The 71,713-nt window shown below is 44.0% G+C and overlaps 4 protein-coding genes across 11 annotated transcripts in view; 1 reads left to right on the top strand and 3 right to left on the bottom strand.

Annotated features, from left to right (window-relative positions):
* Positions 1-29,766: 29,766 nt before the first annotated feature.
* On the top strand, positions 29,767-38,425 carry txlnba (taxilin beta a). 2 transcript variants are annotated; one of them, XM_019254672.2, is made up of 11 exons: positions 29,767-29,823; positions 32,225-32,423; positions 32,501-32,573; positions 32,711-32,796; positions 32,870-33,040; positions 33,168-33,362; positions 33,453-33,572; positions 34,075-34,149; positions 36,584-36,676; positions 36,909-37,004; positions 37,119-38,425. In XM_019254672.2, the coding sequence occupies exons 2-11, from the start codon at positions 32,235-32,237 to the stop codon at positions 38,028-38,030; spliced, it is 2,010 nt and encodes a 669-aa protein (XP_019110217.1). In that variant the 5' UTR covers positions 29,767-29,823; positions 32,225-32,234; the 3' UTR covers positions 38,031-38,425. The 2 variants fall into 2 exon arrangements, with proteins under 2 accessions (XP_019110217.1, XP_019110219.1); XM_019254674.2 differs by lacking the exon at positions 34,075-34,149 and adding an exon at positions 33,955-34,029.
* Positions 38,426-44,488: 6,063 nt separating this feature from the next.
* On the bottom strand, positions 44,489-46,915 carry LOC104934136 (granzyme A). Its single transcript, XM_019254691.2, has 5 exons — positions 46,756-46,915; positions 46,476-46,614; positions 45,985-46,123; positions 45,385-45,660; positions 44,489-45,176 (listed from the first exon to the last, which is right to left on the bottom strand). The coding sequence occupies exons 1-5, from the start codon at positions 46,808-46,810 to the stop codon at positions 45,018-45,020; spliced, it is 768 nt and encodes a 255-aa protein (XP_019110236.1). The 5' UTR covers positions 46,811-46,915; the 3' UTR covers positions 44,489-45,017.
* A 2,406-nt stretch (positions 46,916-49,321) lies between these two features.
* slc35d3 (solute carrier family 35 member D3) lies at positions 49,322-56,914 on the bottom strand. Its single transcript, XM_010749724.3, has 4 exons — positions 56,166-56,914; positions 54,157-54,367; positions 52,533-52,690; positions 49,322-52,442 (listed from the first exon to the last, which is right to left on the bottom strand). The coding sequence occupies exons 1-4, from the start codon at positions 56,388-56,390 to the stop codon at positions 51,717-51,719; spliced, it is 1,320 nt and encodes a 439-aa protein (XP_010748026.2). The 5' UTR covers positions 56,391-56,914; the 3' UTR covers positions 49,322-51,716.
* Positions 56,915-59,518: 2,604 nt separating this feature from the next.
* Positions 59,519-71,713, bottom strand: part of pex7 (peroxisomal biogenesis factor 7) — a 38,558-nt gene continuing 26,363 nt past the window's right edge. For all 7 annotated transcript variants that reach the window (XM_027279520.1, XM_027279521.1, XM_027279522.1 and 4 more), the window contains exons 10-11: positions 70,385-70,484; positions 59,519-60,122 (exon numbers count right to left, since the gene is read on the bottom strand). In XM_027279520.1, the coding sequence (XP_027135321.1) occupies positions 60,039-60,122; positions 70,385-70,484 (184 nt within the window). In that variant the 3' untranslated portion in view covers positions 59,519-60,038. The remainder of the gene's footprint in view (positions 60,123-70,384; positions 70,485-71,713) is intronic.

The raw sequence follows: 71,713 nt of genomic DNA, 5'->3' as shown, positions 1-71,713 counted from the left end.
ACTTCAGAGTCTTCCAACGTTCTGGTTCCTACTATGCATTTTTATCATTGGATCATTTCTCATTGGTTAGTTGCACATTATACGTCTTAGTGAGATTAGTTATGGGGGTAGTAAATCATTTACATGTGACCGTCCAGTCTGGCAGTGAAGACAATCGAACATCTTAGCCGTCAAACCACAACTTCCTCTGAGAAAATCTGCGAAACCATAACTTCCTGTTTTCTTAAAGAGGGTACATGGTGTCGTGTAAAGTTCAAAAAGGCACCAGGCTTAAAGGTTAACATAGAAACAGAAGCACAGTACAATTACTGCTTCATGATTACAAAGTGATAATACAGAAGCTTCCATTCCCTCTCACAGGAAGTGTCACTTTAAATCAGTTTGGTTGGTTTGGACTGCTCATACGTATGTGCTCATGAAAACGTCTAAATGCTCATCGCTCATGAAAACATCTAAATGCTCATCGCTCATGAAAACATCTAAATGCTCATCGCTCATGAAAACATCTAAATGCTCATCGCTCATGAAAACGTCTAAATGCTCATCGCTCATGAAGGGAAGTAAACCTGCACAGATCTTTGTCTTTGCTGAGTTTGCATCATTGACCAACTGTGACAGAGCTGACCTTTCAGGCACAGCTTATTAGAGTTTAAGACAACAAGGGGAAGAAAAGATTTTTACAGCATTAACACTTCATCTCCTGTAGCCATGTTTAGTTTTTGTTATTGATGAGTTTTGTGATCGACTGGTGATTTCAGTGTCCGGATATGAAACGTGTCTGATCGGTGATTTCCCTGCAGCCACTTTTGGGTTTAATTGACTTTGAAACGGCTTTGATATTTGTCCTTGGAGAATACAGTGCAGCTTCATTACCTGGCTTCACTGACAATTTATTACTCCATCAATGAAAAGTAGGGTTGTAGCCAGGGGGAGGAAAGACTTTCAGCCCAGAGCTTGGCTCCTCTCTTACATTATAAATACAGACAGTCCTCTCTGGCAGCAGAATGAAGATCTCACAACCTGAACATGAACGACTGTAAGAGGCAACGATAACACACGCTCCCTGAAATTATGGAAACCAAACTCAGAAGAGTTTCAGTTTTATTTGACAAAGATAACTGTGTGAACTTGTTCTGTTCGCTGATCTAACTTGTTGTTGTGATGTGTCTTAATCCAGACACTTCCATTAGTACGCTACCCCTGTTTCAAAGATGAATGTGTTCATTAATACTGGATATCATGTTCCATGAAGTTGGCAGCACTGCTTTCTCATGTCATACTCCTGAAGTCCTCCTCCAGTCTGACAACACAGAATCTTGATTTAGTTTGACTGCACAATACTCTGGACAGGCAGGTAAGGTGGAAATCAATATTTTATTGAGAATGCAGGTAGGAATAGCGACGCATAGGTTAAAGCATGCAGCATACATTGATCATGAGTAAACCCGTGAGCCAGCCAGGACAGAGCTTTTGTAGGCAGAGGCAACGAGATGGCAGACAGGTGTGCTGATCATTGATGATGGGCAGGTGTGTAGAGCCTGAACCTGACACTGACATGACACAAATATATGTTCCTTACTCCTGCACCACAGGACTCAGATACAGTCTAATCTTTGTTTAACCATTGAGATTACAAATCTCTTTTTCAAGGTTGTCTTGGTCAAGACAGGCAAGCAGCATGAAGAACAATACAACACATAACACCCAGAGAATAAAGGCGCAGTACGCGCCATGAATCCAACAATATCGGTGTAGCATCGACACCCCGACGTTTCTGTTTCCAGGTCTTTAAAATATAAAAGCACTAAAATAAAATCAGATCTCTCGTGAAGCTCACAGTGGCGAGTCAAGCTTTCCAGTTCCTGATGAATCTAAGGGAAGCTGTATCGATCATATTTACTGAATGGGCAGGGACACTCCTGCAGCATTGTCCAACGTCTTCAGATCTTTGTGTAACGGTGAAAAACTGTGAGAGCTCGTCAGCCAGCTGTCTAATGAGCCGACCCGTTCGCTTGACGCCGCGGGCTGTTTCCTGTTTCACATTTCTCTGCATCATTTCCTGTGTGTGCATGCATAATATCCTGTCGATCCCTGTATGAATCTGAATATTGTGCAGGAGCATCGAGGACAACGGAGGGATTAACGTGGAAAAGAAGCTTCGTTACGTGACCCTCAGCAAGGTTTCTGCAAAACAACATTAACGCTGATACAGCTTCCAATCCTCCTCTCCTGCACCCCGGCTTACTTTTTATTATTGGGTGGATTTTTTTGATTGGCTGGCCTCCATGATGTGAATTTTCTTTTTTTAACAGGATATAAAAATGTGCTTGAGCTGTGATTTCCCTGCATCCTGTTTGGGATTTAGTCGGCTTTAAAAACAGCTGTAATTAACACGGGTATATTTGGCTTCACTAAACTAAAGTGTCTTGCAGTCAACAAATGGAACCTCGTTACCTGTTTTCACTCAAGACCACAGAGACAAGACCAAGATTTTAAGGGGGTTAAGACCAAGTCAAGACAGAACGAACCAGCAGATGAACTCTGGTTTCCCTGACTGACACTCATAGAAGCAAAAAAGTTAAAGAGTTATTGCAAATCTCCAGTACTACAACATTGTGTAAACACATACACAAGGCTATCAGATGAAAGTCATTCAGATTAATCCTCTGGGACCATGAACGCCTGTAACATTGTTCTTTTTGGAAGCTATTTTCAATCAAAGATGTTTTAGTTGATGTAAAGTCATCACATTTTAGGGTTACCTGTCATCCTCTCAGCTGCTTGACGACGTCTGTCCAGACAGCCTACTGTCCACATTCAACATGTTCTGCGATTCTTGACTCTGTTGCCCCTTTTCGGCAAAAAACTACCAAAAGCAAGTCTGTTCCCTGGTGCTTAGACAACAATGCAGACAGGCTGAACGACGGTGGAAAAAGGATAAACTGCATGTATCCCTGGGATGGTTAAGGGACAGTTTGGCTGCCTACCAGAGAGCTCTAAAGGAAGCCAAGTCCAAATATTTGTAGTAATATTTGTACTAGTGATCTCAGCCTTTTTAAATCAAAACTAAAGACTCACTTTTTTAGATTAGCGTTTTATTCTGACTAGGTACACTTTTTGTTTTTTTAACCCTACAGCACTTTTATTTTTTTATTTTAATTTGACTGTATTTATCTATCTATGTACCTGTTATGTTTTGTTTCTACGGCTTTGTTGTGAAGCACTTTGGGTACCATCTGCCTATTGTAAAGGGCTATACAAATAAACTTGATTTGATTTGATCCTGTGGGCGCTCTGGACCAGCCCCCTTGGAGAGGACAATAGACCTTTCTCACAGCTGCAGGTGTTTCCAAAGATACTAATGAAGGTTCCATTCCATTTATTGCAGCAGAGACTTTCCAGTGAGTCTGTTTGAGCTGAATGGAATGGACCCTTAATTGCTATAATTGGTGCAGTTGTTTACCCTGCTGTCCACAGCTCTGTTGAGCTGCTATGATGTATGAAGTTGGTGGATGGGTCGTCATCTAACGTATGTTTTTGCAGGGCAGTCATTGTGATTGGCTCCCGTAAAGGTCAGGTGGGTGTGGATCGATGCGTCAGCATACCTTTGTTTTCTGTTTCTATATATTTCAGACTGGGCCATCCATTATTTGTGTCCTCAGAGACATGCTGCTCATGTGGTTAAAAATGGATGATGACTCAGTGTTCTCCACGGCGTCATTCGTTATTTTCATACACCATGGAAACATTGCGTCAGCGGTCATTCCTATCTGTCACTTTTCAGTCTGTTACACCACCGTACATGAGGACAAACACACAATGAAGTGTCTGTACAAACATTGTTGAAGTGTTTTCTTCCTCTGGAGACTCACTTCTCCATCCACGTTCTCCGCTGACCCTCTCCTTGACTCTCCTGGGAGCTGTTGAAGGACAGACCTCCTCTGCCTCTCAGGGTAATATGCATTCATGAAACAAAGCGGAGCTCCTCCACATCCTCACCGAAGAACGGCCGTCGCTGCAGCATCTCAATTGAAATTTCACACCTTTAGGTTTCTATCAAAGGCTCAGGGGGGATTTGAAATCACTGTTACCAAGAAGACCTTGAAGAAAGGGAAAATTAATTATCCCTGAGGCGGGGGAGAGGGCTTCAGAGTTATATTATATGTTCTGCCATTGTGTGAAAGAAAAAAACATTGACATGGTTTCTACAGATAGAGCACAGCAAGTATGCCGATCAAAAGATGTTACATTGAATAGAAAACAATGTAACTGGTCGATATTTGGTTTAAAGTGAAAGTTTCAATTTAATCACGTCATTATGATCTGATTCATATTGAAATACTTCCATTTAAGTCAAAAGAAGCTTTCAGTGCAGGATCAGGTCTCTGTGTCCTAACCTCTACCAGGTGCTACGCCTTCACAACAGGTGGAAATTATTGTTGTGACGTGGCCAAATACAGTCAGCAAACCCAGACGATATTTTTAGAACCATATCCAAGTCCAGCAGCAGGTTTTTATGCCTCAAAAAGAAAAAGTAAAAAAAAACCTGAAAGTTTGAAAGTTGGATTTCTGATTTTCTGTCGTCAGCAGGAAACAGAGCTGTAATTAGAAAAACTTTAAAATCTTAAAGGATCAGTTCTGTTCTCACTCCTGAATCATCAAATACAGCTGATTAGTTATACTTCAGACTTTGACACTGTAGATGGAGGTAACTCCAATCTGCTGCTCAGCCTCCACAATGTAAAACCCATTGAGAAGATGCTTGACGAGGAATCTACCTCTTACTAATCATCCGAGTCATTTGTAGCTCAGTTATGTTTCAAACGCTGTCGTCCTTTTTCTGTTAACAGCTCATACCGTCTGCTGACTTTTTCATTTCCTTATCTTCTGATCCCGTCGAGATTAAAAAAAAATACATATATAACTTCATCCTCCACCTGTACGTCCTTATTTCACTCAGGTGTATCTCAAAGCAAAGACTCTCAGCCTTGACACGATCCTCTGCTGAAGAAGCGGCTGCATTTATTTTCTTCTTCGCTGTGTTTTCATGTTTTGTATGAAGCTCTTTGAATTATGAATTATGACACGTCCGTTGGGAGCAAAGGAGGAAATACTGTGATGAGGTCAGAGAGGATGGATGTCGACAAAACACTGATGTTGTTTCTTTCAGTCACGATCACAATGAGCTTCTCACTCTCTCCTTTTCTCTTCTTCCTCCGTCAGTGTCCTCTTCACTCTCTTCTCCTCTGCCATCATGTCCATAGAAGCTGCTGACTGCTGGGCCTGAGAACCTTTTGTATTCAATGAAAGTCCTCGCAGTTGCAGTAGTACCAGTCTGTCTGTGTGTATCTACTTTTAGAGTCTGACTCTCCCACGTATCACTTCATATCAGTATTTGTTGTGTGTTTTTATTGGTTTATCGGCGTCTCGTCCCCGCTCGGCCTTTCACATCAATCTTTTCTCCATTCCCGTCAGATTGAGGTCAGTCTGCCTGCAGGCTCAGCAGTGGATTGGACTCTCAGGTGGACCGTCGACAAACCGGCCGCCTCGCTTTCTCATTCGTGTCAGGTCTCGGCGTGTCATCGCTGCGCTCGGTGAGGTGTCAGCGTCGATTTAAGATTTGAACGTTCCTTCTCATTCTCACATCGTGGAAACAGTCACGGACAGGAGCATTCTGAAGGGCAACACGAACTTCATAACAAAGGTGAATTTTACACATCGACCTGTTTCCAGGTGTTTGGCAGATCATGAAGCGTGAAGTCACTTGACTCAGTGTTGGTATCTCTGCCAGAATCATCGGTGGATGAGGTTTTCAAACAGAACCTAGTCAAAGTGATGCTGGTTGAGATCCAGATGTAGCTTTTAAAAAGATTTAGACGGATTCATTTGCTGGAGAACTCTTTGACAGTCGTCCAAAGAGCCGCTGAGGTGAAACCAATCAGCCGGACGTCTCCTGGAAGATTGCTCTCGACCTCTTGCACTTGACAACAAAGACACGAGGACACTATTTGTACAGCAGGAGGCTTCAGTCTTTGTTAGTGTTACGATCGACACTCAGCCTGGAGTGTGAGTGTGTGTGTGTGTGTGTGTGTGTGTGTGTGTGTGTCTCATTTTATCCTTATCAAAGCCATCCGGCTTTCCTGGAATAAAAAGAGGCGGCTCGGTCCAGGTGATGTTGTTTTCCAGCCCCGGTTCAGGGTTTATCACACCGTTACTGTGTCCTGTTGTTTTACTGTCACGAGGCTGTTTGAGACGAAATGACATTGCAGTGATTCTTCACGTCTAATAAACACACCGCTGCTTTCATCTTTTCTATCAGAGCTCCTTTAATGGCCCATGCTCCTCCATCATGAGACTGAGGCTGAGCTTTGACATCATGTTCTGACCGTAGATTGAAATCATTAAAAACTAAAGCACCATCATGTTGATGCTACGCTGACTCGGGTCTGCTGCTGGGGACCTGGCTGATGATTGGCTGTTTGATCAGAAGTAATGTAATCAGAACAAATACTCGAGTACAGCTGAGCATAGTTACACAGTGAGATTACACTGTGACACTGGAGGCAACGAATCATTTTAACACGTCCTTGTTAGCATGTTTCATTGACTGTTGGTTTGACTTTGGTTGAGAATAATAATAAAATCCATAAAGGAGAGTCAGAAGGTGACTTGGTTCAAACAGAAAGTGTGAGAGTTCAGGAGGAGTTTCCTGCTGACGTTCTTCACAGGACACAAAGATGTTAATGGATTCAAATTAGCTCCAAACCTCGACTACACGTCACCACCAGTTACTCTCCAGGCAGCCTGGTGAGGGTCCAACAAGGCCAAAGCTTCATCAAGGACTCCCTGCTCCTCCTCCGGTTCGGACTGCACATCCTGATACTTCCACCTCACAGGAAATAAAAGATGACACAGAAAATGGATGTCCTGTGAAAACAGATGGATGTCTTTATTCTGCCAAGTGAGCAGCAGTTAAACTGAGCAGCTGGGCTGATTTATAAGAAGAAGTCAGCCGTGTCCACGCTTTATATCGCAGCTTTTTATCATATTTAAGAATATTCAGGATGAGTTTGGAAGATAGTCAACACTGTTATCTGCATAAAGGTGATAAAACACACACACACACACACACACACACACACACACACACACAGTGGTGGCTGATTAAGGGGCAAAATAAAATAAATAATAAGGTACCAGCTGTATGGGAGGAGAGATGTTTTTTCCACTAGAAGGGCACCCTAAAGTGCACGTCATCATGTTTTAGTTTTTTTTCCCCATTAGATGGACCCCCTGAGGGACACTTCATCACATTTTCTCCACTAGAAAGGCATAATAGAGGGCACTTTGTCAGGTTTTCTCCACAAGAAAAGCAACATAGAGGGCACTTTGTCAGGTTTTCTCCACTAGAAAGGCAACAGAGGGCACTTTGTCAGGTTTTCTCCACTACAAAAGCAACATAGAGGGCACTTTGTCAGGTTTTCTCTACTAGAAAAGCAACATAGAGGGCACTTTGTCAGGTTTTCTCCACTAGAAAGGCAACATAGAGGGCACTTTGTCAGGTTTTCTCCACTAGAAGGGCATCCTAAAGGACGCACCCCAGAGAGGACGAAACATGACAGATAACAGTCTAATGATTTTTTTGTTGCTGTTGTTGACTGAGCTGTAAAATGCGTTCTTAGATTTGAATAATTTTAATTTGTTTTCAAATTAATTTCAGGAAAACATCCATCATCTCTGAACATATCTCTAATTATACCTGGAGGTTATTAATGGCAGGTTTTGTCATTTACATCAGTAATTGTTTTGGTATGAAATAAAAGCACACATTATGATCAGACAGAGTATTATTGCTGTGTTGCCAGTAAGCATCAATTAAGTCTGTGTGTGTGTGCTTGTCCTTGAACTGAGGTATCTTCAGCAGCCTTAATTTGCCGACTGAAATGTATGTGAAGGCTGCTTCCAACAAATGAACAAAGGCAGCCGTGTTTCTTTTCATTCATGTATAATAGATGCTCCTGGCAGGTGGTCAGCACTGAAGCCCAAACAGCAGGAGTATCAGCTGAAATATGCAGCGCTGCTCACAAACGTTTCCCTTCAACATCTGGACAAATAAAGACTAAGTGCTTCTTAAATAATGGAAAGGAAACATGAGCAGCTGGGACTTCACATTGTTTCTCCTGTTTACAGTTTTTGAAGGGCCCGATGTGATGACATATTTCAAGAATAATTGCATGTACGTATGTAGTTAGATAATATACGTAAAGAAGACTACAGCTAAGTGCTAACATCAGGATAACTTGCTATATAAATTCAATTAAAGTGAACTAAAAGTTCACTGTCTAAGTTTTTAGCGATCAGTACAGAGGCTGATGGGAATGTCATTAACAGGTAAATTAGGCCACTTTCTGTTTCTGATGATGGTGACAAACAAAGTCAGAAAACAGTTCAACCTGAGGGGAGCATGACATCCAGTAGTGCAGCTACGCGTTATAGATTCTTCACAATTAGATTTGATTCAGATACATGCAACCGGACTCCTGAGTGCTTCAAGTACATGATCATAAGTGGGATTATTATTATTTTTTATGTTTCCAGCCCACACTCTTTCCCTGTGCCGTCTGTCTCTCTTAATGAAGAAGTAATTTCCCTCAGGACCAATAAAAATCAAGATCCTCTCTAATCAAATCAGATGTCTCTTTGTCTTGCATCATTAACTGGATCCTCCTCATCATATTGCACTTGTATTAATTTAGGCTTCTTTGTTCTGTGGACATAATGAATTCACTTTATTTTAGTGAGCGTTGTGGAAGCTGGAGCTGCTGGTGACCAGCTGGTTGTTGGTTCAAATCCCTGGATGTTAAGGTCGTGTAGGAAAAGTAAAAAGTTTCTTTATATTCATTCACCAGATCTCTTGGTGCAGGCCCAACACAGATATGTTGGTGTTGGATGTGTAAGGGATCGGATCCAGGAGTGGCCTCCTTTGAGAAGGTCAGATTCAACTTTGTCATCTGCTGTGTGTATTCACCTTCTTGATTCAACAGTATTGCTCCAAACTCCTCTCAAACCTGCCTCTCTCCTTGTTTACGTGACTAGAACGTCCTTAATGATGGTGGACCTTGATCGATTTCCAGGTCATGGGTGGAACGGCAGAAGATCAAGGACAGGAAAGCTCCCACTGGTGCCTGTCACTCTCCTGACCTCCAGCGCTGACCTCAGGACAGTCACATATGAACTCCTATGACTTCAGTCTTAGCCGTTGCTGTGGTGATGGCATCATTAGGAGGATGTCCTTTCTAACCCTTCACCTCTAAAGTCATGGACCTCATCATCCTCAAACAGCTGATTATTGGTCACGATACAGACACAGAATATACAGACTCTGGGGACCATGATAACATCTCTTGATCATATATAAACTGAGAGAAGATGTTGAAGCCTAACTTGTCACATATACACACAGTGCTGATGCATTTGCGCAGCAGGAACCATCAAACCATGTACTTATCCTGTTTTGGAGACTCTTGAGGGTAAATGGTAACGGTAAATGGACTGCATCTGTACAGCGCCATTATGCAAATTACCATACAATTTGTCTGTCATTCACCGATTTAGTCTCACACACACACACACACACACACACACACACACTCACACACCCCACAGAAACAGCAGGAAACCAACAAGCCAAGGTAAGATCTAGAGTCACGATACCAAAATGAGGCGATACTGTACCAGACAAAGCGTCACAATATAAAAGTATCACGGTTCCGGGTATCATCGCGATACTGCAGCCTGTTTTCATTATTATTATTATTTTTATGAACTGCTTTGTTCAATTAAATTTCTGTTCTCATCATCTCAAACAACCATCTGTGTTCAGGTTTAGACAAAACCAGGACTCTGTACTGTACTGTACTCTATTACATTAACAAAGACGACCACTGTTCTAAATTCAAATATAAAAACTTTGTCTGTTTGTTGTTGCTCCATCACACTGTGTGAGGCGGCAGTCTGCTGAGTGATTGACAGCTGGTTGATAAGCTGTAATGACAGCAGGCACACACACCGGCACTGTTTGATGAGTCTTAATGAGAGGCCACACACACACACACACACACACACACACACACACACACACAGGTTTGATGAGATGTAATGATGGATCAATCAGCACAGCTCTTCGTCTCGTTTGTTTTTTCTTTTGCTCAATTTGCCCGTTCCTCGTCTTTCTGTCTTCGTTAGGACTCTCATTAGCTTAAGTGTCAGCAGCCACCGGACTTCCCGCTGAAGAACTTCATAACAAGCTTTTATATATATATATACTATATATATATACTCTTTTATATTTTATCTGCGACCGATGCAGACCTCAGGCCGACTAACACACACTAACACACACTAACACACACTTCTAGAGCAAGAAAGGTCTGCACAGGTGCAAGGTGTTTGTGTTCTTCTCTGTAAGAGATGATTTGGTTTTCTGTTATGGTCCATTATGACTGTGTGTGTGTGTGTGTGTGTGTGTGTGTGTGTGTGTGTGTGTGTGTGTGTGTGTGTGTGTGTGTCTCCATGCTGGTCGTCATGGCGACAGGCAGAGTTGAGCGAGTTTGGCTTCGCTGTGACAAACCAGTTTCTGTCGTTTTCATTGTGAAGGATTTGAGTGTTTCAGTAGCAGTTATTAATTTGATGATCTCACATTAACTTTTATTGGAGTATAAAGTCTTTACAGTGTCGTGGTGTTACAGACTCACAGGACAGCCATGAGGAAACAGTCTCAGATCTTTCCGTGGATCTTTGTTGTTGCGCTGCAGAGAAACACACAGATCTGTTTGCTGCATTCAGGTGCTGCTGAGTCACTCTTCAGACAGACGGTGAACATCATCCCAAAGTGGAAACAGTGCTGAGGTCGTTTTGATCTCTGCTGGACTGGAAAATGTCGCTGATAGAAAAACACGACTTCACCTAGAACTGAACGTTTGTGTGATCCAGCTGTGGCAGATGTTGTTCCTCAGTGTCCTCTTCACTCGCTTCTCCTTTGCTATTATATAAGGAAGCTCCCGAAACAACTTCTTCTTTTTCCCGGAGGTCCAAAACTCCTGTGGAACACCAACACTTCCCCCGGTGCTCTGAGCTCACAGACGGAGCTGACAGCAGCTAACAGCAGCTACAGTTGGCAGCAGGTAGTTTCATCGATGTGTTTTCAAGTGTTGCACTTTTCCCGAATGAGTTGTGACGTAGCAAACGCTGAAGTCACATGACAGGGCAGCTGTTTCCTCATGGCTCTCATGGGTCCGCACCAGGGTTGCAAAATTCTGGAAATTTTCCATGGGAATAAACCGGGAAGGTTGGCCTGTAACAGGGAAAATACATTTGAGCACAGTCTTGACTAAAACAACCAGATTTCATGCAGGTGAATATCTTCCCATGGAGTTTTTCGATTTGGAATATTCCCAAAATTCCCAAGCTTAACCTCCCATGGAAAGTTTTAGGGAAGTTTCCAGAAATTTACCAGAAACTTTCCGCCCCTTTGCAACCCTATTTTACACAGATCTAATGTAATTTCCTCACACACAAATGTCGGATTCCTGACAGACTTGTGTGGGTTCTTCAGTGCGGGTGAGGATTCATTAAGTTGCTTTTTTAAATTTCTTTACAAATCGTCTTAATTTAAAACTCGTCAGTGTTGCATTTACAGCCTGCAAGAAGTAACACTTGGAGTGTTAGTGTTACTTTTCCTGTTAACGCATCTCTTACTTCTAATAGATTAAATTCTCGTCTTTAATTAGAAGTCACATCTCTCTGTGAAGTGGGGGGACTGTGGTGTTAATTATATTAACGGAGTTTAAAGAATCAAATTCAGAAGAGTTTACCTTCCTCATAAACTATAAACTAAATAAATAATAAACTAATCTGATTACTCCCGTGGTGCCGTTTGGCACACTGACCATCTCCGCCTCCGTGTGATACTGAGAGCGCTGATGTCTTATTCTCAAAAAGAAACAGTCACGGCTGATTGGCAGCACAGTGTGGAATATAATGAAATGATCAGCATCAACACAAACAAAGCTTCTTTTTGTGTTTGAACGGCTGAATTTTAATATTGTTGGATAATAATCGGTAATAAAAAATGAACTTTAGTGATGATCTGTTGTCGGGGCCAACTAAAATTAACAATAACATTTCATTCAACCTCAGAGGATCACTAATAATCATTTATTCAAAATTCAAGGCCAACATGGAACCATAGAACTCTTCTATGGACAAAATATCTAAGACATTTCTCTTCACATTGTTGGTTCAAGCTCTAAAGGTTCAGAGAGATGATGCCTGATGATGAGAATCCACTGAGATATAGAGTTTATGAAGAGATGTCCACCTTCAGTTTAACAGTTTATCTGTGGCTCAGAAGTAAGAGCCTCCTTTGAGATTATTAATTACTGAATAATGAGAAGTAAAACATCGGTAACATTACATCTGATAACACACGTTCAGCTGTGTAATCCTGTAAATCTTGATACCTTATTGCCTCTAAACAACCTCCTGTATAAAAAGTAAATACAGTTTTAATATTCCAAACAATAAATCCTTGTGCTCTACAAAGAACGGATCTGGTTCTGGCTCGACGCTGAGAGACGGGCAGCTCATCCATCTAACCACAATATATGTTTCTGCCCTGCAACATTCATAATGTCCTGATTCAGGGAATGAAGTTAGAATAAATCAGCTCGGCGTCCCGGCGAAAGAGCGAGCAGAATCCATTTTCATAATTTGTACAAAAAGTGCTTTGGCTTAGAAATCAGGGTCAAACTCCTCATAACTGCTGTCAGACATCCATCAGGCTGGAGGATCCCTCAAGGCTGTTAACTCTCCGAAAACAAGACAAGACCTCTGAGAGATGGAAATAAAGCAAATGAAACACACCTCCCGTTAATCATGCCTGCTAACCCCAACCTCCTCCGTCACCATCCCTCCTCTACTTTCCCCTCCAATTTGTACGAATTAAAAGCCCCGAGCCGTGGTTTGATCCATCATTACCATAGATTAACTGACTCTAACATTAGCGATGCGTCTCTGCGGGCGGACTGCCTCCTGCGCGCAACGTGACGTTCACGTCTTTTATCTCAGAGCGGCAGACGCAGCGGGGCAAGTGAGAGCGAAGGCTAAATAAAGCACAGCACTTTGATTACAGCACCTAATGTATGCACGGGGAAATTAGTGCGGAAAACGAACTTCACAGGTTACATAAGTAGTTATTTGTAAATGAACATGAGTGTTATTCCCCCCGAGAATTAATTGTCTGTTTAAAATTAGTGCGCTTGGTTGTGTAAATCCATCCTGACCTATATACCCAGAGCGGCAGGCTCAGGCCCGGCATGCAGCCGACAACAGGAAAACAAAGTTTGTACAATCTAACAGAACACGTGTTAACGAGCCGAGTGAGCCCGGGCAAAACGCTTTCGGATGTTTAAAATGTTCCACTGATCCACGAGCCTGCAGAGAAATGATTCATACATTACAACATGAGTGAGACTTTCAAAACTTCTCCTCATCAGACGTCCCATTTCTGAGGTCGTTTTAGTTTTTCATGCATCCAATGAAATACTTTCATTTTACTTTTGACACCGCCGGATGAAGTACTTCCTGCTAGAATACTGCTCACTGCTGGTTCAGAGGTTGGGTTTGAAATGATGTTGGCGGACTAAATAACTAAATATTGGATTAAGCTGCACAAGTTTATGACTCTGCTGTGTCTGACTCACATGAAACTTCTCCAAACCATCAATCAAACTGTCATTTACACTTTCGTTAGGTTGAGTCCATCTCAGTTCAACCTTTTGCGTAGCGACCTTCCTCGATTCAAAGCTCAGGGTTCAGTCACGTCTGTCTTATTCTACTAATGATCAACTTGCTGCATAATTCCAGAGTTCAGATCTGCGTCATACTTCACGAAAGGTTTTAGAAAGACCAGAAAATGTGGCGTAGTCTCCTCAGGTCAGATGTTCGTGTTGTTGTTACGTTACACAGGATCTTTGTTTGTTGCAGACTCTTGACATCAGTGAATAAAAAGGTTACGGTCACGCTGCACATTTAATCAGAGTAACAACACTGAATCTTTTCTGTGTTACTGCGCATTGACAGGGCGCACCAATCAAATCAGAGGCAGCAGGCGGAACATGCACCTGTTTTAAAGAGAGTTAATCAAGTAAAAGCGGAGGCCTCCATACATGTGAGATATTATGACAAGAATGAGACATTAATCTTCATTCTGCTCCTCTGGCATGGCTGCTGTAATTTGAATGAGATGGTGTTCTTTCTTCATGAAATCAGATTGCATGCTAGCAGAAGAATGTATAATGAGTGAGACAGGCAGTTAAATGATCGATGTGCGTTCATCTCCCCCGATTAAAATGATTCAAATGTTACGGAGGATGGTGCATCGTGAGTGTTTGACCTGGCCTGAGCTCGAGTGTGATGGAGATGTAGAACACACGCTTACTGTCGTCGGCTACTTGAAGCTTTGGTTTGGTATTTCTAGTCACATGGTCTGTACCTGGATGTCCGTACGGACCTCTGTTTGTAGGGGTCAGGTTATCTGAAGTGAGGTTGTATGAGGTGCTGATCAACAGTCAGTGTGGACGGGGGTCAGCAGACAGGAGGACCAGCATCAAGGACTCATGTAGATGTAGGAGTCAGGATGGATGATCACGCTGATACAGGCTGTGTTCATCTCACGACTCTTCCTGACGGTCCTCCCTGCCTGCACAGTGATGATCCACAACGCTGATCCTGATCTGCAATCAACCCAAAAGGTCACATGTTACCTGGCTCTGCCACCTGTACACACCTGTACAATCCAAACTTCTCTTATCTGTTCCCCACTGGTGGAACGTCCTACCAGTTCACGTCCCTCTGTACCTTTAAAAGCTCCTGAAGATCCAGCTCTTCAGACAGGACCTCCTCTCCAACACGACCAACACCTGGACATGATAAATCGATCCCTCTACAACTGGACCTTGGTCTGAACTAACTAACGTTAGTTGCTGCTGGTAAAATACTGTCAAAGCAGTCCGGTGGCTTGGAGAAAGCGATGCTTCGGCTTCGATGTTCTCAACATATACGGATTTCTGTTGTTGCTGCCCCTGTCCACAGCAGGACATTGTTTAACTCCTCTGCCTGATCCTGAGTCAGTGTCTTTGTAACAGTTTGCTTCATTAACTCCAGTCTTTACTGCAGTGATTATGTATCAGTTCAAACAGGAGGTGTTTATATCTGTCTGTAACCATGCTTTCACTTTGGGATGAATAAAATATCAAACTGTCGACTTTAGAAGGAAAGGAACAGAGGCGAGCCTCCGTCTGACTGTTAAACTTGTGCTCGCTCTTTCTGACAGGTCAGATTACTGCAGATAGCTCAAAACACACTGTGTCTGCATCTTCATCTACAGCTCAGGTTTAAATGGTTTAAAGGAAGAACAAGCAAGTAGTAAAATCACAGGTCCTGAACAAACAAAGACTCAGATGAACTGCAGGTGTTCATTATCACTGTTTCAGAGTAACTCCACTATCTTTGAGCACTTCCACGATCAAGACATCAAACTGAGGAAGACTCTGATCCACTAACGGAAATCGAACACGGTCTCGTAAGTGCCTCCAGCTGCTGCGACAGGAGACCGACACAGCTGAGCGTCGTCCAGCTGATTGAGAGTCAACACTCAGCTGAGCAGACGAGACTTCAGGGTGGTTCAGATGCAATCAGGCGCTCTGAAACATCTGTGAAGCCTCCAACACCAAATCAACTCGCTTGTGATGCTTTTTGAAATGTTTCTTTTGTTCCAACCTAAAACCTCAAATCTGATTTCAAGAGCTCACGATCCGATTCATCCTCACTGGGACAAAATATCACATTTAATTTTCCACTTTCAAAATGTTTAACACTCCAAGACTGCACGAAGAAGATCTGCATGAAAATACACAGAGCGATGGTCACTTTGATTAGTGGATCAGTATCTGCTGTGATTTGTTGCCTCCAGTGTCAGAGTGTGATCTCACTGTGGTGACTATGTTCAGCTGTATGTTCCAGCTCGCTCACTCTCTCCTTTTCTCTTCTTAGCTTCCTCCGTCAGCGTCCTCTTCACTCTCTCCTCCTCTGCCATCATGTCCATAGAAGCTGCTGAGCCTGTAATAATCTTCTCCTCCTCGGTCCAAAGCACCTGTGATACAAACACTAAGACTAAAGCGTTACATAACACAGAGACAGCATTCACCTGATCACAGGTCAGTGTGGCATCAACAGGATTTAACAGACGTTAGTTTAGGAGATATCCAAATGGATCTTGTTGATGGTTCTCTCTGGGTTTCCGGCTCAGGGAATCAAAACATCGAAGTCTTCACCCACTGAATTTACAACAACCATTTTAAACTTGTTTTTAAAGAGTCATCTGATGAGTTTTATGGTAAATACTTTGTTTCTGTTTGTCCTCTGGGGACAGGTGATATTAATGTTGTGCTATGTGGCACATTCATGTGTTCATTCTAATTTTCTTTTGCATTTAATCTGAAGATGAAGTTTTAATGTTTTAACTTCAAGTGCACCAACGTTTCTATAAAACGTTCTTTGACACAGTGTGTCTCTAAATCAAAAGGTCTCTTCCAGTTCACAGCTGACCTGACTGCAGCCACACCTCTTACTTCAAATCCAGTCCACGAGTGTGGAAACATCACTTCACGTCAGCTTCAGTGGATTATTGATTGTTGCTGCAGCCTTTGTTCAAAAAACATCCATTTCCTGTTGATATGTCTGATGCTAACAGAGATGTCGGGTCCGTTCATGCTGGACGTCTTCCTTCTTGTTCTGTACTGAAGGCTTCACATTTAAAGCATGACCTTCTTCAGGCCCGAGTGGGAACCATTAAACCACTGCACATATTTCTGGCTCCCATTCTTCCCCTCCGTCCTCGGCCACGTCATCCACTCGTTCTGCAGTAATCGTTAAATTTGTCTTTGTGACGGTCACACACATTGTTCTGATTCATCCGCCCGTCACTCAGCCTCTTTTCTTAGCTCGACAGTTTTTGGGCCCGTCGGCGATCCTGCCAAAATAAAAGCTGAAGTAGTTTGTTATTTCTAAAGGCTTCAGTTTTGTTCTTTTCGCTTCTGCCAAAACCACCAATGATGGATGAAAGATGATGGCAGCGTCTGATCAATAGATGTCTGATATAACAAAAGACACATTAAGTCAATTAAATATCCAATATCCTGCTTAAAATCTGATGATCTGCAGTTTTTATAACGTCGTATTGTTCACTGCTTCTGGAGACGAAGAGCAGAGACTCCTCACCAACCGCGACACAATTCATTCAAATATCAGAGTTATTAAGTCTTAGACAGTCTGCAGAGACGTCTCGGAGACTACGTCCAGGTTTTAGACAGTCTGCGGGGACGTCTCGGAGACTACGTCCAGGTTTTAGACAGTCTGCGGGGACGTCTCGGAGACTACGTCCTGTTTGTTCAGCACACAGTAACACTTTGGGGGAGCTGCTCCTCAGACTTGACTCTCCCCCTCACTGTGTTTTTCAGGTGTTAACTCTTCAGCTCTGATCTCATCTCACCTTCCTCCCATCACTCTCTTTTTTCCTCCTGTCGACATTAAAGCCAGAACGCCGCGGGACACACTCCAAACCTTTTGCTCAGTTTTCAGCTCACGCGATCCACGTCTTTGACTTCGTGTGAAGTGCACTCACATCAGCTCACCAGCTGTGCAGCCCAACTTCGTTCACACCATCAGACTGGATTAGAAGATCCCGAAGTGTCAGATATGTCAGGCAGGAAATGTTCCACATGTTCTCAGTGTAAACATCTTAAAGCTTCAAGGAGAAGCTGGGACCAGATGAAGCAGAATATATTTTTAATATAATAATGTAATTAACTGAGTAACTTTATCACGAGTCCTCGGACTACGAGAGTTTTGAAGTATCCTTACTTCATCTTTAGTCTGGGCATGTCTTCGTTCAAGGGCACAGGAGGAAAGTCATTCTGGGAGAGGTGCTGAATATATGAATGCAGTTTGTTTTCTGTAACATTCTGTAATCCATCTCTGTGAAGACCTCCAAGACCAGAACCAGGTCTCACATCGGACATCAGGGTCGCTCCTCGAGTCCTTGAAAAGGTTTGACATGAGACGGAGCATTTTGTTTTGATGAAGATGTAGCGCCCGCATTCATCATGTCTCCATCGTGTCTCCATCGTGTCTCCATCATGTCTCCATCATGTCTCCATCGTGTCTCCATCATCTCTCCATCGTGTCTCCATCGTGTCTCCATCGTGTCTCCATCATGTCTCCATCGTGTCTCCATCATGTCTCCATCATCTCTCCATCATCTCTCCATCGTGTCGCCATCATCTCTCCATCATGTCTCAATCATCTCTCCATCGTGTCTCCATCGTGTCTCTATCATCTCTCCATCGTGTCTCCATCGTGTCTCCATCATCTCTCCATCATGTCTCCATCGTGTCTCAATTATCTCTCCATCGTGTCTCCATCGTGTCTCAATCATCTCTCCATCGTGTCTCAATCATCTCTCCATCATGTCTCCATCGTGCCTCCATCGTGTCTCAATCATCTCTCCATCATGTCTCCATCATCTCTCCATCATGTCTCCATCGTGTCTCCATCGTGCCTCCATCATGAGGCTCGATCACAGGAGCAACATTTTGCTTCACTAGTCCGATTAGTTGACTTTGCTCAGCGGCCTCCTAGTGGACACGTCCTAAACTGGACCGAACACTTGGAGACACACAGATGACATTCAAGACCATGAAGACACGGCGTGTTCAGGAAGGAGCGAGAAGGAAGCTGCAGTTCCTCTAACGTCCACTTGAGGCTGGCTCCATAAGTCCCCATGTTAGAACGTCAAACTCCACAGCAGAAGTAACCATGGAAACAGGTAAAAAAGAGTCTGTTTCATGAGAATTTAACATGAAAAGTTGTAGTTCATGTTTTTTTCTTAGTTTTTAAAGTTTAATTCTTCAGTGCAAACAATGATTTGATGTTTTACGTTTGTCTTTCCTGTATTTTGTGATTTATTGAAGGATTGTAAAGATTCAAATAAAGAAATGTGAAACATATTTGTTGGATTTAAAGTCACTTCTCAGTGTTGCATGTTAAAAAAGAGATGAGCTCTGTCTGTCCGTCACATTCTGCCATGCTGTCTTCTCTCACTAATTCCAACTCCACCAAACAATGTCGAAGCTTTTCTCCCTCCAACTTTTCCGGTCTGTCTGCTGGTGGAGGTTTATGGCAGCAGGCCAGCTGACGTGGTTCAGGCTGCCTCATGAATAAATGATGGAGACGGCTGCAAACACAGAGACTTATTTAAATAGGAAGATGGAGAAACCCGGAGGTCTCACACACACACACACACTGGACAAAAACAATCGACCTGAACTCAAATGAAAAGTGGAGGTTTCTGCTCGACTTCAACCCAAAGAAACTGACTGAAAACTGTCAGAGAGAAGAGACGGCAGATATCTGGGAGACGTCTACGACTGCATTGTTTCAAACTCTTCACACCAAACAAACTGTTTTTTCTGATCATATAAGAACAAACAGGCAGATCTTTCTCTGAGCTGTTGGTGGAGACCAAACTGGAGCTAAAAGGAGAGTCAGTGTTTGTCTGACGGACGTGTCAATCAGCAAATTCTGTTAAGCTTGAGCTTTAAGGCGGAACACCACAGACAGGAACTGCTTGGACGGTTTATTTACAAGATGTGACAAGAAAAGGGATTCAGGGCTGGAGGGCAGGTGGAGCAGGTGGAGCAGGTGGAGCAGGTGGAGCAGGTGAGCGTGGCAGGGCTGGCATCCAGAAACACAACAGCAAGAGACACTTCACACTTAAGTTCTTCAGAGCTGCAAAGTTGCAGCTTTACTGCAAAAGGTGCAACGACAGACAGTCATGGCGGATGAGATGCAGGTGTGAGAACAGAGCAGGTGAAACTAGGTCAGCCTGCACAGACAGGTGAGAGCAGACCAGCCAGGAGAATCCTACAGATTCATTTACAAGAAGAGTTAGGACTGTCATGTATTTTATATCTTCTCTTCTATTAGTCAGATAAAACGTGTTGAAGATTATCAATGATTGTTGGAGTTCTGCACGGTTGTTAAAACGTCACTTCACATCTTCAACAGATGGAGAGCCAGCGCTGAGGCCTGAGTGGAGTTTGTTTGCTGACGTTGGTCTGGATTACAGGACAGACCTGAACCTGACAGACTGATTGGATGTGATTGTGTTTAATTAAAAAGCTGTGTCTGCCTGTCAGCCTGCCGTCGCTTTTTGGCTCTTTGTTCTATTGTTGATGCCAGTCTGAAAAACCTCGACACAATTGGAAACACGGTGAGCGCTCAAACTTTTTAATAAACCACCAATCTGCACCTGCAGCGCGACACTCAAATGACCGTGGCCTTTTTTACACCCTGATTAGTGGGTGAGTGTTGTTTTTATCAAAGTGAGACCAGCAGGTTGAATACAAATGCCTTTTTTATTAAAGTGGAACGTGGCATTTGTTGTTGCACCGCAGGTTCTTTATTTTCATAGAAACAAACACTGAGTGAGGATGAATCATCACATCATCTTGCAGTGAGGAAACACAGATTAAAAATGAAATAAATACAATAAAAACATCACATTTTTCATATTTGCACAAAGCACCATAACCGTGTCACTAAAGTTGTGTCCACCTGATGAATTTAAGTCCAGTATTGTCTCTTTCAGCTCTGATTTTGGTCTCCACCTCCTCTTGATGTGCTGAGCAGGTCGTGTTCAGTCTGTGAGAGCTTGTTCGATGAACCAGAGGTGCTGATAGATGACTGTAGGTTCATCATCAGAGTTAGGTGATCATGAATGGAGGAGGCACTGTCTCTTTAAATGGGAAGTTTAAAGCAGCTCCAAGGAACTCGTTTCATCAGAGTCAAGGGGAATCCAGCTGACTCCGACCCGGTGGCAGTCATTAAGAATAACGATAAAGAAAAGTCCATTTTCTGGCCAATGGTCTTGTTTGTTTATGTCGGTCATATAGAGGCGTCAGTATTAAACCGTTTTATAACCAATAAAGTTTAACGTGCCGCTGTGGGGGATTGGAGGTGGCACAGGTTAGTCCACAGGCCAGCTAACATCTGTCAAGACACGACAGCTCCTAATCTATTTAACACTTCAGCTCAGTGGAGACAAATAAAGTCCTGGTGATGGACTGGGACAAAGAGGATTCATCCACCTCATGACACGAACAATGCCCCGCATCCACAGCCTGAATGAAGAGGGGTGAGACGGACGTGAAGACACAAAGGAAGACGGAAGTAATCCAGCTGAGAACTGCGGGAAAAGGAACTTTCGACTCACTAACTTCTAAAACCGTAACAGGACGTGTTCTGACGGAGTTACCGGTACTCCCCTCCGTGGTCTTTCTCTTCCCACGAGCTGACACAGTTGTGAATAACAGCACAGTCCAATTATCAGCTGCTTCAGGTGCTGTTTTATTTGCATAAAAGTGAGCAGAGTAAGATGTTAAACGGATACATCCAGCACGGCGAGGACAGAGTATTTATGTGCATACCGATGAGTCATTCAGCCTCTCCGACTGATCCAAAGAGAATCTAATTAACGTCAGCGTGCTTTTAAAACTTCACCTCAGGAGTTTTTAAAGCTCCTCGCTGATAAAACGCAGCCTGAAACTTTCAGAAAGATTAAAACAAGCGTCATGAGTTACAACAGAGTCCTCGGTTTGTCCTGATGTCAGAGGAACCGATGACGGACATGTTCTCAAGATAGACTTGACGTCCGGGGTTAGGGTTAGGGGCTTACAGGTTCTGGAGCAGCTCCATGTGTGGAGTACTGTGCACCAGCCATCAGATGATCAGACGTCGAGGAGGCCAGCACAAATTCCCTTATCCAGGATCAGGTCTGCCCTGGGTCTCCTATCAGTTGGAAGACGCCCAGGAGGATCCTGATCAGATGTCCAAACCACATCAGCTGGCTCCTTTTGACTCGAAACAACATCAGCTCACTCCGAGCTCCCGAGCTCCTCACCCTGTCTCTAAGGCTAAGCCCGGCCCCTGGTATCCACGATCTCATTCTTCGGGTCGCTACCCAAAGCTCACGACCAGAGATGGACTGAAAAATCAAGAGCTTTGTCTTCCAGCTCAGCTCCCTCTGAACCACAACAGGCCGGTACGACATCAGCAGTCCTGCAGACGAACCATCCCATGCTCCACTTTCCCATCAGTCATGAACGAGACCTCAAGATGAACTCGTTTGATTGTGGCAGCAACTCACTCTCACAAATCAATTCTTTGTAATTATTTAGAACCAAAGAGTTGGTTTGGCATCTGATGGAAGAGACGTGTTGAATAGTCAATGTTTAGAAAAACCTTTTCTGGTTGTCGAGCTCAAGTATACACTCAGACTTGACCGCAGTGAGATTTAGCCTGCAGAGTAAATGAACGGACACACCGTGCAGGTCCGGACGAATGATCCTTTTAATAGCAACGAAAAAGCGACCGAGGTAGTCACAGGAAGTCAGTCAGTTAAGGAGAAATCAGTGGCCTCATACCATTTTAAATCTTAAAGCAACGTCACATAGAAATCGATGTTCGTTGTGATTTGTTGCCTCCAGTTTCAGAGTGTAAATCCCACTGTGGTAAATTTGTTCAGCCCAAAGTTACATAGTGTGAGAACAGACGAACGAATGACAGAGACACCGTTCAGCTGATCACAGGTCAGTTTGGATCAACAGGAGGTGATGTTAGTTTAAGAGACTTCCTCTGTAACAAAACACTTTCAGGTGAACATTGTGTAGATGTTACTGGAGGGTTAAGAATCTGACTTCCACCTTTATTCTGATTGTTTCTGCGCTCGTGTTTCTGGAAAAGCTTTTGATGAAAGTGTCGTCCAAATGGGCGATGGTGAAATAATCCATCACTGAGGAGAAGTCAGAGGAGCGATGAAGGTACATCCACCCTTTTGCTTTTCTTTGATTACTTCTGCAAATGGCTCCTTAATCAAAGCGCCGAATGGGTCAAATGGTATTACTGCTGATTAGATGGCCCTGGCTCGGCCCTCTAAGGATGACATGTCCTCCGTCTCCCTCGTCAGTCATTCTCTCAGTTTGTCCGCCCCGTCTTTCTCTTTATGTCCTTTCATCGAGTTCACTTAATGTTGTTTTTCTCTTAATCCGCTTTACTTTTCCTCATTTGCTTCTCGGGCATTGATCTTCTTCCTTCAGCCATCCAGGTTAAATTCAATGATGGTTTCTAATGTCCAATGTTCTGCATGACAGCGATGGTATGGTTAAGTGCCAGGATAATATTGCGATTAAGGGAAAAAAAGTAACTCTCGGACCATCGGGTAGCTTGACTGACAGCGTCGTCATCCTGTTCGTGACTCGAACTGTGAAGAAAGTTTCGATAATGAGGAATCACCTCTGACTTCAACAACTCGTCTGATAATCTGTTTCATTTACAGAGAGTCCGCTCTGAAGGACACGCTGACTTTATCCTCTCTGGATGAAATCCACACCGAGTCACTTTCATATCTAATCCCTTCTCCTCTTTTATGTATCATTTCTTTCTTTTTGTTAGTTACTTACTCACTTAATTACCAGTTATTTATCTTCTGCCTGATGCCCTGTGTTGTTGGAAACAGCTACTCAATCGTATCTTTCTGAAAATGGAAAATAAAACACAAAACCTTCTAACGAGCCCTGATGTGGAGGTCAGAGGCGTGTTTCGGAGCTTTGTGCAGCCCGAGGTCACGTCCACATCGGCTTGTTTATTGGGATTTATTCCACCTCTCGAGTATTTTGCTCTTCCACAGATTTTGTGGCCGGGTAAGAATAATGCCATTCAGACTGCGGGCACCGACTCATGCTGCAAGAAAGAGCAAGGTCTTTTTTTAAATAATGAGATGTTAGTCGGGAGGTGAAAAGAGGCAATCAGACGGATAAAAGATGTAAATTCTCTTTTGCAAGGCCACTCGAGTAGCTTTTCTTTAGACCAGCCGCAGACGAGAATCCACTGAGGTAAATGTGCCGAAGAACTCGGATGAAACCTTCGAGCAGGGAGGTCAAACTCAGAGACAGAGCTTTGTTTACTGCAGAGACAGGAGAGGACTGATTTTGTATTTCAAATGCACACGACTTCCAGCACATTAATAACGTGTCGTTAACACGCTGATTTCTCAAACATTAACAACAATTTTAAGAAACTTCTGAGCCACTTGCATTGTCAACACATTAACGCATTGTTAATGTTGTCAACTGTATATTTGAACTGGCTGCTTTCCATAGTTTGTGAAATGTATCCTGACATTCTGCAACAAAGGTCTCAATAAAATGTGACTGCGGTCAGTGATGATGAACACGGCGCCCACCGTGGTCGACGTGTTAGTTTATTCATGTTATCTTGCATGCACAGTTCGTGACGGTAAGATACAGCAGAGAACTTCTGGACATCTGCAAAGTTCATCACAAGTTTAAACATCATGTGTTGGATTTTATGTTCACCATCAGGCGGGCTCATAACACCATAAAGGACAATACACACCCATCAGGTCCAGGACGAAAGGTCCATCAGACTCATTCAGTCACACTGTAACTGTCACTGTGAGGTGAGATGATTTTTCATTTCAGGTTTTTTATTTTTCTGTTATTGTGTTGTGTCTCTTGTATAAACCGTGTTTTATTAAACCTGTTGAATCTTGAGTTCTTCTTTGGTGATTTATATTTTTCATTCTGATGTTACATGTTGGGATTTTATTGATTTCTCAGCAGGATTTAAATCCCGATCATCGTCTTCCTTCTTCCTCTCTTTCCTTTGGCATCTTAATCTCCAGCTCAGAGCAGCTCTGATGGTATTTCATATTCTGCTGCACTGCAGTACCTTTCAAAATAAAGCACCACTCCTGACCCATTTAGATTCCACGCAGGAGCTCAGCACACACACAGACAATGTGCTGCAAACTGATAATACATCCTCTTATTAGTGTAGAGAGAATGAGGGAGAAACATTAAGGATACTGAGACGGAGAATATTTGATAGAGAGACACAGACAGTGATGGAAGAGGAGAAAGCTGCTAATGAGAAATGCCATTTTCAGTCATGGAGGCGTGTTGATTGAAGAAATGTGACAGGAAGCTTCTTTATCTCGTCTGTCCAGGTCTGATCAGCGTGGACGTTTCAGCCATGAAGACACAGCAGACTGTTTTCATCTATGTGTGAACACAAACATGTTGGAGCTTTCAGACGAACGAAAGAAAAGACGAGAGTGGACGGCCGGGTCTGAACAGGAAGGACAGAACAGAGGCGACACAAAGGAGGTGTTGAAAGGAGGACGTGAAACTCAGGACAGACGCTGCAAAAAATACAAAGAAAGAAAGAAAGACAGAGGGCTAAAACCTGGACGTAGTCTCTGAGACGTCCCCGCAGACTGTCTAAAACCTGGACGTAGTCTCTGAGACGTCCCTGTTTTTGTTTTACTCAGACGTGGAATCTTAGAATTTATTTGGACTAAAGGATGAAATAGTTCTTAACGAGCTGGCTCCCTGCGGAGCGACTGATTCCTCGTTAAACATCTTCGTTCCTCGTTAATAGCTGCTGCTGTTGTTTGTGTTGTTCAGGGACCTTTAAGCTTTTCATTAATGTCAGACTTTAAACACTCACAGGAAGTTCAATTAGTGCTTTTTGTTTTTACACTTTGAATTCTTTTTTTAATCTTAATTAATGTTCAGAGTCGCTTAATGAACGTAAGAGAGAGAGAGTGTGTGTGTGTGTGTGTGTGTGTGTGTGTGTGTGTGTCCTGCAGGTGAACATATTTCCATGACGGCTCACTGCTGCCACCATCTGGTCACCAGCAGAACAGCACCGTTTGTCTCTGTGCAGCTGTGTTATTGCCCTTTTCTACGTCCATGACTCCTCCGTCAATGTATCCATGATTATAAATGTAATCTATTACCATGACTATACTTCTGTGTCACATGTCTTCATGCAGATGATACGGACTTCAGTTTGTCTCCTGTGGACCACATCAGTCCAGGTCTCTCTGGGTTCAGGTCTGAGTTTAAAACCTGCTTCTGTTTGAAATGTAATAAATGAAATGTGAACTCATTCATTCAGATCTGTCACTGCTCTGTAAGAAACACTGTGACACCAACAACAAACGCCTTAAATACACTGAGGGACGAGTCAGGAGGACATCAGGTCCAGGTGTGTCAGGTCCAGGTGTGACAGGTCGGGACCAACAAGGTTTGAGCTCAGGAGGCTGGAGTGGGCGGAGAGGACACCAACTGTGACTCGTTGTGAATTAACTCAATAAGAGTAATTAGCAGTGTGATAATTAGAATAACTTCACTGAAATAAAAATGAACTGAGGAACTCTGCACGCTCAGTGGGTACAAAGGTTCTCATCACTGAAGAACTTTCAGCTCCAACTTTTATTGTTTGGTTTGATTGTCTAGTTTCAGATTTTCATCTTCAGTTCGACTTCCCATGTTCTTGCTCGGTTCTTTCCACATTACAACTTTACAGGTGTGACCAGGGCGTACGAGCGACACAGGGAGAGTCTCCAGGTTTGGTTCAAACTTCCCCACGTGTTGATTTTATTTAACACTAAAATAAAAATAAAGATGTATCCCAGACAGACAGTTATTCATGAAGCAGCAGATACCAAACAGCCAACGACACTAAGAAGGGTTACAAAGACCACGCAGGCCGCCACCGCTGTCAGACACTGAAAACAACAAGCCCGTCCAGATTTGTTTGGTGACACAGGCAGTGATCACTGTCTGCATGTCACATGCATATATAACCTCCTGATGGGTAACCAGTCACAGGTGTGCAAAGGGCGGAGTTAGGATGGCAGCCTATTGGCTCTAAGCCGACCAATCACAAGCTGCAGATCAACAGGCGACTGAAAGTTTGGAAATCTGACTCGTCCTTTCTTACGTATCTGTTCATCATCTGCATGAATGCTGCACTTATGTTGTGTTATTGTGATATTCAAACATGCTGGACGTGTGTGTGAACATAAGAGGGCGCTGTTGCCTCATCTGTCTTAGGAGTTTTATATTATTTATATTATTATTTAATTCTTTTCTTTTGTTGAATTAATTCAGTGATTTTATGTTTATAAATCTTCACCTCAAATCGTCTGAAATCAGGTGAGATCTTCTGAATTCATCATCAGATTGTTGGAGACATGAACAGGTTTACAGGTGGAGGTATGAAGAGATCAGCCCATCATGATAATCACATCATCCACCACGAGTGTGAAGAGTCGACAGTCGGGTCAGAAATCTGAGAGACGGATCATCAGGAGCTCTGTGTTAAACGTTAGCTCTGCTATCTGAAGAGCGACCTGCACACGAGACGCAACGTTCCTGTTTGTGTGTTTACTGATGTTAATGAGTGGTGAGGTCGACGTCCTCTTCACTCTCTCCTCCTCTGCCATTATGTCCATAGACTTCTTCTTCTTCTTCTTCTTCTTCTTCTTCTACTAACACTCCCCCGGCTAACAGACTGAGCTAACATGAGCTAACAGCATCTAACAGACTGAGCTAACATGAGCTAACAGCATCTAACAAACTGAGCTAACATGAGCTAACAAAAACTGAGGCTAACTATGAGCTAAAACCAACGCATCTAACAGACTGAGCTAACATGAGCTAACAGCAGCTAACAGACGAGCTAACATGAGCTAACAGCAGCTAACGACTGAGCTAAACATGAGCTACAGCAGCTAACAGACGGCTAACATGAGCTAACAAACTGAGCTAACATGAGCTAACAGCATCTAACAAACTGAGCTAACATGAGCTAACAGCATCTAACAGACTGAGCTAACATGAGCTAACAGCATCTAACAGACTGAGCTAACATGAGCTAACAAACTGAGCTAACATGAGCTAACAGCATCTAACAGACTGAGCTAACAGCAGCTAACCCAAACCGGTAACATGAGCTAACAGAAGCTAAACAGACTGAGCTAACAGCAGCTAACCAAACTGCGCTAACATGCGTACAGCAGCTAACAGACTGAGCTAACATGAGCTAAACAGCAGCTAAATAGAGACTAACATGAGCTAACAGCAGCTAAACAAAAGCGCTAACATAGCTAACAGCAGCTAACAGACTGAGCTAACGACGAGCTAACACCTGAGCTAACAAGCTAACACGACTGAGCTAAACATGAGCAGCTAACAGCAGCTAACATGACTGAGCTAACATGAGCTAACAGCAGCTAACACAAACTGAGCTAACACAGCTAACAGACTGAGCTAACATGAGCTAACAGCAGCTAACAGCTGAGCTAACCATGAGCTAACCGCAGCTAACAAAAATGAGCTAACACTAACTACAAGCTGAGCTAACAGACTGAGCTAACAGACTGAGCATAACAGACTGAGCTAACATGAGCTAACAGCAGCTAACCGACTGCGTAACATGAGCTAACAGCAAGACCACAGGACTGAACTAACATGAGCTAACAGCAGCTAACAGACTGAGCTAACAGCAGCTAACAAACTGCGCTAAATGACTACACAACGCACTAAAGACTGAGCTAAACTGAGCTAACGCAGCTACAGCTGTCAGCAGTTTACTTCACTGTCCATCATAAACTCTGTAAAATCACAGAGAGTTGAGGCGGAGCGCCGGAGGACATCAGAGGGAAAACCAGAGAAAACATTTCCTCCTAAAAAATGATCCAGTTTCACCAGAATCAGTGAAATAGTTGCTGGTGTGTGACTTAGTGCCGGAAAGCGTTACGTACTTCTCCGACCGGAGCCCAAAGTTACCTAGTGATCCTCCATGAGATCATTGTTGATGTTTCAGCTGCAGTGACAGATCAGTGTCAGAATGTTTCTGCAGTCTGACCTGAACGTCGTGCTGTTTTTCTGGCTTAGAGCTTTTGATTGGAGCTGACAGGACTAATTACCCAGGGAGGAGTACTAATGCTTCTGCAGACGTAACCTCACACACACACACACACACACACACACACACACACACACACACACACACACACACACACACACACAGACTAGCAGAGGCTCAGGTCATTAAATGTGACAGCTGCTTTGGACGAACAACTCCAATTCATCTCTGCATGTTCCTCTGTGGACCAGAACGTTTAGCTTCTTCTCAAACCTTCAGGGTCCAGTCCTCCTCTGTGTGATGGGAACCAGAAACTTTAAATCACATTCAGACCCGAGCTGGTCCAACAGGCGGTTGGATGGTTTGATCCTGGACCCAGATCATTCCCAGTGAATTAAAACATGAAGATAAAGTCCTGATCTTCTTTGTAGATAGTTTAAGATTTCATCATTGACAAGAACCAGAAATGTACATCACTATGTTGATATCTATGCTTTTATTGTGGCGGGATTTTAATTTTCCGGAAGCTGTCAGATTGTGTCGTGAGTGGAAAGAGACAAACACCAAGACTTCAATCATATTAACATGTTAGTTAATAAGCAGCTTATTATGGATTTATTACCTATTAATTAATAAATAATATGAAGTGTTACCAACACATTTCTAAAGCTCAGACAGGAAGCTGTCGTCACACACACACACACACACACACACACACACACACACACACACACACACACACACACACACAGGCCGAGCCTCTCGGGTTATTTTGGGGGTCAGCTGTTGTTCGTCCCGTCAGCAGGACCTCCTCCTCCTCCTCCTCCTCCTCCTCCTCCTCCTCCTCTCCTTCCTCTGCCTCTCTCTGACTCCTCTTCACCTCCTCTCTCCTTCACTGATCTGGTAAGACTTTTCTCTCTCTCGTTTGTCTTCATGTTGTGTTTGTGTCAGTTCTCAGCTTTTCCTCATAGACGTTGAAATGTTGGAGCACCTGAAGTTAAAGCTGCTCGTCTCGTCTGTAACGTGGCTCAGACACATGGAGGCCGTCCATCACGGCTGCCATGACACAGCACAAGTTGCTTTGTCACAGTCGGTTCTGTAAATATCCGTCCTCGCTTCACCGCTTCACTTATTCTCTAAATTTGATCAAAGTGTTTGTGACAGAAACGTGTGACACGTCTGAGACAGCGACACTTTGTTGTAAACACGTCGATATCTCAGAAACATTTTCAGCTGGAAAGATTCATCAACTCTTCAGGTTTTACAAACAGTCTTTGTTTTTCTGAAAGTTACATTATTTCCTGTTTATCTCGGCTCTAATTTCTTACACAGAAGCTGAATGTGAAGGGTGACATGGCGACTGTATGTCCTGTAGTCAACAGAACAAGAAGAAAACCAGGCTGAGTCCTGATCACATCCAGATTCTTTAAACAACGCTCCACATTCATTTGAACTGAACTCACTTTATCTGTTCTCGGTGGTGTTTCTATTATTGTGTCCACCCTCCGTTGCTTATGACTCATGGTATGAACACGTGTTCTGAGGATAAATTCATCAGGTAGAGACGAGACCATGACGAGGTGTTTACTCTGACGAGGCTGACAGCTTGAAATTCAGCAGGCCGGACTGTGATTGGTTGTGTAACTTAGTGGGTGGAGCCTGAGGAGGGGGGGGGCGGGGCATGAAGCAGGTAAACAGGTAAAGTAACTGAAGTTACATAAACACACAAAAAATGTTTCCTACTGTGTGTGTGTGTGTGGAAGTATGACCATATTTGGACGCTCTCAGAATAGGGACTATAACAGCTGTGTGTGTGTGTGTGTGTGTGTGTGTGTGTGTGTGTGTGTGTGTGTGTGTGTGTGTGTGTGTGTGTGTGTGACAGAGTGGGGGCTGGTTGGCTAATTTTAACTTAGCAGATACAATAACGGTGGCAGCCGTCATGTTGCGACAGAGCAGATAAACACACACAAACACACACTGCAGGACAAACACACACACACACACACTGCAGGACAAACACACACAAACACACACTGCAGGACAAACACACACACACACACAGCTCCAGCTGTCATGGATTTGTCGTCACACTGAAACATTTTAAAGCGTCAGGTCGTCACTGAAATCACTGATTCATTCTCAGGAGAGTCAGAAATATCCAACAAACTTCATGAAATCAGTTTTTCAGAACTTTGTTAGTCCAACGATCCAGAAACCCAAAGCTGGTCGGGTTGTTCGAAATAAAAATGAAAATATTTCCAATATTTATGCACCTCAAAGTTAGGGTTAGCCTCAGATTGTTCATGCTCTGGGGACCATGACAAGGCCTTTAAGTATTCAGACCATGAGTAAGTGTACTTAAAGGGACAGTCACCATATATCTCCAGGTTGAGTCAAAGTCTTTCACCTGGATTTGAAGGTGGACGTTTGTTCCAGCTCTGTAACTGAATCCAGCTCCATGTTTAGTTTGAGTCCCGGAGGAGCTGAGAGACAGAGAGCGTTCAGATGCTGAAGACAGTCAGATATTTTGGTCACTGTCAGACTTTACACTCTATTCTCTGACACACTGAGCTGGTGTCATGTGTTCTCCTGGCCTCTGTTTGCAGTCGAGCAGCAGCTGAGGGTTTTTTATGGAGACCAGATCATCACTCGGATCTAACCTCTGATCCTGTTTCTAAGAAGATTGGTAGAAAGATTTCAGAATGGATTTTTGGTGTTCGGACGCAGAAACTTTTACAATCATCTCAGTTTTTTTTTGTTTTGTCTGCATTCAGGTGGAGAAAGTTCAAACTCATCATCATCATTTCTTTGTCCAATCCCCTGACAGAGTCACTCTGTAAAAAGGCAGCATCGTCTGCGTAGAGGTTGATGTTATTATGTTAATGCTTGATTCACCTACACAGAGTTTAGTTTCAACTATTTTGCTCCGTCTGTGGATTATTTACCTGACCACGGTGTTTTTGTGACTAAACCAAATCTGAACCTCAGTGGTGCAAATGTTACAAATAAACTGACTTCAGTCTTATTTTGTATAATGTGGTCGGATGGATTGAACTGACTCTGCCTTACAGAGAGGCACCGCAGGAGTTCACAGGCTGATTATCTGACTATATATAAATCCATGTTCCATTAATAACATGACAGCCTGCTGTGATCCGTCTTATTAGACGGGATTAAAAGATTAATACCAGATGTGGATTTAGCTGACAGATATCTTTAGTTTGTTGATCACATGTTTCATACAACAGAAGATATAATGTACTGTTCATACCTTCACAAACGTCCTTTCACTCGATTATTCCAGAACGCTGAGGATGGAGACGTCGGTGAAAGCAGCTGAAGTGTTGATGCCCCCTCAGCCCGACATGGATGCTGAAAGCGAAGCTCCTCCTGCAGCCTGTGCCGCCTCCTCGGACTTCTTCGACCCCATGGAGGAGTTCAGCAGGCGGCTGGAGGACATCATCAGCACCTACGGCTCCGCAGCCAGTGTCATGGACCGACAGGTGAGGTTAAAAACAAACATGAAGATGAATTTCAAACTATGGGAACATCGGTGTGAATGAAGTCTTGTTTGATTCAGAGTGTGGTGGATGCAGAGATGGAAAAGATGAAGACCGAGACAAAGGAGGACATTGCAGCTGCCATGGAGACAGGTGAGACAGCAGCAGGATGATGATGAGTCTTGTCCATTATCTCGAGATAATCTGACTTTTACTCCAGAACACTGGAGCCTACAGGAAACTGCACTCACAGCTCTTCCTCTACTCCTTCTGTCCGTCTTGGTCTGCAGAAGTCTCTCTCGTCATGCAGAGTTTGAACAAACTCTCGTCTCCAGAAGAGAAACTTGAAGATCTGGTCAGGAGATACGCTGAAGTGGTGAGAGTCTTCAGAAGTCTTGGAAGTGTTGTCATGTATACAGCTGAGACAGTGTGTGTTTGTGTGTGTGCAGGCCGCCCTGCGGCGCTGTGATGACAGGAAGCTGTGCGTCCTGCAGCAGAGGTTGTCCGTCCTGCTCGACGAGCGGCAGCAGCTGCAGGCCGACAGTCGCAGCAGCGTCGCCGCTCGCAGCAAACTGGAGGCTCTGTGCAAAGAGCTGCAGAGACACTACGACGTCCTGAGGGTGCGTACCAGCAGCTGGAGGGTGGATGAACTGAGCAGTGACTTTATATTTGACATAATTCTGCAGAGCAATCTGACGACTGAACCTCTTTTCTTTCACCACCCTTCACCATCCATCCACCCTCCAGGAGGAGACACTGAAGCGCTGCAGGGAGGACGAGGAGAAGAGGAAGGAGATGACCGGCCACTTCCAGATGATGCTGACAGAAATCCAGGCTCAGATCGAGCAGCACAGCGTCCGGAACGACAAGCTGTGCCACGAAAACACCAACCTGACCGACAAACTGGAGAGCCTCATGGGCCAGTGCGAGCTGAGGGAGGAGGTGAGGTCAAAGGTCATCACTTTGATTTCTGGATTAACGGATCAAGCGATTAACATAACTCTTCTTCTTCTTCTTCTTCTTCTTCTGCAGAATTTGGAGAAGATCAACAAGCGCCGTGACCTGCAGCAAAAACTGACTGAAGCCAAACTGCAGCAGGCCAACGCTCTGCTGAGCGAAGCCGAGGAGAAACACAAGAGAGAGAAAGAATACGTGAGTTTGAACAAAGTGCACACCTGGAAGACGAGTCGACAGGTGTGCACACAGGTGGACCTGCAGGAGGAAACTCTGTTTTCAAAAACACCAGACTTAGAACTTCACTCACAGATTCTGGTGAAACTCTGAGTCGCTGATGTTGAACAGCTGACTGACCCAGATAACAGAGGTTCCTGTTTGCACCATGGTCTCATCATTTATTATCACTCACATCGTTTTTCACATTATTCTGATGTTTCAATGTTCAAGCCGATGTTTTCTTTTCCTGCTTCATAAATGAACTGTCATCTTGTTTAAAGTTGATCTACCATCATTGGTCTGACTTCTTCAAGCAGTCATCGTTGCATTGATTGACTGTGTATTGTCTTTGTCGCCGTAGTTGCTTAGGGAGGCTATTGACAAAACAAAGAAATGCTGTGCTATGAAGGAGCAGGAGCTGGCCATGAAGAAGAAGGTAAAGAAACGTTTGTAACGTCTCCGTCTGTTCTCTTCTAACCAGTTACTGGTTCAGGCCGCTGAGTGGAAACTTCAGGCTCAGACATACAGAGAGCAGGGGACTGTGATGCAGGCACAGGTGAATATTCACTGAACAAACTAACATGCTGACAGCAGGGACAGGTAGCAACACACCTGGAAGTTTAACGGGATGACAGAAAACGAAATGTTTCATGTGTTCAGTTAACCGGTGAATTAGATTTTCTGTCTCCTCCAGAAAATAACTTCAGTCTAGTTTTATTGAACGTCTAACAAACATTGGAATAACCCTTGAAAAACCAAACAACTCTGCTCGACAGTTACACAAAATGACGTAATCTGTCGGGGCTGACGGGATTATTCATATTTCCATCTTTGATCCCCAATTTTAAAGTTTGAATTAATTTCATTAATCAATATCTCAGACATGTGGATAGATTTGTTTTTATTTATTCAGTTTTTTTTAATTGCAAAATTGTTTTTTACTAAAGAAATAAGACTTCATCTTTATCCTTATTTAAAACCCTAGATATTTATTTATTTATTTATTTATTTATTCTAATAAAAAATGATTGCACATATCCAAATGCTCAAAAGACAGAAACTCAACTCTGAACTCAAACGAATACAGATAAAATGGTCTCAGGGTCACAATTAGTTATATTATGTGTATTATAATAAATATATATAGTTATATTATGTGTATTATAATAAATATATATAGTTATATTATGTGTATTATAATAAATATATATAGTTATATTGTGTATTATAATAAATATATATAGTTATATTGTATTTAGTGCTGTCAAAATTAACGCGTTAATTTTGTCGATTAATTTTAAAGAATTAACGCGTTAAAAAAAATTAACGCAATTAACGCGGTTTTGTTTACTTCCGGTGGCGGCCGCCATTTTGGATGTGGCAAAGTAGAGCTTTGTTTCCCAGATATATTAGTGTGTGTGTGTGGTGTATAAGAGGCATTAACTTAAAGCCCTCACGGAGACTGCGCCTGGGCGGTCGCCACACATTGCCCATAGCTAACAACCGGCCCTGCTTGTATTAGTTTACGGGCAGATCTGCCACATCCATATGGCGGACACGTTAACGTATCGCAGCACGGACCACCTGCTCAATTGCGGCGTCTGTATATATTGTCTATGATCTTCCTAACTAAAGGAGAGTCTATGGCGGAAAGTGGATAGGACGGACTTTAGGGGAACATTTCATTTAAAAGTTCCTGACGCTTGTCAAAAACAAGGCAATTTGCAAAGTTTGCAAAGCCGAATTTAAATTCCACAGAAGTAACATGACTTTAACATATCACCTCAAAGCAAAACAACCTGCTGAAATTACCTCCACGGGACCTCGCCAGTCTACACTACAGGAGTGTGGCACTCGTCAGTATATTTCCTCATTCTGGCTTTTTTCTATTTGCACTGTGCATATGTGCACCCTAATCCAATAAAATGAATAAATTTAAATATACTTTCTCTGTGTTTATTCTACATTAATTTGATCATTTTACATAAATAAATATTCATTATAAGTTTCAGTCTTAGAAAAATGCATTTAATTTATTGATACGTTTATTCATAGATTAATCGCGATTAATTACAGAATTTTTTGCGATTAATTAGTTAATTTTTTTTAATCGATCGACAGCCCTAATTGTATTATATAGTATAAAGTTCTCGTAGTGCAGTTAAAAGTTCCCTGCCAGTGTTTTTTATTGTGTCTGATGTTCTTGGATTCATCTTCCTGCATTAATGTTTAACGCTGAGCTCATTTAAATACTACTTTAATGTACAGCAATGCATCATGGTCTGTAAGATCATGATGTTTGTCTGTGACGATAATTAGAGTTTATTTATTATTTGCAGGGTTTTCATTGGACAGCAGGTGGATGAAGAACTGTAATCTGAAAAGTAACTAGTAACTTAAGCTGTAGAGTAAAAAGTATAATAATAAGTCATTTCAGAAGTCTCTGTGACTTTGACTCAGACCGGACCTCAGGCACTTTTTGAGTTCGGCGCTGTGAGGTCACTGAGTTCAGTTTCTCAGTCAGGTTGGATCCTCGTTTATTTTTTATTATTTAGCATGAATGATTAACGGCCTCCAGCAGTGTGTGTGGCTCGTGCTTAATGACTGATGTAAACTGTAATTCGTCACTTACAGATCCAAAACTCAGTGTTTGCCGAGGTTTAGACCCAAAATCAGGTTCTGGTTCTTCAAACATTAATTATCAATTATCTGCCTGTGTTGGGCTGTTTTTTATTAATTGTGGTTTTGTCTTCTTGAACAATGTTTCCATTGAGTTTTTCAAGAGCAAAGTCACATTTAATACAAGTAGAGACAAACATAAACATAAACTTCAGCCTGAAAAGATCCAGGGTGTTAGATTTATGGGGCTCTATCTATAGAAAATGTTTTTTATTAGTTCATAGCCTTCATCTTTAAGAAATGTGTCCTGTGAACATGCAGGAACAACCTGATGAATATTAGAAGACTCTCGTCTCTCTGTCTGTCCACAGCTGACCCTCTACGCTCAGAAGTTTGACGAGTTTCAGGAAACTTTGTCCAAAAGCAACGAAATCTACGTCCGCTTCAAGAAGGAGATGGATAATGTAGGTGCTGCATGATGGTGTGGGTGTGTCTCTGTCTTTATAAATGTTTTAAAATTAAAGATCTCAAAGTATCTTTACTGTATTTCTGAAAGAAAATCCGCCCATTAGAAGTCTGAGAACCCAAATATGTCAAAGTCCTCTTACAAACGGGACTCCTGCATCTCACTTTGAGATGTCCATGTCTCGAGTTCCTAGAGACGTGGACAGGCTCAAAATATCTTCCTCCTTCTAGATGTCTGACAAGATGAAGAAAATGGAGAAAGAGTCAAATCTGTGGAAGACGAGGTTTGAGAACTGCAACAAGGCTCTGAATGACATGATCGAAGAGGTATGTAGACCCAGTATCCTCCCAGTAATCATAATCTGATACGGCTTGTACAGTTTTCTGTACAGTCCAAAAGTGATGCTAGAGGGAACCAACAGCGTTTTCCTTCTGTTCCAGAGAAACGAGAAAGGCAAAGAGTACGAACTGTTCGTCGTGAAGATCCAGAAGCTGGAGAAGTTGTGTCGTGCCCTGCAGGAAGAGAGGGTAGTCCTCTACAACAAGATCAAGGAAGTCCGCCAGGCTAATCTAAACGTGGCAACAATTGTCTCTGCCAGCTCTAAACCTGAAGACGTCCCCGAAGCTGAGGGTGAAGACAAATCTGCTCTGCTGATGGAGCTCCAGGAGATCGAGAAGGAGGACCCGATCTTAACGAAGGACATGAGCCGTCTGAGAGAAGAGCAGGCCAAGCTCCAGGAGTTTGCCGCCTCCCTGTTAGCCACACCCAGCTACAACGATGACGATGAAGGAGGTAATGATGAGTTAGATCCTGAAGAAGACGCGATGGCTTCTGCGTTCTCCCAGTTCCAAACCAAAACTAAGGTCAAAGAAGAGGCAGTTTCAGTCCCTGAGCAGGTTGTAGAAGTAAAATCAGAGGTACCAGAACCGGTTCTGCCACAGCCAGATACAGCTGAGGAGGTTCAAGAACCAGCCGTGTCACCACCAGAACCTCCAACACCTGCAGAGAAGACTTCTGAAATTACACCAGCAGACGCAAAACCAGAAGCAGTAGAAGTTCAAACCCAAGAGGAGGACAAAGAGGTGCAACCTGTCCAATCAGATGAGGCGACCCAGCAGCAACCTGCAGAACCACTACCAGAGTCCGAGCCTGAGAAAGTCAATCCACCAACAGACCTGAAACCAGAAGCCGCAGAGGCTGAGCCTTTGGTCGAGGCCGCTGAGGTCAAACCAGTGATCCCAGAGGAAGAACAGAAGGACCAGGCTGAAGCAGGACAAGCACCAGAAGAAGAACCGGAAAAGAAGCAAACCCCAAAGAAAAAGAAGAAGAGGAACGTCAAGAATGTTAGCTAAAGCTGTGTGTGTGTGTGTGTGTGTGTGTGTGTGTGTGTGTGTGTGTGTGTGTGTGTGTGTGTGTGTGTGTGTGTGTGTTAGCTGTGTGCGTAGCTGCTTTTACAACAGTCAAAATCTTTAGTTTGTCTCAACTGGTGCAGCTGCAGCTCAGGTTCTTCTCCAGATTCAATTCACCAGATGAGGACGGACAAATAAAGCGACTGTGTGTCACAGTCTGAAAGTTTAAACCAACGTTTAGTTTGTCCTGCGAGAACCAAGAGAAGACGGAGAAACATGTTTAAAGAGTCAAAGTCATCAGTCGCTTCCATGCCAGTTAAACTGCAGTGTCACTTTTTAAAACGAGACATCACGAAGCATTGAAACGCCAATAAAGTTTGTTTTTTTTGACAATTTTACACATTTGTGTTCAGTTTTTTCTGTAGAAGTAATATTAGCTGGGAATTTTCAAACTTTCCATGGGAATTAACAGGAATAAAGTGGGAATTTACCCTCTAACAGGGAACTCAAGTCCAGTTGTGGAAAATATATTTTAGCATGATTTGACTAAAACCTACACAGGTTCTGTTTTCAGTCTGCAGGTAAAAATGAGTGGAAATATATTCCTGATGTTACAGTTCAACAAAATGTCCAAGAGGTGGAGCCGTCACCTGCACAGGTGAAGGTTTCACGCCTGTCTGTTATTATATTCAGACCGCAGTACAGTGTTACGGCCACTAGATGGAGGCAGTCTTCTTCACATCACCTCTGTATGACTGACGTTTCAAGGCATTCCTGGAGAAAATTCAAGGCGATGTCTGTGATGTAAATGAGCACTTTAAGGTCTCCTCTGGGTGAAGATCACCTGATCATCATTTAAGGTCAATAATGAAGAGACAGCACAGGTGATAATTAAATCTAATTAACTCACAGAAACTCCCCCCAGCTGATTACTCACATATAGTAACATTTTATATTGCAAGTTTTATGAATTATTTGAGGCGTCATCTCATGTAACTTTTGGTGAAAATGACCCAGAGTGTCGTCGAATAATCGAATCATTGTGAACGGAAAGCAGAATTATTCTGACATTAAGATTCTTTAAACAGCAGAAAAATCTTTTTTTCCTCAAAGGCTCAGAGGTGACTGTCAGACATCTGAGCCAGAAAAACGTTAACGAGTAAGAGTTAACGATTATTCAGAGAAAGAAGTACAAAGGGTTTTTAAAATGTACGATAAGAGCCTCAAAGGAGGAGCAGCAGGAGGAGGTGGAGACGTGGAGGAGGAGCGTTTGATTGGAGGCAGCAGAAGTTTTGAAGTGCTCGACCTTGTGACAGAAGATAAGAGTCGATTTAATGAGCCACTGATTCATTAAGTTAAAATCTTAAATGAACTTACACACACACACACACACACACACACACACATTTAACAGAAACCATGTGAAGAGATCTTCAGGTACCTGCCTGCACACGGGTCACGGCACATTCAGGGATCACAGAGACAGGTCTGTCCTTCACTTCAGGGTCAGGTCGTTACCCACAGCTTTCACAGACGTCAGCGCCGGTCCTGGCCACATTTGCGCCCTGGGCGAACACCCACATTGCCCATAGCTAGGACCGGCCCTGACAGACGTGGACGTGGACTGATTTTCAGGAACACATCAGAGCTCTCAAAGCACACACTCCCACACCCTGAACACAAGTCTTCAGTCCACGGGAGGTTTCAGCAGCTGCAGCTCGTTCACGTTAACGTTCAGCCTGTGCTGCAGCTTCAGATCCCGACAGAGTGAGAGTTCAACGTGAAGCTATCTGCAGGAAACATGCGTGGCACTCGACTCCGTGCAGGAGGAAGTTTCTCGTGTGGCGGTGATTAAACTAAGCCGAGCTGTTTTCACCGTCATGAAACATGTGGATGACAGACAGGAAGAGTCCTACCTGCTCACCTTTGTTTAATCCACACACACACCATCAAACCATCCCTGAAAATAACCAGCTTTACTCACCACAGAGACGTACCAACACTGATAAAGTCTGACTCACACTCGATGTTTCAGTTCATCCCAAAGGTTCAAGAAGCTTCTGTGAAATTACAGCTCTGCAAACTCACAATTAGTGCAGCAGAGTGAAGGAAAACTACTCTGAGCTTAAACACAGAGTGGTTGGATGGTTGCAGAGAAATCACAGTTATATCGGTTTGTTCTTCAGATAACTCATCACAGACGGGTTCACGTTTCCTATAATCACCATCACTCGACTCAGAGTTCGTGTATCTGCAGTGTTGTAACTGTCATCACCTTTACCTGCTTCAAGCACGGCTGCAAGTCGCCTACAACAGGTCCAGAACCAGGTCCAGAGAGAGGACAGCCACCTGAAACAGTAAAGGGACTTTCCCTCAAGCAGACGGCTTCAAAGTGTGGTGCTGCTTTTATGAAGAGAGTTACATTTTTTCATGTCGTGCAACAAAACTGAACAAAGAAACAAACTGAGCCAGAACATCACGAAAGCTCTTTAAACGACTCTGCAAATGAACCGGAAGCATAAATCAGTGTGTGCTACTGCGGCTCCAGGCTGTCCAACAGTCAGAACATAAAATATAATCACTGTCAGTCGAGGTCTGACACTCAGAAAGCATCAAATAACAGAAAGCATCAAATAACAGAAAGCATCAAATAACAGAAAGCATCAAATAACAGAAACCATCAAATAACAGAAAGCATCGAATAACAGAAACCATCAAATAACAGAAACCATCAAATAACAGAAAGCATCTGTCTCAATGCCACACAAGTCGTTTTAATGAATGTTTGCTACGTGCTGCATGTTGCTGCCCAGCAGCGTGATTCAGAGCTGAATAAAAAGATTAACACTCTTCACCTCCGTCAGACTCAGAGTTTCTGTCCGACAGCTGCTGCACTTCAGAGGAAATCCATATCACACCGGGGGAGCTGCTGGTTACTGATTTCCTGTGAGGACCAGAATGAGTTTTAAAGTGTCGCCTGGAAATGACTCATTTGTTTTTCAAATTACGCTCTTAAAGAAATATGACAGGACCATGTTCAGAGGTTATGAGGACGTGTTTCCAACTGGGGTCCAGATCAGGTCTTGGGTCCGTTGTCATTGTCAGGGTTTGTTCACACTGATTTCTTTCTCCGCCCACGCTCGCTCCACCTCCTCCGCCTGCAGGGCTGCAGCCTGAACAAGACCTTCAGATCCAGATCTACACTCTGTTCCTGTGTTTGTGAGTCTGTCATTATCGATGCAGTCTGTGATGGTGTTGTCTCTATTGAACTCCTTCCAGCTCAGTGCACAGCCAATTATGTGCATCAGGACTGATGGAGACATTATCCACTGTAATGGACACACAGACACAGTACGAGGCTCACGAAGCAGACTGTGGCTCGTGTACTTCAGACATCAGATATAATTCTTTGGAACGATGATGATCTGATCGGACGGCTGGCTGTAGTTTTGTAATTTCTGCCTGTCAGACCTTCAGGACAATCTGACATGATGCTCAGTCGTGAGCGTCTGCGGTCCTGTTTCAGGAGCAGTCCACGTTCACAGGCTGAATATAGCTCGAAATTTGAATCTTTATGCACTGAAAGAAGCTCATAACACGTGACGGGGGAGTCCTGCTCGACCGCAGGACTCTGATGAGCGAGCATGAGGCGGTCATTTTGTTCAAGAGGTTGATTTAGAGACAGATGATACCCAGAAAACCCTGACAGGATACTGCTCACTGCTGGTTCAGAGGTTGTGTTGGCAGACTAAATAACAAAAGATTGGCTGCACAAGTTTATGACTCTGCAGTGTCTGACTCACTTTTTCATTGTATAAAGAAACCTGAAACTCCTCCAAACCATCAATCAAACCATGATTTACATCCACTGTCCCATGATTTAACAAATGTATGACATGATGTCCAAACATTTGAAAATCTTTGAGGCTTTAAAGTGTAAAGAAATAAATTCACGTGTCCTAAACGTTTGGCTTAAAGCTTGTTCCTTTCTGTGGGTGAGAGTCGAGTCAGCTCAATTAATACATCTCTGCTAACTGTGTGAAATCACTCAGTGTGAATAGTGCTGCTGCAGCTCGAAAAATTACTAATGAAGCGCCTCAGCTTTGACTTTGAACGCTCTCTGCAGGATCAATACTTCACTGCACCTGCTGGAGGTTCACGAGGTCCATAGAAGCTGCTGACTGCTGGGCCTGAAAACCTCCTCTTCCTCCCCCGGTGGTCCAGAACTCCTGTGGTACAAACACTAACAGTCCCCCGGCTAACAGACTGAGCTAACATGAACTAACTTCTCTTCTCCTCTGCCATCATGTCCATAGAGGCTGCTGGGCCTGGTTACCTCCTCTTCTTCTTCCTGGTCGTCCATAACACTCAGTTCGTCGGGTACCCGTCGCTCTGAGCTCACCGCCAAGCTGACGAACTGAGCTAACATGAGCTAACAGCAGCTAACAAACGGAGCTAACAGCAGCTAACAAACGGAGCTAACAGCAGCTAACAAACTGAGCTAACATGAGCTAACAGACTGAGCTAACATGAGCTAACAGCAGCTAACAGACTGAGCTAACATGAGCTAACAGCAGCTAACAGACTGAGCTAACATGAGCTAACAGCAGCTAACAGACTGAGCTAACATGAGCTAACAGCAGCTAACAGACTGAGCTAACATGAGCTAACAGCAGCTAACAGACTGAGCTAACATGAGCTAACAGCAGCTAACAGACTGAGCTAACATGAGCTAACAGCAGCTAACAGACTGAGCTAACATGAGCTAACAGCAGCTAACAGACTGAGCTAACATGAGCTAACAGCAGCTAACAGACTGAGCTAACATGAGCTAACAGCAGCTAACAGACTGAGCTAACATGAGCTAACAGCAGCTAACAGACTGAGCTAACATGAGCTAACAGCAGCTAACAGACTGAGCTAACATGAGCTAACAGCAGCTAACAAACTGAGCTAACATGAGCTAACAGCACCTAACAGACTGAGCTAACATGAGCTAACAGCAGCTAACAGACTGAGCTAACATGAGCTAACAGCAGCTAACAGACTGAGCTAACATGAGCTAACAGCAGCTAACAGACTGAGCTAACATGAGCTAACAGCAGCTACAGCTGTCAGCAGTTTACTTCACTGTCCATCATAAACTCTGTAAATCACAGAGAGTTGAGGCGGAGCAGCCGGAGGACATCAGAGGGAAAACCAGAAAACATTTCCTCCATAAAATATGATCCAGTTTCAGCAGAATCAGTGAAATAGTTGCTGCTTTGTGACTTTATATGAAAATAAATTCTTTCACAAAGCAGGTCTCAGTGCTTATTTCCTGTAAGTGAATCTGTACTTTTTTTCTCAAACAGGAGCCGCTCGGAGCCAAAAACCTGAAATGAGTCTAAAAGCCTCTTCAGAGATGAAATCACGGCCTGTTCTGCTGAGGTCCAGAATAGAGGCTGTTTGTCTGAACTGGAGCCAAATTCAATTCACTTTCCGTGAGAAGTTAAAAGCATGGTGTCAATGTGTCGTCGCTCTGCCTCTGTTTCACTTCACCGTCATCTTCTCATTCAAACTCCTCAAACCAATAAACGAGTTTCAGTCTCTGCAAATGGTTCATTATCAGCAGCCGGACAACCTGCAAATGGCACATTACGACCAGGTCTGTGTGTGTGTGTGTGTGTGTGTGTGTGTGTGTGTGTATGTGTGTGTGTGTGTGTGTGTGTCTGTGTGTGTGTGTGTGTGTGTGTGACGGACAGTTTTCAGATGGATTTTCCAGCAGTAAAGTGCTGAGTGGGTCTATTAGCAGGACAATTTTCTCCTGATTTCTAACTTGTCTTTCAGCCCTCCTCCTCCTCCTCCTCCTCCTCCTCTTCCTCCTCTTCCTCCTCCTCCAGCACCAGATCTACTTTACACTCTTCCCTGTGGGTGTATGTAGAGATGCAGTAGTGCCCCTGAGCAAAGCATTAACCCCCCGCTCAAAATAAAACAAAATGAATTCAGCTTTTTAAACTTGATTCTTCTGTTTGTTGAAGAAACATCTTTAAGTAGAGTGTGTGTGTGTGTGTGTGTGTGTGTGTGTGTGTGTGTGTGCGTGCATTGCGACATTTCGCTCGTTTCCTTTTCGTGGTCTCAGACCGTGTGAAACTGCAGACTGCTGTCCGCTTGTGTCACGTCTCAGTGATGAAATGAGTTCACAGTAAGTGAAGAAAGAAAGAAAGAAAGAAAGAAAGAAAGACAGAAAGAAAGAAAGACAGAAAGAAAGAAAGAAAGAAAGAAAGAAAGAAAGAAAGAAAGAAAGAAAGAAAGAAAGAAAGAAAGAAGCCTGTGATGTGACTGTTCACTGTCAGCTCTGATAATACAAACAGGATGCAGCAGACTGAAATGTCAGTTTGAGCGTTTGTGCAGGAAGTGATTGACACGTCGACCGTCACGTTTTGGTTTCACTGCAGCAGAAAACAGAAGTCACATATTTAACATATTTATTTAGCACAAAACTGAAAGCATGCACACAGCGTTAACACAGAGAGACGTCACAGGCTGTTCTACTTTGTAAGATGTGAATTCAAGGAAGGAGTTTAACAGATCACGAGCTTTGTCTGTGGTCAAACATCAAACTTCAAACAGGGACGCTGTGCAAAATATGAATTAAAACAGAATGCAACGACTTTTAAACCAATATTCAGATTAATACTGAACGAGCAGAGAGATGCGACATTTCAGCTGACTCAACGTTTGAATGAATTTCTGGATTTCACCGTCTACAATCCAGAATATCATCCAAAGATTCAGAGAATCGGAGAAATCTCTGCACGTGATGAACAAGAACCAGAACCAGCACTGACTGTCCGTGACCTCCGACCCATCGGGTAGCAGTCCACATTTTTTAAATGTTGGACGCTGTGTCCTCCAGATAACATGAAGGTTTAAAGCATGCACAGTAAATATGATGAGGGTAAAGTAGCACAAAGATTTAAGCAGATAATTTAGATCACAGAATAAATATCATATGTCAGACTGCTTCATAGCCTTGTTGATCCAGTTGAGTTTGTCCTCTGACAGAAGAGAGTACACTCCAGGCTTTTTGAGAAGGCCACACCTCCGTCCGAAAGAAGTAACTCCGACGAGCCTCCCATCGCACAGCAGTGGCCCTCCTGAGTCCCCCTATGGACAGAACAAAGACATGACATGTCACATATGAACATGCTACATAGATACACATACATGCAGCTTCAGTCAACGAGGTCAATGAAACACCCGCGAACTGCAACCACTTCACCCTACATGAGCAAAGCTGACTGGAAGGGAACCTGCAGCTTGAAGACTAGGACGGCCGTATTTGATGAGCTGATGTTGATGAAGGCGTTCTTACCTCACAGGTGTCAGCCGTGTTACTGCCGTCTGAACCAGCACATATCATGCTGCTGGTGATGACAGGCTTCAGGTTGTAATATTCAGGGGAGTTGCACTTCTGCCTGTCGATCACAGTCACGTTGGTGGACATCAGGACGTCCGACATTTTCTTGATGACGTTGTTTGTTTTCCCCCATCCGGCCACCAGGCAGCTGGAACCAGCCGCTGGGTCTTTGACCGTCTTACCCAACTTGAGCCATTTCACTGCCTTGGTTTTCTTCACCGGTTTGTTGAGCTGAAATGTAAAAAATGAAAATGACTTACTGATGCTGTGTCGTTTGTTAAATGGGTTAGGGTTTTAGTGTCGTCATACTCGAGCTCAAGAAAACTTTTCAACTGTCATCGTCTCGTCTTGGAATCGATCAGATCCTTACTCGGTCTCAGACAAAGATAACTTTGTTTCAAGACCAGTCAAGACCACAACAAATATCGCTTCCTGTCGAATGCAACTCTGAATGAAACGAGTGGGACCACATGTGACGTACGAGGGTTGCAGTCTGTCAATCTTCTTATGCATCTTTGCAGGATTTCTGTGATGGTCACGATGGCGTCGCCTTACCTTGAGCAGCATGAGGTCGTGAGCGTTGTCTTTGGCGTCGTAACACGGATGAGGAACTCTCTTCTTGATGCGTCGGACCTGCCTGGTGTCATTTTCATTTCCTTTGATGGAGTGAACACCCAGCAGAACCTCCTTCACGCTGCAGGAGCAGATCAAAGTTCACATGTAGGAGATGATGAAATGATGACGATGTTCCTCTGAAGTGTTTTGTGGTTTCTTGAAATGAGTCAGTCATAATGTCTTTGAAATGAAACAACGTAACAAGAAAAATCGTTCCTATAAGTAGATTTGAACAATATTTAGAGAGATCTGCTAAATATGAGAACTGACTTTACTTCACTGAACTGAATCTCGATGGTCTTGTTGCATCAGATCATTGCTGTTGTTTGGTTGTGGTTCTATTATTAACTAGATGAATCCACCTCGGAACGATTGTGGTACACTGACCTCTGAAATGAATCAGTTTACATCTCTGTACATGTTGATCTTACCCAGCACAGTGGGCAGCAGTCAGGACCCAGTCTGGACTGATCAGGATCCCTCCACAGGGCGGAGTCCTCAGCAGAGCCATGAAAGGCATCGAGTGTGGCGGCTTCACTTCTGTCCCACCGATAATCTCAGAGCCACGACCTGCAGCAGAAAACCAACAAGTCAAGACCAAGACCAAGTCCTTTAGGAAGTCTTAGAAAGATCTTGAGATCTTGAGCACTGCAACGCTGCAGTTGAATCAGTGTAACCAGATAAAACCAAAGTTTGTAATTCACGTCTCACCTGACTGGACAATGAGGAGAAGGACACAGACAGAGGAAGTCCAGAGGCCGAGCATGTTGTCTTATCTCAGTCTTTGGTGTGAATGCACTGAAACCCACCTCGACTCACACACTCAGTGTCTTCATGTTAAACTCAAGGGATGTGGTCTGATCGCAGAAAAGCATGAGTCAGCAGAATGGACGGAAACCTGTGGGTTAGGGTTTGTCACGTAGCGTCATCGTGTGGTTACATGAAGCGAGAGATGCTGCAGACATTTCAGTCTGAGGAGGGTTCAGAAATCTGTCATGTCATGATTCAGAGGAGCTGACGAGCCAGAAATCAACTGACGTGAATGTGATCATATGTTGTACGTTAAAATTAAAACGTTAAAATTATTATTCATATTTCTGTGATTTATATAAATAAATAAATAAATAATTTAGTATTTAAAGTATTTCTGATTCTGATTTGTTGGCCAAAGTTTCCGAGCGTGATCTCAGATTCAGTTTACGGGCTGTTCCTTATCGCTCATTCATGGCTGATTGTAAAAGTTTCTGTGATAAACGAGTTGTTACGCAACTCAGAGAGGCGCCATCAGCACGGCTGCCTGTGGTCTGCTTTCATATGACGGTATGTTAAACAAACCTGTTGCCCTCTGAGCAACACGGTTTGCTTCAGTTGACAAAGTTTTATACACAAATGCCACGAGCAACGCAAACCAGGTGAAGACCAAGGTGACCTGTGACCTCTAACAGTTTCCTGTTTCCTGTCCTGACTGAGCTGATGCAGCCGCCACGTGGCGAGGGAAGCGTCATGAAAAAGATGATTTCATATTGAACGTTCACGACCGACACATCACTGAAGACTCGCTGATGATGAAAGCTCCCCCACATGACATCACCGGCCTCCAGATCAGCCAATAGAGAAATTCAGCTGCAATAGCCACGATTCAACCAGTAGAGGGAGCTCACTGCATATTTACAGCACAACTTATTAAAATATTATGTTAACTAAACTGTGAAAGTATCAGACGAAGATTTTAATGTTTGTCTCAGACTTCATGAATCTCCTCGAGCAGCCGGAGGACAGTCAGAGTCGCCTTTATTTCACAGACCCGGAGGACGATAACGATCTCTGCCATGATGATGAAACATTCAGACGCACACACACACACACACACACACACACACACACACACACACACACACACACACACACACACACACACCTCAGAACACACACCTCAGAACACACACACACACACACACACCTCAGAACACACACGTACTCATACATACAGACATAATGATCCGTGTCATACGTATAAAATAATCCAATCATGTCCACGTGCCGATGTTTTGTGCGGTGAACCTCGTCTGATGGAAACACCATCATCGTCATGGAAACCCCCTCTCTCCCCACACACACACACACCCACATACACCCACACACACACACACACACACACACACACACACAGCACAACAATAGGCATGGCACTGAGTGAGGTCTTTATAAAAAGAGATTTTCAAATAACTGCAGAGCAGATGCTCTTTTTCACTTCATCACAAAGCTGAACACGGGCGATAACTTAAATAAATTAATAAAAATCATTGTACAAATTAAAACAAACAAAAAACTGTGAATTATTGTTGCTGAAAACGCTTCATCACCGTGTTGTGACTCCTCCGCTGGCTGATTTAGTAAATTATTATATTCACATGATGAACGCCGCTCTGCTCTGTGGGCATGGTGTCATTACTGCGGCGGTGGACTGGAACTAAATGCATCTTCACAGACGGTAAAGCATATTTGAGTAACCACAGTCACAGGCTTGTTGGAGCAGCTGATGGAGCTGAGGGTGGAGCAGGAGCACCACCTTCACCAATCAACAATAAATAATCTTCTGATGAGTAATAAACGTCCCAAAACGTTTGAGAAACCTCAGCGTAACCATTGAGGTTCGGGTCTCAGTGTCGCTCCAAAGAGACTTTAAACGATTTGATTTTCATGTTATTAAAGATCTAAAACATTAACATTAAACTTTAGTTTGACTCACAGACGCTAGAAACAGTGGACAGAGCTTCGAATGGCCACCAGGGGGCAACAACACTGGCTGCAAAAACGTGTGTATTGAATCTTATGGAGAAAAAAAAACTTTGACTTGATTTATGACGTTATTTAACAGTTTATCTCTACCTTTAAGTCTTCTTTCACACAGTGTGGTGTTCGTTTTATGAGACAAGACTGAACTCTAAAAAGGTTCCCTGTCTTTATGTTGCTGATGTTTGGAGGTGGATCCACCAACAGTGACAACATGAATCGACTCTGCAGTGTTATTGCTTCATGGCAGGAAACTCTGATGCATTATGAGCGGCACAGCCTGGAAAACGTCTGTGAAATGAGCGTGTACACACAGGACGTACCTTTGACACATGTTTTCAGATCGGTTTTATTCTGCTCAACAAAAACATGAAAACTTCTCGTAGAAAGAAAGAAAATGTTTCTGGTTTTTCATGCACAACACGCGTCAAGACATCTGCTCATTTCACAAAGTTTCACGACTCCAGGCTGCTTTTTTTTTTTTCAACATGCTGCCTCCATCTTCAAACTGAACTGGACTCAAGTCATTTCAGTTGGAAACTGAGTTACACTCACTCCAGATCAAATAAGACAATAACACTGACAAAGACAAACGGACCAACACAACACTTCGATTCTCATGAATGATTCCTGGGAGGAAGTGAAGCTCCGTTTGAACCCAGCTCACTGATTCATGGAGACTACATGAACTCAGAAAAATAATGGTTCTGAAAAGGTTCTCTGGTTCACTTCTTTATTTAGGAGATCTTCACAAACGTTCTGTGAAGGTTCTTCATCTTTATTGAATTTATTTGGTGGTAACACCATGAAATTATTTTCATTATCTGAAGATTGTGGAAACAAATCAATGAAAGAAAGTCAAATAAAATAAATCCAATAAATATCAAGACGAGCTCGTGTTCTTTGACCACAGGTCGACTTCTTACAGTCTGAACTCGGTTCATCTTCTTAAATTTTCAGCAGAACCATTAAAAACGGGTTCTTCACCTCTAAATCTGTTGGGTCCACAAAGAACTTTAGCAAAACAAGGTTCTTTAGGAACCATGTTCAACATGGAACTCTTAAAGGTTCTTCAAAGAACCTTTAAGAGTTCTTTAAAGAACCGTTCTTGTATCACTCCAAAGAACCATTTTTGGTTCCAGTTAGCACCGTTACTTCACTGAGTGCAGTGTGTCTTTAATTTAAACATGGTTCCATGTTCAGCTGAACTGCTGTGAAAGAAGATTAATTAATTAGAATGAATTCGTTGGAATTGAACTCTCGGTTTTCCTGATAATTGGTATCAAATTAAAATGGTTATTTCCAGGAAACATTAAAGGAAATTATTGGGAAGTTGTGGAAGTGTGAAATAAATCTTAATTTTCTCGATTTTACAGATGTGACCTACAATAAACTGATCCGGCTCAAATTATTCAAGAAACGAGCGTCTGTAAAGAGTTTATGTCAGCTGCCTCATGAAACTTGACAAATACATTCATGCACTTTTGGCATCTTGGATCACATTTACAAAAAGTGGATTCAGTTTTACAAGTTTGGTCATGATCCATGTTGACGGTTACACATCACATACCAACAGTTTATCATGGCGGTGCCCACTGACTCATCATCACCCAAAAAACACCAAACAAACAAGTCACACGTCACGTCATGCTTTAACAAAGATATTCACGTCTTTAGTAAAATGGTCAGAAGAACGTCTGAAGCAGCCGGCACCCTGTTTGCTGCAGCTCGAGGCGGCATCAGATCTTTTGTAGCGTTAAATGAAGTTTGGGGAGTGTGAGAAGAAGAAATCGATAATAATCAACATCACCGGCTGGCAGCTTTTTCTCTGCACACGATCCAAGACGCCTGTAGCTTAAAGAGAGACGATGCAGAAACGATGTTTGATGGAGAGGAGACGAGTGTTTCTTGTCTACAGCTCAACACAGAAATCAAGACGACAAATTCAGCTCGGATACACGACCGACTTTCAAACCGTGTCTATCAAATATTAGCCGGGAACTCTCTGAAGCTAAAGATACAACGAGATACGTAAAGATGTGACGAGCTTCAGTTCAAGTGTGTTTTTGACCTTTAATTAGACAGAGCCGAGCTGCCTGTGATGAACAGGAGCAAGAGAGGAAATCCACATAGAACACAATGAGGCGGCGTCGGTGACGGTGTTCAGAGATCTCAAACGTTGGCACATGAAACTGAAACTACGTTATGCTGTAGTCGTGGTTCGTAGAGTCGATGGAAGTTAACTAACTGACCATAAACCAGGTTGGACAGCTACTTTGATTGACTGGCTAGTTATCTGTTACCACCTCTTTGAAGACGTCGTACAGGTGGAGTCAGCTGTAACTGTACGATGATGAATAAACTGTGCAGGGAGAAAACAGGAACAACAAAATACAACATGACGCCACATGAATTCATACGTTAGTCGCTGATGAAGCAGCAGTAAACCGGCGAGACCGTCGAGCTGCAGGTACAAAACCAGACCCGTGTAAACGTAGCCGGAGATTAGTTCGCATTAGTGTTTAAAGGTTTTAATTCACAGCCGATCAGAAACAACAATTCACCCAGGTTCACACAACCAAACAGAAACTTCCGGCCGCTCCCTGATTCAAAGTGATTTCTGAGTTTCCTACAAGACCTGCTTTTTTTTTTTTTTTGGCTAGCTGGCTAATCAGCGGGGACGCAATCCAAAGCGAATCATGCAACACCGCGATCCCCGCAAGACGCCGCAAAGAGGCAGAAGTTATCAGTGACGGGGCAGCTCCGTCCATGTTCGTTTCATCATCGACGTCATGGACTGTCTTTTATTCTGCCCGTCTCTTTTCTTTCCTCTGATTACTCAGTTTTCATTTCTAGAGTCTGTCCAGGTCTCAGAGCCCTCATGGACTCTGCTGCTCCATGTTATCAATCAAAGGCTCTTTCTTCATAAACTGCAGATGTCTGATGGACCTCCACACCCCGACATAGCTGTCACTAGCTGATGGACCAGAGGTGACGGTGTTCTCCTTTTGTAGGTGCTCCCTCTGCATCTCCTGCACCTCCTTTTCCGTCATGACGCGGGAATTCACGCCCGTCTCTCCGTCTCCTGTCCACACCACTCCATTAGCCATGCCATCCAGCGCTGCCTCCTCCTTCCCGTCACCGCTCAACACTCCCTCCATCTCCGGATTTCCTGGGTCCGCAGCAGGTCCGTCGCCGTTCAGCGGCGGTTTCTCTTGGTACGGTTCACCAGGTGGCGTGCCGTCCTTCCCGGCCTCTTCCAGGTCCTCGTACAAGCTCTTCTTCTTCGTCTCAAAGTATTTGACCACACAGTAGGTGATGGAGCCGATGGTGTTGACCACCACGCCGCCGATGAACAACCTAGTCGGCGCAACGTCATTGAACGCCAACATGCCAACGGTGATGGTGGCGATGCTCTTGACCACGCCGACGAAGCTGGTGGTGACGGCGGAGTTGATGTAGGTGCAGTGCAGCGTGGTGAAGTTCATGGCGCAGCCAATGAAGACGCAGAAGACGAAGATGACTGTGATGTGGGGGTCCTTCCAGCCCTCGTACGTCCACATGTTGATGGTGTCCATGGAGATGAGGGAGCACACGAGGAGCACCTGAGAGAGCGACGGAGAGAAGAAGAGAGTCATGAAAAAGACGAAACAAGACAAGGAGAGAGGAGAGCGAGAGGAAGAGGAGGTACAGACCGGGGAGGCCATGATGGCGATGGCATACTGCGCTGTGAGTGGTCCGTACTCACTGTCCAGACTGGTTTTCTGGATCAGGACCAGGTAGGAGGCGTGGACGATGACTGCCAACACACCGGTGATGTAACCGAAGGGATCGCCGGTGAGATCACCAGCACCTGGAGAGGAAATGAAAAGAAGATTCAAATCGTGAGGACGCAGAATTCGTACGTCTCTTCTCACACAGCAGCAACTATTTCACTGATTCTGGTGAAACTGGATCATATTTTATGGAGGAAATGTTTTCTGGTTTTCCCTCTGATGTCCTCCGGCTGCTCCGCCTCAACTCTCTGTGATTTACAGAGTTTATGATGGACAGTGAAGTAAACTGCTGACAGCTGTAGCTGCTGTTAGCTCATGTTAGCTCAGTCTGTTAGCTGCTGTTAACTCATGTTAGCTTGGTCTGTTAACTCATGTTAGCTCATGTTAGCTTAGTCTGTTAGCTGCTGTTAGCTCATATTAGCTCAGTCTGTTAGCTGCTGTTAGCTCATGTTAGCTCAGTCTGTTAGCTGCTGTTAGCTGAAGTTAGCTCAGTCTGTTAGCTCATGTTAGCTGCTCTTAGCTCAGTCTGTTAGCTGCTGTTAGCTCATGTTAGCTCAGTCTGTTAGCTGCTGTTAGCTCATGTTAGCTCAGTCTGTTAGCTGCTGTTAGCTCAGTTTGTTAGCTGCTGTTAGCTGTTGTTAGCTCAGTCTGTTAGCTGGGCTGCTCAGACTGTAAGCTCAGAGAACTAAGGAGGTTTTCAGGCTCAGCAGCTTCTATGGACATGATGGCAGAGGAGAAGAGAGTGAAGAGGACGCTGACGGAGGAAGCTAAGAAGAGAAAAGGAGAGAGTGAGCGAGCAAGAATCTGCTGCTGTATGTTCTGGTTCTGGTTCTGGTTCTGGGCTGACTGCTGTTGGACCTGAGATCATTTTTCTCAGATTTGTAAGGGGATGACGAGCGTGGAGGAGTGTGGGAGTGTTAAGGTGGGAAAGACGAGAGATGAACGAGGCCAGAAAATAAAGCAGGAGGAGGAAACATGGAGGATTAATCCTGTGAGTGTGACGGCTGAAACATTCAAACTGACACAGAAACACGATCAGCCTCCGAGGTTCAGATCTGGATTCAAAGTCATTCTGGATCTTAAAAACCTGAATCTGCATCCAAGAGAAATCTCAGATTCTCACTCGTTACGTTTTCATCGTCACATTAAATGTTCATTCTCATTTGATTAATCCACCAAACACGTCCAGAACACTGCAATATATTTAATTTTTTCACAGAGGAAAGACGATTATCAGCGAGATTAAAGCCCGGATGATGAATCAGTCCATTAGATCCACATTCTTTCACACGCGCTGAGGTCGATTCAGGAAATGAATTATCTGCAGTTTGTTTGGTGATGACTTTAGGATCATTAACAGTAATGGACGAGGACGAATTAATGCTGAAGACGAGGAAAAGAAATTCAACAGCTTCACATGAGAGGAAACGCTGTTAAATATTAGAAGGAAATGTTAATGAACCGTCCGGTAGCTGTGCTGCTGTAGGTTTATGAGCTGATTAACACTTCATTATGGACTCCATGTGTGATGTCGTGTGTTTACCAGCGAGTGCAGCTCCTCCGGTGGTGATGATCACGGCGATCACCACGCCGACGGACGGCACGCCGTTCCTCAGGATGCACACGCCGATGCTGAGCGTGAAGAGCGGCAGGCAGCGCTTGAACACGACGTACATCGGCAGGCTGAGGCCACGAAGAGACCAGAGCGTGAGGGTGGACTGCAGCGTGGAGAGGATGCACACCGAGCCGAACTCCTGCAGGCAGAGAGAGGACGCCAACGTTTCAGAACCCTGAACTAACCATCGTTAGAACCAAAGACAAACTGAAGATTCATCTGCACAAAACCAGCAAAAATCCAGACGTTCAAACTCAGCTCGTGTTTGTTTGTGGCATCGTTTCTCTTCATTTTCTATCATCAGAGCAAAAACTCCGACTGTTAAACAGACATGATCCTTTAATATGAACTTTTAAAAGGCTCATTTTCATCAAATCCATGAAAATGTGTTCAGACATTCGAGGTCCTCTGAACATGAATTCACTGTAGCTGTAAAACTATTAAAACAGCCTCAGATAACTTTTAAATTCATCCAGCGTGCATGAAAGTCAGAATAAATGTTCTGAGTTTGTCAGACTAAAGAAGAAAGTGAATGAACTTTGAATGATCACAAATATCGACAGGTTTATGAAATCAGGTGTCAAAATCAGGTAAAAATGAATTCTCAGCAGCAGGACTGAGTTCAGAAAACGACATGACTGACTCTGAGATGAATTCATCTCTGTCTCTCTGCTCAGGGCGGCCTCAGCGTGTCATCGAGCCGTCCTTTAAGGACCGCCCCCTAAATCCTAAAAACAGTTTGAACCTCGAACTCCACGTTTCAGAAATACATCGTTCAAAGTCTTTTCACGTGTTTTCAGCAACTATTGTCCAACATATTTAATGTGTTTGGAAAGAAATCTCAGAATTGACTTTAAGGCAAAAAGTTTAGATTTTATATGAAACACAGACTCATCAGAGACTATCGTGAAGTTTAGCAGGGATGAAATAATTCATGGTGCATCTTCCAAACGGATCAAATTCAGAGAAAGCGAAGAGACAGCTGCTTCTGGGGGAAAGTCTTGGTGTGCGTCACATCGTGGACGCCGTCGCTGCCAGCACACGGTTTGGCTTCGAAGCTCGTCCTTGATTTTGCTGTAACCTCAAAGCTCAGGTTGGATTTCATGTTTCAAACAGACTTCCTGTACACGAGAAGAACTAGAAACCCAAACCAAAGCTCGCTCAAACATGATTGGTCCAGCTGATGACATACACTGTAGGGGGCGCTGTCACTGCAACTGACAAAAATTCAATCTCTTATTCTCAGAAACAAACAGCAGAAATATCGTTATTCAAACGAACTGTCGGACCAATGAAGGTCATGAATCGTATTGGTCAATCAGCTCCTCGACCAATCTGTCAGCCAGTCAATTAACAGGTCAATCAATCAATCAATCAATCAATCAATCAATCAATCAACTGGAAAAAGTCACAGTCAGACTTCCTCGTTCATATCTGAACATTAAACTGTGATGACGTCATCACCAACTGAATTCACCTGGTTTGAGGAAGTAACTGTAAAGTAACTGTAATCCAACAGAATCCATAAAAGTATTTTAAATGTTTCTAATCAAATCAAAGTTCATGAAACTAAATATTTGTTGATTAGAGTTTATTTATTTTGAATAATTAGATCAAGTCTCAGTGATCCACCTGAGAAGATTTTCAGATTTTATCAGAATTTCATGTTAGCTGAGATAAAAACATTCAGGTACATGCTGTAAACCTTTTGGAGGTCTCTGGAGGTCTGTCGGGACCTCTCTGGAGGTCTCTGGAGGTCTCTGGAGGTCTGTCGGGACCTCTCTGGAGGTCTCTGAGGTCTCTATCGGGACCTCTCTGGACCTCTCTGGAGGTCTCTATCGGGACCTCTCTGGAGGTCTCTGGAGGTCTGTCGGACCTCTCTGGACCTCTCTGGAGGTCTCTGGAGGTCTGTCGGGACCTCCTCGGTCGGTCTTTACCTTGCACAGCTGCAGGCTGAACGGGGGGATCTGGATCTTGCCCAGCCGCCTCAGGGTCTCCAGCGTGAGCGCCGCGGTGCTGCTGGTCAGCAGCTGGATGAGCGTCAGGAAGCTGAAGTGATAGTTGGAGATGAGGAACTTGAGCAGGATGTTGAGAGAGCCGGAGAACACGCCGTGCGCCACGGCCACGGAGATCCCCAACAGGCGGCTCCGGAACACGTCCATGACGGCGACACAGAGAGGGGACAGCCGGGGGGAACTCTCTCACAGCCCGGCGTGGAGAGGGGAAGGCTCGGTGCTGGTCCTGGTGCTGGTCCTGCTGCTGGTGCTGGTCCTGGTCCTGGTGCTGCTGCTGGTGCTGGGCACGGTTTGGACTTTACGCACAGACCTGACGGAGACACGGGAGGAGGAAGAGGAGCACGTGAGGCTGTGAGGAGCCCACGGTGAGTGGAGGAAGGAGAGTCTGCATCCAGGAGGAGGAGAGGAGGAAACAAGTGAAGAAAGGAGAGGAGGAGAGGAGGAGGAGAGGAGGAGAGAGGAGCTCCTCTGATCCTCCACTGAGTCACTTCATCTTTAGTTTCCACTCAGCTCCAAAAAACACAAAACAAACCAAAGAAGAAGAAGAAGAAGAAGGAGAAGGAGAAGGAGAAGAAGGAGAAGAAGAAGAAGGAGAAGCGCAGCAGATGTTCCACAGGGCGGAGGTCTTCCTCCGAGAGCTGCCGGAGAAATGTGACATTCTGCCGCAGCGAGTCCTGGATCTGTACCGGAGAGGGGGGGGGGGGGAGAGAGAGGGGGGAGAGAGGGGAGCGGGGGGAGAGGGGGGGAGAGAGAGAAGAGAGAGGAGAGGGGGAGAGAGGGAGGGGGGAGAGAGAGAGAGGGGGGGGAGAGAGAGAGGGAGAGAGGGGGGGAGAGAGAGGGGGGGGGGAGAGAGAGAGAGACAGAGAGAGAGAGAGAGAGAGGGGGGAGGGATTAAACAGATTTTCTCTTTTTCTCTTTTTCCAGAGAGATTCAGAGTTAAACAGGAAATGAACTCAGATTAACGAGCTCTAATAATTAAATCTTCAGAGATTTGAGTTTTGACACGTTTGTCTGACAGAGTTCATGTTCGACCTCCATGGTTTGAACATAAAGGGTTAAAGTTTGCATAATGAACAGAACTGGTCTTCAGTCTGATGTGGACCAAAGTTTGACCTGATGACGGGATCACCAAAGACCACGAGGGTTTTCCTCAAACCAGCATCGTCACGATGCTGCAGAGGAAAAGCTGTTGGAGACATTCCAGCCTGCAGGTGGAAACCCCGTCAGCTCGGTTCAGATCTGCTTTATTAGCGCGACAGATTAAGGATTTATCTCCCCGAAGCCTCCGCAGAGATGAAATGAGTCAGAACACGAACAGAAGATGAAAGAACAAAAAACACACGAACACGAAGAACACGTGAAACCACGAGAACCAGCTGGTTCACGTCAAACTGTGACAGGAAGTGAGAAAGTTCAGTGTCTCGGCATCGAGTCATGTGACGCGTGGACGTGGACAGTTGGACCTCTGGTCAGCGTCCGGGCTCAGCCTTAGAGACAGAGTGAGGAGCTCGGAGTAGAGCCACCTGATGGGGTTCAACATCTGATCAGGACCCTCCTGGGTGTCTTTCCATGGAGGCTCTTCAGACCCAGAACCTGCTGGAGAGAGTGCATATCCCGTTTGGACTGGGAATGCCTCCAGATCCTTAAAACTGGAGCTTGAAACATCTGGAATAACCTGATCAACCTGCTGCCACCACAACCCCACCCCAGATAAGAGAATGATGATGTAAGTCCAAGCTGAAGAACCTTCAGACATCAGAGGGATGGGTCATCCATCAGCCTCGGGAAACACCACCTCACCTGGTCCCATCCATGGAGTAATGACGGCAAGACGAGCCTCTAATGGAGGAACACGTTTATTGAGACAAACAGGCAATCCAGAACCAGAACCTGCTGGATAGACTATAGTCCATCTAGCCTGGGAACGCCTGCTACAACTGCTGCAAATGCAACCCGACCTCCGATAAGAGGAAGGACATGGATGGACGGATGAAAGCTGACAGAACAAAGATCTGAATGGACCTGGAGAAGTCACCGGAGCATCATGACGGTGCTGAGTTCAGTCAAACATTGTGTGGAGACAGATTCAATGTAAAACAAACTCATCAATAAAAACACCTGCAGCTTCTCTCGAAGTAAAATCCTCCACCTCCTCCACCTCCTTATCAGAAACAGAGACATCACCATCACTCATAACAGGCGTGGAAATGGCTCGAACAATATTTTAATTGAAATACTTCATCAGAAAATCAGTTTCCAGGCCCCGAGGGAGGAAGATCCGCCCTTATCGAGCACAGACCATTAGCTTCCAATTAACAGACGGAGACGGAGGAGGACGAGGCGCTTAGAGACGAGAGGAGATTAAGACCGGGCCGAGGATTTAGACCGGGACTCTGAATGTATGCTTCCATTATTCCACAAACTATAGGTAATAAAGATTAGGCCGAGTAATTTAACTTGAAACACTGAATGAACGGCTGCAAACAAATGAACACGAGACAATCATGACAGACGGAGACACACATTTAAATAAGTGACACTGACGGAGTCGGGCATGTTTCAGATTTAACTTCACAATGAATTTAATATGAACATTAGTCTGATATTTCCTGATTGACCTCGATAAGTTAGATTATCTGAGAGGAGGCCAAGATGGAGACCACGCACTGAGCTTCACAACGACGAGAAATCTTCCGTGTGATTAGAAGAAACAGATAATTTAATTCTGACAGAAAAGAAAAGGACGGAAGGAAAGTGACGAGGAAAGAACAAGGAAAGGAGTAAAAGCTAAGAGGAGGGAAGACGAGGAAGGATGAGAGGACACGACGTGGACGAGTGAAGATCGTGACGGAAAGAGGAGGAAAAAAAACGAGGAGGGAGGAAGTGAGGAAGGAGTGAGGAGGAGGAGGAGGAGGAGGAGGAGGAGGAGGAGAGAATCTTCACGCCGCTTCGTTCCCTTTGAAGCGACGCCGAGTTTCCTGCAGAGAGATTGGCTGCAGGGCTGAGAGGAACCTTCACGCATCATCGACAGGAGAGCTGTGATTGGCTGCAGCCATGACGAGAGGGGGAGACCCACATCTTCATCATCATCATCATCATCATCATCATCATCCTCCAGAGGAGAGGGGGGTGGACAGAATAACAGAAACACTTGAAGCTCAGAAATCATTTAGTTTTTTGTTTTGTTTTGTTTTTGAGCCTCTTTTAGCTGATTTTGATTTTACCGTGATTCAATATAAAAAGCTTCAACTCAAGATAAAGTAAACACAGCGTGACAGCGTTTCATATCTTTATTGAAGGCACACTCGGATCTACACGATGACATTTCAGCAGCGACATTAGTCACACTCGACATTTTCCCTCCAGTTTAAGAGGAACTCACTGAGATAACGTGGCAGCAGATAATGACACGCATATTACGGATCACCCTCGCTGTGAAACATCTGATTTACATACACGATTCACCATGAAGAGACAAAACCTGTTAATCCAGGATGTTTCACCATCATCACAGCTCAGGATTACTGATGCACGCGTGTATTAAAGTTTCATTTACAAGCTGCTTTCTGTTTGACCTGCTCAGTACAAACGTGTCTGAGATAAAACATCTCGTGTAGAAACAGGTGAAACTTTCCCAGAGCTGCTGATAAAGAGTGTGTGTGCATGTTTGTATTTATCACGGTGTGGGGACTTGAGGACAACACAGGACAAACTGATGATTTGAAAAGGTTAAAGTCAGACTAGGAGCTGCAGTCAGTAGTAGTCATGGATCAGCGTCACAGTACTTTCTGTGTTTCACGGTGTTGTACTGTGAGCTCCAGCAGACAGACAGGCCGGCGTGTAGCTCTTCACCGTCTCGTCCCAGGAACAGTCGACCACCTGCAGACAACACAACACTGTTAGAAGAAGTCAGTGAACACCTGGAAATATTCTCAATACAGCGTGCACGTGAAACTTGATTTGAAGGCAACACAGCTCCAGATAAATACTGAACTGTCCCTTTAATGTTTCCCCTCGTCACGGAGACTACGTCCAGGTTTTAGACAGTCTGCGGGGACGTCATAGAGACTACGTCCAGTTTTAGACAGTCTGCGGGGACGTCACAGAGACTACGTCCAGGTTTTAGACGGTCTTGGATGGATCCGGTCGTGTTTTCTACGATAACATTTGAACTCGTCTCTCTGCGCTGCAGGTGAAGTGTGTCCACTCAGAGAGGACAGACGGAGACGAGTCTCCTCTCTCATCAAAGTGTTCCTCCTAAATTACTCACCATTATCAGGTCTGGGACAAAAGCATTAGTCGTCCTCTTCTTCTTTATTTGTATGACGGACGTCCTCATTTTGTGCAATTCAACCTGCAGCTTTCATCATTCCCCACTAATGCACACTTCCTGTCTCAGGATTCACGTATGCAGATTTTTATGCTCTTTAGTTTCAGTTTTTTTTGCATCTTCGTGCACAAATGAAACTTTCTTTGAACTGCAGGTTGTTTCTATGTTGGCGATTGTCAGCAGAGAACATCCAGTCCATTATGCAGCGTTTCTACATCATATACATACACAGAGCATAGAAATGAAACTAGTCGTGGTTTCAATAAAGAACTACAGATTTACCCCTCAGGTAGTCAGTGACAATAACTGTGATTAAATCATCACATTAAACATGGTTTGATGATGAATGTGTGTTCTCACAGCCCGTTGTCACGAGGTTTAGGAACCCGGAAAGTCACAAGCTGGTCCATCCAACTGTGTTGCAAATTTTAAGCGAACTTTATGTAATTCGTCAAAAGAAAAACTTCATGAACATTAGTTTCCATCCACTACTGTGACATTAGATAAGCATTAGTTAGAAAACCAGCAGAAGAGGGTGCATCAAGATGACGTCGAGCTGAATCCTTTGGAGGTGTTGGGGAAACTTCAGTGAAGAAACAGCAGGTCTACTCCAACCAGACCACCAACAAATCGTTGCCTCATTGTCATGGTCGAGTTTGCGCAGGTTCTCCCAAGACAAACTGGTTCTAGGGTTGGGTTCAGGGCCCTCTTCTGGAGCCTGGAAAGGGATCTCACCAGCAAGCGTCTGGTGGCCGGGCACAGCCCGAAAGAACCACAGAGCCTCCACTCTGTGGCCCACCACCTACAAGGATAGGCTTTGCAAACTTCCGCATGCTGATTCCTGCCATCAAACTGCTCTCAGGGACGTGTAGTGTCACCTCACTAACTGTTTTCCTACCGGCTCTTACGTCAGTTTCTGAAATCACGTTCTCATCACATCTTGGATTCATTTTGGCAACACGTCAACACGTCAGCATGGTCAATTCATCTGTAAATATTATCACAGATGAAGCATTTATGTTCCCGACTCTCAGCTCTTGGCGTGTAACTGAATGATGCGTGATGGTTTTGGACGTTTGGTCAGTCAGACAAAACAAACAATCTGAAGACGTCGCATCATTTCTTTAACTCTTGTGGACCAACAAAGTCTGCAGAGGAATCAGTAGTTAAAGACACTTAGTCACAGTCACGCTCAAGAAACGCCTCTGCATGGACGTGGTTATCATCTGGATGACACACTGTCTCTGCTCACAGATTTCAAAGTAAAAGCTTGGTTCCACTTCAGGAACATAAAGCCACTTTATCGTTCCCGTTGTCATCGGTGTTAGGACTTCCTGGTGTTCTGTCAAACAGCGAAACAGAAGCTGCTGCCTGACGGTTCGAACACATGACGGACGCTTCGAGAAATCAAATCTGATCCGAATCGGTGACAGGTTTAAAATCTGTCACAGTTTATTTGTCCTGACTTGTTTCCAGGTGTTCAGACCTGAGTTGTAAAAGGTTCCATTCACACAGAATGGTTTTTATTCATGCTGAAATAACTTTGTGTTTGCACTTGTATGACTTGTTGGAGGGTTTATCATCAATATAACATTGAACACTTTCCTAAAAACTCAGTTTGACTCAGAAAGAAACACTACCAAAACTGTTTTTGTCCCAGGCTGTAAACATGTTTATTTCTGCTGTGAAGTTGGACATTTGGACATGGGGACTTATGGAGACTGACTCACTTCTGGAGCCAGCCTCAGGTGGACGACAAGAGGTAAAATGTTTTTGTCAGTTAGTCTGGAGGGTTTGCAGAGAGCTGAATGAACGCTCCCGTTAGAAAGAGCTGTCTGACTCTAAAAACAGAGTTCTCTTCAGCTGATATCGACTTCCCGTCCTCAGCGGAACACATTGCTTAGCTTAGCACAGCAGACTTTCAGTCTGCTTCCCCCACACTGACCGCCGTCTGGATCAGTACCTTGTACAACCCCACTTGAGAAAACCCAAACTAACCTCAAACCGTCGCCTGATCTGACACCATGATCTGATCTGAATCAATAACGCTGATTAGGTTCCTTTGGTTGGAAGCTCCATCGTCACATCGCCGCTCGTTTTCTGCGTTTGAATCTTTGAATCAGCGAGTCAACAAGCCCGACGGCCTTTCGCAGCATGAGTAAGCAAAGTCGTCGTGCAGTGAGTCAGCTACTGAGAAGAGGGATGCCCTCCTTTAATTAACTTTAACAGCCTGCCGTTAATGGAAAGACGTGCACGCCGGCCAAGACTGCAGCAAAGCACAAAGAAAGAGAAAGAAGCACAGAGGGATGGCGAGGAGAGCGACGAGGACCCACAGGGGAATGAAAGCAGCTTCAAAGTCCGACCAATATTCTGAAACGTCTTTTGAAAGACGAGAAAAAGATGAAGAAGAAACAATAATTAAAAACACTAATGAGCCTGCGGCAGGTACGCACGCACACGGCGCTCGTACAGTACGACGCGCTCGTTATCGCTGCACAGTTGTCATGGCAACGTTGAGTTTCAGTGACACCAACTCTGTAACTTGCGGCTGCGAACTGAATGCTTTTATTTTGAAAAATCCCAACTCACAAATACGAGAGCTGCAGATGACGGCGGGCTTCATTACTGATCGATCGGTTTGAGCTGCCACAAGTGTGGATTAATCCGCCACTGAAAGTAGTCCCACCACTGCCTGACGATGGTGTTTGACTTTTTATGGAATCTGATGACATGAAGAACTTTTAAATTCATTTGTCTGTCAGCTCATCTGCCAAGTGTAGAAGAATCCAAAGGTCTGGTGGCAGCAGGTAACAAAGATCTCTTGTATCTCTGTCCACCACCGTTACTTCTTTGGTCCATCAGGTTGTGATGTCGTGGATGATCCGTGTTCAGGATGGCGTCCTCCATCCACACAGACTGATCTTTAAATGTCTCAAATTCAACACGCTGACACACACGTCGAGCTGAATCCTTTGGAGGTGTTGGGGAAACTTCAGTGAAGAAACAGCAGGTCTACTCCAACCAGACCACCGACAAATCGTTGCCTCATTGTCATGGTCGGGTTTGTGCAGGTTCTCCCAGGACAAACTGGTTCTCGGGTTGGGTTCAGGGCCCTCTTCTTCTTCTCTTCAGCCCGAAAGAACCACAGAGCCTCCACTCTGTGGCCCACCACCTACAAGGATAGGCTTTGCAAACTTCCGCATGCTGATTCCTGCCATCAAACTGCTCTCAGGGACGTGTAGCGTCACCTCACTAACTGTTTTCCTACCGGCTCTTACGTCAGTTTCTGAAATCACGTTCTCATCACATCTTGGATTCATTTTGGCAACACGTCAACACGTCAGCATGGTCAATTCATCTGTAAATATTATCACAGATGAAGCATTTATGTTCCCGACTCTCAGCTCTTGGCGTGTAACTGAATGATGCGTGATGGTTTTGGACGTTTGGTCAGTCAGACAAAACAAACAATCTGAAGACGTCACATCATTTCTTTAACTCTTGTGGACCAACAAAGTCTGCAGAGGAATCAGTAGTTAAAGACACTTAGTCACAGTCACGCTCAATAAACAACAAACAAGTAAAACGAAGAGAAACTCTCAGCAGTCCGACGCTGTGGAGGACAAACTACAGCCTCTATAATCAGGCGGGACGTGGCTATCATCTGGATGACACGCCTCTGCATGGACGTGGCTATCATCTGGATGACACGCCTCTGCATGGACGTGGTTATCATCTGGATGACACACTGTCTGTGCTCACAGATTTCAAAGTAAAAGCTTGGTTCCACTTCTCTTTAAATGTCTCAAATTCAACACGCTGACACTGGAGTCTTTATTAACTGACAGCTTACAGACCTGTGAACGCCGTCATCCTGTATGATCTATCACCATCTGCTCTCTTTGTCACACACACACACAGTCGAAGTCCTCTATGCCTGACTTGCGTGTTAAGTGTGTGTGTGTGTGTGTGTGTGTGTGTGTGTGTGTGTGTGGTTTGGCCCGCAGAGCCGTGAGCAGGGTGATCCATCAGATACATGTGGCTACGCTTTGGATAAGACCAGAGACCGACACCAGAGAGAGAAAGAGAAGAGTCAGCGAGAATCTGAGGAGAGGAAGGAGAAGTGAAAGAAGACGAGCTGATTCTCACAATGACACATAATGAATGTGATGCAAGTTCCCTGAAAACTGCAGAACAGATCAAATGAACAGTAAACTAATCTGCACTGACCTGTGATCAGCTGAACGCTGTCTGCTCTCACAGCTGTAGCTGCTGTTAGCTCAGTTTGTTGAGCTCAGAGCGTTTAGTGTTTGTACCACAGGCATTTTGGAAGAAGAACAAGAAGAAGAAGAAGAAGAAGAAGAAGAAGAAGAAGAAGAAGAAGAGGTTTACAGGTCCAGCAGTCAGCAGCTTCTATGGACATGATGGCAGAGGAGCAGAGAGTGAAGAGGACGCTGACGGAGGAAGCTAAGAAGAGAAAAGGAGAGAGTGAGCGAGCAAGAAGCCGCCGGACAAGAGTAAATGTGGGACTGACTTGCTGCTGGGGACCTGGTTGATCAGAAGTAATGTAATCAGAAGAAATACTCGAGTACAGCTGTAGTGGGATAAATCCCAGCTACGTGATGTTGGTTGAATATTTAGGCGCGTTCTCAGCTCAGGTAAGAAGACGTCATGTGATCGTCAAAGGTGAGCTGGAGCTTCTTTTCGTCGTCGCCCACAGAGTCACGGCGCAGTGCCGGACAGTCGTCTCCATGGAGAACAAAGAGCTGACTCAGCCAATCAGAGTGATGAGGACGGAACAGTACATCACAGCTGTCACACACACACACACACACACACACACACACACACACACAGAGTAACTGGACTGTGACTTCACACTCAGTCACGTATGAAGGACCAGGTGTGATCTTCAATATTTAATGTCTTCATTTAAAGTTTATCTGTGTTTGCAGTGAAGTCTCTGAATAATTCAATGTTTTGAAAAGCTTCAGATGATGAATGGACATTATTATGATTTATTTTGTTTTATCAGCCTCCATCGTCTTTATAGATATTCTATATGTGGAGACACAACACGATGTTAGAGCACACAAACACGTCGCTGGGTCGGTCACACTTTGACGGTGGTCGAGGTGTTTCAGCCGCTCTACGCCTACGAAATGACGTGATCTACGGCGGCAACTTGAAAGAACACGCGACAAGTCAACATCGCCGGACGGACTGAGCATCGAGATTCGTCCATATCATCGTGAGCTAACGACGCGTTCAGCCCAATTAAATAATAATGACACCAACGAGCGACCACACTGACTTTCTTTGACTTTACGATTAGAGAGACAGCTGAAGAGAGAGCCACGGGTCGGACTCGAACCCCCGGGCCTCCACACCGAGGACTGAGCCTTCACACACGGGGCGGCTGCTCTACCGACCCGAGATTTCTGATATTTTGAATCAGTTCTCTTTAGTCTGGATATTTTAAATTCATGACAGTCATACAAACTTTATGTGTGTTTTCTGAATCGAGTGAAGCTCTGTGAGTTTCAGGTCTTCACTGAGGAAACTTTCCATCTTAAATAAAATATTTCCTTTAGTTTTCTTCACAGAAATGAATGAACTGCTGCGATATCGATATTTTACTTACACCTCCTAAAAACAAGGACTAGTGCACTACACAGCAATCATAGAAAAAGAAGCTTGAACCGAATTCTTGAATTATTCCTGATAATATCAGAATTTATATGAATGTTTCTCATGAATTCATTTCTTTGTATTATCCCAGCGTCACTGCTACATGTTTAAATCCAACATTTCACGAGCTGCTGGAACAAAGATGTGGACGGTGCCACAGCTTCTTATGAGCGTGTTGTTTTACAGCCTTCTTCTCTGTAATGACACACACCAACAATACAGCTCATTACTGCTGACGCCTCCTCCCACACACACACACACACACACACACATCTCAAACATGGACATGGAGGACAATACAGCTCATTACTGCAGCTCTGTTATACACAAACACCAACGCTGCGACGGGACGGGTGATTGGTTGCCATGGGAAACGAACTGTTGACAGTGGCGACACTTCCACCTCATTGTGCTCAGCGTCGGGGAAGGAGCTCGCTCAGATTTTCCAGTTTTATCTTATCGCCAACTAAAGACTCAACGTGTCGCTCGTCTCTCAACACTCCTGACTTCCTGTCTCGTTGTTGTTGGGGACCGTTTTCAGTTTCGGTGGATTAATCCACATTTGGTAACTTTGTTTAACAGGAACAAACATCATGTTGTTTTCACCGGGGTGGTCACACTTTACAAAGACAGAAATATGAACATAACTGATCAATAACCAAACGACAGAAACAATAAAGCAAATATCCAATAATGAGAAAGAAAGATCGTCAGGAAAATGGATCATTCATTCATAGTTTATAGAGCTGAGTAATTATAAGTAATGAAGTCATAAACATAACTGTGTCACTGTTCGTCAGACGCAGGCTCAGCGGTTGAGCAAATGATGGTGAACGTAAAAGTTTACGGATCAGCAGTCGGCTCAGTTCAAACACGAAAACTTAAAGTAAAACTAAATCCAAAGTCACGAGGAACATCTGAACGCTTCAACAAAGAGCGAAGACGGACTGACCCTGAAACCCAAGAACACTAAAAACACAAGAAGACAAGATCACATGACAAAGTCAAAACGACTCAGATGATGGCAGGAAGTAAAGTTACAGAGAATTACAAAATACAAGAGGAAACCACGACAAACTATAGAGTGAAATTATGAAGAACTGATCCTAAAATAAGACGACGATCATCTGGACTGAATATTAGATTATTGGTGGAACTTTCAACATGAAGATGTTTGTAGCTTTTGACTTGCAGGAACAGAAAGATCAGAGAGAGGAACCATAAACTGTTCAATAGTGAGGGGAACTGAAATAAACTGTAGCCATGGGGTGTCGACTGGCTCGGTTGGTGGAGCATCCAAAAAATATCTTTAAAATAAAAAATAAAAAGCTGTAGCCATTCGTTGGTCTTGTGAGTATTGGTGGCAGCAGGACAGAGTACAGTACGTTGGATTGAATCAATCAACTAATGAAGGAACAACAGCGCGGCTCATTGATGTGTTTTTAATAGTTTAGTACCGACAGTTTCACACACACACACACACACACACACAATATGAGTTAATCAATACACTCACTGTTAGAATATTGAATAAAACCATCCTGTTAGAAAAGCAGCTTCAGCACCGTGGAAACTTTCCTCGAGGACAAACTGCTGTAATTTTAACTTCCAGAGCAATTTCTGTCTGAGATAAAAAGCCCGTGTCCTGGATGAGTTCCCCTCGTGCTGGGCTAAAAGTCTTCTCTTCAAAGACTCCATTATGTTCACGAGGACCGAGCAGTCCGCCAAACGTGGATCCCAAAGTTGTTTTTCCCCGACTATCTTGTTAATCATCTCACAAACCCTCAGAGGGCTTCGCTCTCGCCGCACTCTGGGAAAAACAGAACTCTAAAGTCGACGATAACAAGATTTTAGATTTCAGTCCTCAGGACATCATGAACATCGACCTGCAGAGACCTGACAGAAGATATTTCAAGCAGAAGCCATGGACAGTCTTTTCAGTTGATTAGACAGTCCGTCCATCATTCAGCCCAAGTTAAACTGCCATCAGATTTAATATTCACCTTCCCAAGAAGCTGGTTTCTTTTCATTTCGGTGATACGAAACCTTTTCGCCATCTCGTTGATACTTTTCATCTCTGACAAAGTATCCCTAAAAACCGATGCCCATTAAATTTGCTTTGGATATTCACAAGAGCATGAATTGTTTCTAATGTCGACCTCCTGATCTGAAGACAAAGATGATGATGATGTGATCTCGGTACTCGCGAGTCCTAAAAAAGAGTTTTTTAACCGGCTGTGCAAATTGATTTTCAAAGTGTTCAAACTGAAACGACCTGAACCTGATGACTACCCTGAAGGTAGGAAATCAATCTGGAAACTAATGGTACGCTTTGGGAAACGGTCAGCCGTGATTCATGCACCATTTGCAGTTAATGGGCTACAACATACAAAGCAAGTCTTGTTCCATCAGGACACACGCTCAGATAAAAATACAGTTTCAAGTTTTAGAGTTTAGCTAAACTTTTTCCTTGAACCACTTTAAGTTCAAGTGACGCCGTAACAAATAAATGATGACCTCAGTCACTCTGGTGTTTCCTCCGGCATCATAACAAGATGATTTCAACACTCATTTCCCGATCACAGCGTCGATCCCGGCATGGTTTTGTCACCATTTCCCACGCATTTACCCTCTGACATGAACTGAACTCTGCTGGCTGTCATTTCACCATTTTGCTTTGGATTTTCTCCTCTTGGGGGGAGTTGGTCATACGGCGCGAGAGAGACGCCGCCTGTCTAAATTAGCCAAATTAGACACGAGTGGCCTTTTACAGTTGGCCGCCTCTTCACCCCGACACATCCGAGCACACGGCTGCCCGACAGCCCTGCAGTGTCACTGTGTGTGGGCTAACCTCTGCCTGCTCGTGTGCAGACAGATTGATGGATGGGTCCCATTTCGAGAACTACAGCACAGATAGAAAACCAACCGAATGTGGACACAGTGATTCGATGATTACCCACGCACTCCGGAGAAGGACAAAGAGGGGAGTGAAGGAGGGAGGAAATGTTCCTAAATCTGAACAACTAACTGGAGAAACAAAAATACTGCATGACGCAGATACAGTTCTTTCTATTGGATTCCTTTTGTATCGTTACAATGTGGGTATCAGAGCCGAGTTCTCCAACAACAAACAGAGGATGAACATGGGGTTGACTGTGCAAAATGTCTTCTTAAACCGTCCATCGTCAATCGTCCATCACCCATCATCAATCGTTCATCGTCCATCATCAATCGTTCCCCGTCCATCATCAATCGTTCATCGTTCATCGTCCATCATCAATCGTTCATCGTCCATCATCCCTGCAGTCTGAAGGGCGACCTCCTCCTCCACGTTTTTATGTTCCAAGTCTAATTTCTTTTCACTGACATGTTTAGTGAAGCGTAATCTCCACAGGCAGCAAATCTCCTGCTGTCTACATGTTATGAACTTATTAATTACATCTATAATGATGGACTGTGGGCGTACAGCGCTGCAGTGGGTGGGGTGTATGCTTTTTGTTCCACAGGGGATTTTTGGATGAACAACAATACAGTGGAACGTCACTGGGACAAACTGGTTTGACCATGTGCAGGTCAATGGTTTCTCCACAGGAAAGCATCCAGAACCGTCCCAACAGGTTAATTTCCACATCCGCTTCACTGAGTCATCCGCTTATATCCATGACTTAAACATGAATCTTCTGGTCAATCTATTGGTCTAGTCTCAGCTGCCTCTTCACCACAGTCCAGTCCAAAGGTGTCGATCAAAAGATCTTTTTGGACTGGTGTTTCAGGGTGTCCGAGGTTGGACCATTTCCAAAGTCCAAGCAGGCAGCAGATCCATTTCGTCATCGTATCTCAAGGAATAAGCGGTAGATGCCAACGAAAATCCAGGATGTAAAGTAGCTGCTACCAACGGCTGTCACACTGTGCGATAGTAAAGAACATTAAAGAGCGCTGCTTCGTAAGGTTGGTTAAAGATAACTGACCTTACATGTCATGGAGATGCAGATCAAGCAATTTCCTGTTAGGAACCAAACCAGGAGCTCCAATAACAAGCTCCAAGGTCTCCAAGGCGGGAAACGCCACGCTGTTACGATGTCACCAAATTGAACAACTTCAGGACAGGTGTGTGCGTTACCTGGTTGGGGATATGCAGATTAAAGTCGAGTCCACAGACGAACTCTGAGTGATGTTCCACCGTGTCCAGAAGAGGCTGGTTCAGACTGTAATCCCAGAACCTGAACACAAACCAAACAAACACGTATTACAGATTTTTACTCACAAAACATTTACTGCAAACATTTCTCATTTCTCAGGCCAACAGTCCAACACACCAACAGTTTAATACAAACAGATTCAAACTAGATTTCTGCCCTATCAGTAGAAAAGACTGAACAAAACTAAATCCTGAAGTTTCTGGTAACTTTTTAACTTTTTGACCAGACGCCGGTGCACGACAAGGCATCCTGAAAACATTGGCTAGATTTTTATAAAATCTGAGGTTGTTGTTCGTGGTCCCCAGAGGATCAAGCCTCTTGATTTTAGTGATGACATTTTGAAATGTCACAGGCACTGATCCATTGAATTTCCATTAAGAAATGTGGATTATCGTTCCCAAGAGGTTTTACCCTCTGTACATTTCACTGAAGAAAGAAATGTGAACAACTACAGAGCAGGACACAATTTACTGAGCACATTCATGCTCCCCAGAGGGTGACCACTTTGTCTTTTGTTGGACACCATTAAGGGTAACTTTAGTAGTTTTTAACCTGGACTCTATTTCCTGTGTTTTTATGTCAAAGTGACGAAGGACAACATTTTTTACAATCGGTTCACTATAAACAAAAAGTGCTGGAGTCTCCAGAGGCTGAACCGGGCTGCGTCGTTATCCTAACGGGCAACTGCATCCTTCCAAGTACATCTATGATGCAAAGGATCGCTGTAGAGACAGACCTTTATGCTGAAGACTAAGATTCTTCGTAACATTCATTCAAACTGGACAGAAAACAGACTGAGCTGAGTTCATTCATGACGTCGTTTCTCTCCTGGCTCCGTCTGTAAAAACTTTAATCGACACGTAGATGTTATATAATGTAATTCATTATATAACATGTACGATGTGTGTGCAGGTCTGACATCTGAAGCAAACATCTGCCTTCACCTCGTCCCAACACGGAGCCACTTCACAGTCAAACAGTTAAACATGAGTGGGATTCGTTCAGGAAAAGAAGGGAGGACGAAGGAGAAGAGGAAGAGTTTAAATTAGACAAAAGCAATCACGAGAATGAAATTATGAAAAATAAAAGAGAACGAGGAGAGAGCGAGCGAGCGAGCGAGCCAATAAAACACTGCCTCCAGACTCGAGGCAGCAACGGCCAATCAGACTAATTGAAAGACTGTTTCTCTTCCTGGTCCTGACTGTGTGTGTGTGTGTGTGTGTGTGTGTGTGTGTGTGAGTGTGTGTGTG

This window comes from Larimichthys crocea, chromosome VI (genome assembly GCF_000972845.2).
Source record: "Larimichthys crocea isolate SSNF chromosome VI, L_crocea_2.0, whole genome shotgun sequence".
NCBI lineage: Eukaryota > Metazoa > Chordata > Actinopteri > Sciaenidae > Larimichthys > Larimichthys crocea.
The sequence above is the reverse complement of the archived record's forward strand: the minus strand, read 5'-3'. Positions and strand labels throughout refer to the sequence as shown.

Coding starts and splice junctions, on each gene's coding strand:
- txlnba (XM_019254672.2), top strand. CDS start 32,235: ATGGAGACGTCGGTGAAAGCAGCTGAAGTGTTGATGCCCCCTCAGCCC. Junction 34,150..36,583: donor GGACTGTGATGCAGGCACAG/GTGAATATTCAC, acceptor GTCTGTCCACAG/CTGACCCTCTACGCTCAGAA. Junction 37,005..37,118: donor TGAATGACATGATCGAAGAG/GTATGTAGACCC, acceptor CTTCTGTTCCAG/AGAAACGAGAAAGGCAAAGA.
- LOC104934136 (XM_019254691.2), bottom strand. CDS start 46,810: ATGCTCGGCCTCTGGACTTCCTCTGTCTGTGTCCTTCTCCTCATTGTC. Junction 45,661..45,984: donor ACGACCTCATGCTGCTCAAG/GTAAGGCGACGC, acceptor TTTACATTTCAG/CTCAACAAACCGGTGAAGAA. Junction 45,177..45,384: donor ACACGGCTGACACCTGTGAG/GTAAGAACGCCT, acceptor TTCTGTCCATAG/GGGGACTCAGGAGGGCCACT.
- slc35d3 (XM_010749724.3), bottom strand. CDS start 56,390: ATGGACGTGTTCCGGAGCCGCCTGTTGGGGATCTCCGTGGCCGTGGCG. Junction 54,368..56,165: donor TCAGCCTGCAGCTGTGCAAG/GTAAAGACCGAC, acceptor CTCTGCCTGCAG/GAGTTCGGCTCGGTGTGCAT. Junction 52,443..52,532: donor TCGCCATCATGGCCTCCCCG/GTCTGTACCTCC, acceptor TCGCTCTCTCAG/GTGCTCCTCGTGTGCTCCCT.